The 72,089-nt window shown below is 37.1% G+C and overlaps 1 protein-coding gene and 1 long non-coding RNA gene across 2 annotated transcripts; one reads left to right on the top strand and one right to left on the bottom strand.

Moving 5' to 3' along the window:
* The first annotated feature begins 544 nt into the window (after positions 1-544).
* Positions 545-40,435, top strand: LOC138320500 (uncharacterized). The gene is made up of 40 exons (XM_069263493.1): positions 545-866; positions 1,289-1,484; positions 9,819-10,093; positions 10,806-11,007; positions 11,717-11,962; positions 12,213-12,347; positions 12,956-13,150; positions 13,803-14,048; positions 15,321-15,435; positions 15,707-15,799; positions 16,650-16,816; positions 17,545-17,706; positions 18,118-18,237; positions 18,587-18,712; positions 19,109-19,231; positions 19,674-19,790; positions 20,081-20,332; positions 20,613-20,738; positions 22,234-22,359; positions 22,793-22,921; positions 23,376-23,498; positions 23,749-24,003; positions 24,396-24,506; positions 24,766-24,891; positions 25,047-25,169; positions 25,389-25,505; positions 25,998-26,258; positions 26,671-26,928; positions 27,372-27,494; positions 27,806-27,931; positions 28,316-28,437; positions 29,941-30,002; positions 30,650-30,825; positions 31,121-31,226; positions 31,703-31,719; positions 35,972-36,128; positions 36,806-36,969; positions 37,568-37,662; positions 37,907-37,957; positions 38,328-40,435. The coding sequence occupies exons 1-40, from the start codon at positions 645-647 to the stop codon at positions 38,340-38,342; spliced, it is 5,961 nt and encodes a 1,986-aa protein (XP_069119594.1). The 5' UTR covers positions 545-644; the 3' UTR covers positions 38,343-40,435.
* On the bottom strand, positions 38,368-44,656 carry LOC138320502 (uncharacterized). The gene is made up of 2 exons (XR_011208195.1): positions 42,993-44,656; positions 38,368-41,682 (listed from the first exon to the last, which is right to left on the bottom strand). It is a non-coding gene; the product is annotated as an uncharacterized lncRNA (long non-coding RNA).
* Between the last annotated feature and the right edge of the window lie 27,433 nt (positions 44,657-72,089).

Raw genomic sequence — 72,089 nt, forward strand, 5'->3', positions numbered from 1 at the left:
CGAATCTCTCAAATGACCATCCCCAATCATAATAATACTCTTAATAATCTACTCAGATAACGAATCACCATTTTCATACTGATAAAAGATGGACCATAAAGAATCCTATGACATCTTAATTAATACTCAGATAACGAAATCTCAGGATAACGAATCTTCTAATGACCATCACCATCTTAACGAAATACTCAGTAACGAGATAACGAATTTTCTAATATCAGCATGAATTTTCTACCATCATCATAATACTTCAGATAACAAATCTACTCAGATAACGAATCATCTAATGACCATCACCATCTTCTACATTTTACATTCAACGCGAATTACTCTTTTAGGGTCTGTAGTTGATGTTAAAAGAGGCACAGTATTTAGTTATGTTATCTATAGATACAGCTAGCTCATACGGTATTATATGGTAAACACATCTTAATAGACCGGAGTAATTCAGATATTCATTTCAACTTTTCTGTCTAAAATTGTATATGGCCAGAGTTGCTTACGATAAGTCCAGTTTACAATAACATTGTATTTTTCAGGTTGGTGTCAATGGTATAATATCCCTCGATTCAATCTTCTTCTCATTGAACCCCTTGCTGTTCACGTCTCCTTCCTTGAACGAGAATTTGTTCGGACCTTTCTGGATGAATATTGGTTTACTGGGTGACAGTCGTGTGTTTTATCAACTCTACGACAGAAATAACATACAACCCGGTACCAATCGAGCACTATTCGACCAAAACCTCGACGCCATTGACCAAGCGGTGCGCATGTTTAAAACCCTACCGAGTTACAGGAGTGTGTGGTCGTTCGTGGCTACGTGGTATAAAGTTCACCCGGAAGTTTCGTCCGATGCAGCAAATGAGGTACGCATAGGCCGTCTCAAAACTTTATTGGAAGCATTAAAACTGATCATTTTGGTCAGTAGTCAGGTGACGCTCGTCAAAACCCATCTATGTCTGTGGCCGACAGCTTATCTCCGACAAACAAATATGGTCTTCAGGGTTTTATCAAACTCGTCGTAATATAATAATACATCATAAAAGTGGGGAGTTTTACAAAAATGTAAAAGTCAAGCTTTCATTGTACAGATAATGTGGAGGGCAAGGTCGTTGTAGCTTTTTAGTGAAAATGAGTGTTGTTAGGTGATATCTCCTAACAATATATAGAACAGATTTATTGAAATGCCATTTGTATAATACAGGCATTTATGCAAAACTGATTGGCTCTACAGCCAAAACTAATCCAAGAAAGAATTTCAATTTGAAGTAATGTCCTCTACTTTCAGGAAGTTACCTTTCAAGCCGTTATAACAACAAACGGTATCAACTCCTACTATATGACCACGTATGCCAACTTTACCATGCTCCCGACTATTGATCGACAGATCTCTATCGGCTATAGACTAGGTGCTCAGATAGAACAAAAGCAGCACTCATTTCTACCGTCAGCGGCTAGCATGGATGGATGGCAGGGTAATCAAAGTAAGTGGACATTTAACATCTGAAATCCAAATAATGATACCCCAAACAGCGGACTGAAGCTACATATCACCAGGAGGCCAAACACCGACTTATTACGGTTCCGGAGGTTCAATTCAATTCTTTATTTCTTTGAACCTTAGCGTGCCGGGATTAATCTGTTACCTACCATTTACGGTCCCGGGGATTACTCTTGTTACTACCATTTACGGTCCCGGGTTACTTCTCTGTTATACCATACTGTCCCTGTTCTTCCTACCATTACGGTCCGGGATTACCTCTCAGTTTACCTACCATTAACGGTCCGGTCGGGATTACTCTGTTACCTACGGTCCCATTACGGGTACCGGGGATTACTCTGTTACCTACCATTACGGTCCCGTGAATTTACTCTGTTACCTACCATTACGGTCTCCGAGGATTTTATTACTCGGATTACCTACCCATTACGGTGCCGGGGTTAACTCTTGTTACCTACCATTACGGTCCGGGGATTACTCTGTTATCCATTACGGTCCCATTACGGTGATCCGTGGATTACTCTGTTTACCTACCATTACGGTCCCCGGGATTACTCTGTTACCTACATAACATTACTCGGTACACGACCATTACGGTCCCGGGATTACTCTGTTACCTACCCATTACGGTCCCGGGATTACTCTGTTACCTACCCAATTACGTCCCGGGATTACTCTGTTACCTACCATTACGTTCCGGTGATTACTCTGTTTACCTACCCATTACCATGTACGGCCGGGATTACTCTGTTACCTACCATTACGGTCCGGGATTACTCTGTTAACCTACCATTACGGTCCCGGGGATTACTCTGTTACCTACCATTACGGTGCCGGGGATTACTCTGTTACCTACCATTACGGTGCCAGGGATTACTTGTTACCTACCATTACGGTCCCGGGATTACTCTGTTTACCTACCCATTACGGTGCCCGGGATTACTCTGTTACCTACCATTACGGTCGCGGGGATTACTCTGTTTTACCGGTCGGTGTTTACTCTGTTACCTACCATTACGGTCCCGGGATTACTCTGTTACCTACCATTACGGTACGGGATTACTCTGTTACCTACCATTTACGGTCCCGGGATTACTCTGTTACCTACCATAGTACGGTCCCGGGATTACTCTGTTACCTACCATTACGGTCCGGGATTACTCTGTTACCTACCATTACGGTCCGGGATTTACTCTGTGTTTTATTCTGTTACCTACCATTTACGGTCCCGGGATTACTCTGTTACCTACCATTACGGTCCCGGGATTACTCTGTTACCTACCATTACGGTCCCGGGATTACTCTGTTACACTACCATTACGGTCCCGGGGATTACTCTGTTACCTACCATTACGGTCCCGGGGATTTACTCTGTTACCTACCATTACGGTCCCGGGATTACTCTGTTACCTACCATTACGGTCCGGGGATTACTCTGTTACCTACCATTACGGTCCCGGGATTACTCTGTTACCTACCATTACGGTCCCGGGATTACATCTGTTACCTACCATTACGGTCCCGGATTACTCTGTTACCTACCATTACGGTCCGGGATTACTCTGTTACCTACCATTACGTTGTCCCGGGATTACTCTGTTACCTACCATTACGGTCCCGGATTACTCTGTTACCTACCAATACGGTCGGCCGGGATTACTCTGATTTACCTAACCCATTAACGGTCCCGGGATTACTCTGTTACCTACCATTACGGGTGCCCCGGGAATTACTCTGTTACCTACCATTACGGTCCCGGATTACTCTGTTATACCTACGCATTACTCTCCGTGATTACTCATGTTACCTACATTACGGTGCGGGATTACTCTGTTACCTACCATTACGGTGCCCGGGATTACTCTGTTACCTCCCATTACTGGTCCCGGGATTACTCTGCTTACCTACCATTACGGTCCCGGGGATTACTATTAGTTACCTACATCAACGGTAACGGATTACTCCGGGATTACTATCTGTTACCTACCATTACGGTGTCCCGACGATAACTTACTCTGTTACCTACCATTTACGGTGCCGGGATTACTCTGTTACCTACCATTACGGGTCCCGGGATTACTCTTGTTACCTACCATTACGGTCCCGGGATTACTCTGTTACCTACCATTACGGTCCCGGGATTACTCTGTTACCTACCATTACGGTGCCGGGATTACTCTGTTACCTACCATTACGGTCCCGGGATTACTCTGTTACCTACCATTACGGTCCCGGGATTACTCTGTTACCTACCATTACGGTCCCGGGATTACTCTGTTACCTACCATTACGGTCCCGGGATTACTCTGTTACCTACCATTACGGTCCCGGGATTACTCTGTTACCTACCATTACGGTCCCGGGATTACTCTGTTACCTACCATTACGGTCCGGGATTACTCTGTTACCTACCATTACGGTCCCGGGATTACTCTGTTACCTACCATTATCGGTCCCGGGATTACTCTGTTACCTACCATTACGGTCCCGGGAATTACTCTGTTTACCACCATACGGTCCCTGGGATTACTCTGTTACCTACCATTACGGTCCCGGGATTACTCTGTTACCTACCATTACGGTGCCGGGATTACTCTGTTACCTACCATTACGGTCCCGGGATTACTCTGTTACCTACCATTACGGTCCCGGGATTACTCTGTTACCTACCATTACGGTCCCGGGATTACTCTGTTACCTACCATTACGGTCCCGGGATTACTCTGTTACCTACCATTACGGTCCCGGGATTACTCTGTTACCTACCATTACGGTCCCGGGATTACTCTGTTACCTACCATTACGGTCCCGGGATTACTCTGTTACCTACCATTACGGTGCCGGGATTACTCTGTTACCTACCATTACGGTCCCGGGATTACTCTGTTACCTACCATTACGCGGTCCCGGGATTACTCTGTTACCAACCATTACGGTCCCGGGAATTACACTGTTTACCTACCATTACGGTCCGGGGGATTACTCTGTTACCTACCATTACGGTGCCGGGATTACTCTGTTACCTACCATTACGGTCCGGGATTACTCTACCTACCATTACGGTCCGGTGATTACTCTGTTACCTACCATTACGGTGCCGGGATTACTCTGTTACCTACCATTACGGTCCCGGGATTACTCTGTTACCTACCATTTACGGTCCCGGGATTACTCTGTTACCTACCATTACGGTCCGGGATTACTCTGTTACCTACCATTACGGTCCCGGATTACTCTGTTACCTACCATTACGGTCCCGGGATTACTCTGTTACCTACCATTACGGTGCCGGGGATTACTCTGTTACCTACCAAATTACGGTCCCGGGATTACTCTGTTACCTACCATTACGGTGCCGGGATTACTCTGTTACCTACCATTACGGTCCCGGGATTACTCTGTTACCTACCATTACGGTCCCGGGATTACTCTGTTACCTACCATTACGGTCCCGGGATTACTCTGTTACCTACCATTACGGTCCCGGGATTACTCTGTTACCTACCATTACGGTCCCGGGATTACTCTGTTACCTACCATTACGGTCCCGGGATTACTCTGTTACCTACCATTACGGTCCCGGGATTACTCTGTTACCTACCATTACGGTCCCGGGATTACTCTGTTACCTACCATTACGGTCCCGGATATTACTCTGTTACCTACCATTACGGTGCCGGGATTACTCTGTTACCTACCATTACGGTCCCGGGATTACTCTGTTACCTACCATTACGGTCCCGGGATTACTCTGTTACCTACCATTACGGTCCGGGATTACTCTGTTACCTACCATTACGGTCCCGGGATTACTCTGTTACCTACCATTACGGTCCGGGATTACTCTGTTACCTACCATTACGGTCCCGGGATTACTCTGTTACCTACCATTACGGTCCGGGATTACTCTGTTACCTACCATTAACGGTCCCGGGATTACTCTGTTACCTACCATTACGGTCCCGGGATTACTCTGTTACCTACCATTACGGTCCCGGGATTACTCTGTTACCTACCATTACGGTCCCGGGATTACTCTGTTACCTACCATTACGGTCCCGGGATTACTCTGTTACCTACCATTACGGTCCCGGGATTACTCTGTTACCTACCATTACGGTCCGGGATTACTCTGTTTACCTACCATTACGGTCCCGGGATTACTCTGTTACCTAACCATTACGGTCCGGGATTACTCTGTTACCTACCATTACGGTCCCGGGATTACTCTGTTACCTACCATTACGGTCCCGGGATTACTCTGTTACCTACCATTACGGTCCCCGGATTACTCTGTTACCTACCATTACGGTCCCGGGATTACTCTGTTACCTACCATTACGGTCCCGGGATTACTCTGTTACCTACCCATTACGGTCCCGGGATTACTCTGTTACCTACCATTACGGTCCCGGGATTACTCTGTTACCTACCATTACGGTCCCGGGATTACTCTGTTACCTACCATTACGGTCCCGGGATTACTCTGTTACCTACCATTACGGTCCCGGGATTACTCTGTTACCTACCATTACGGTCCCGGGATTACTCTGTTACCTACCATTACGGTCCGGGGATTACTCTGTTACCTACCATTACGGTCCGGTGATTACTCTGTTACCTACCATTACGGTCCGGGGATTACTCTGTTACCTACCATTACGGTCCCGGGATTACTCTGTTACCTACCATTACGGTCCCGGGATTACTCTGTTACCTACCATTACGGTCCCGGGATTACTCTGTTACCTACCATTACGGTCCCGATTACCTGTTACCTACCATTACGGTCCCGGATTACTCTGTTACCTACCATTACGGTCCCGGGATTACTCTGTTACCTACCATTACGGTCCCGGATTACTCTGTTACCTACCATTACGGTCCCGGGATTACTCTGTTACCTACCATTACGGTCCCGGGATTACTCTGTTACCTACCATTACGGTCCGGGATTACTCTGTTACCTACCATTACGGTCCCGGGATTACTCTGTTACCTACCATTACGGTCCCGGGATTACTCTGTTACCTACCATTACGGTCCGGGATTACTCTGTTACCTACCATTACGGTCCCGGGATTACTCTGTTACCTACCATTACGGTCCCGGGATTACTCTGTTACCTACCATTACGGTCCCGGGATTACTCTGTTACCTACCATTACGGTCCCGGGATTACTCTGTTACCTACCATTACGGTCCCGGGATTACTCTGTTACCTACCATTACGGTGCCGTGATTACTCTGTTACCTACCATTACGGTGCCGGTGATTACTCTGTTACCTACCATTACGGTCCGGGATTACTCTGTTACCTACCATTACGGTCCCGGGATTACTCTGTTACCTACCATTACGGTCCCGGGATTACTCTGTTACCTACCATTATTACGGTCCCGGGATTACTCTGTTACCTACCATTACGGTCCCGGGATTACTCTGTTACCTACCATTACGGTCCCGGGATTACTCTGTTACCTACCATTACCATTACTCTGGTACCATTACGTCCCGGGATTACTCTGTTACCTACCATTACGGTGCCGGGATTACTCTGTTACCTACCATTACGGTGCCGGGGTTATTCTGTTACCTACCATTACGGTGCCGGGATTACTCTGTTACCTACCATTACGGTCCCGGGATTACTCTGTTACCTACCATTACGGTCCCGGGATTACTCTGTTACCTACCATTACGGTCCCGGGATTACTCTGTTACCTACCCTACTCTGTTACCTACCATTACGGTCCCGGGATTACTCTGTTACCTACCATTACGGTCCGGGATTACTCTGTTACCTACCATTACGGTCCCGGGATTACTCTGTTACCTACCATTACGGTCCCGGGATTACTCTGTTACCTACCATTACGGTCCCGGGATTACTCTGTTTACCTACCATTACGGTGCCGGGATTACTCTGTTACCTACCATTACGGTCCCGGGATTACTCTGTTACCTACCATTACGGTCCCGGGATTACTCTGTTACCTACCATTACGGTCCCGGGATTACTCTGTTACCTACCATTACGGTCCGGGATTACTCTGTTACCTACCATTACGGTCCCGGGATTACTCTGTTACCTACCATTACGGTCCCGGGATTACTCTGTTACCTACCATTACGGTGCCGGGATTACTCTGTTACCTACCATTACGGTCCCGGGATTACTCTGTTACCTACCATTACGGTGCCGGGATTACTCTGTTACCTACCATTACGGTCCCGGGATTACTCTGTTACCTACCATTACGGTCCCGGGATTACTCTGTTACCTACCATTACGGTGCCGGGATTACTCTGTTACCTACCATTACGGTCCCGGGATTACTCTGTTACCTACCATTACGGTCCCGGGATTACTCTGTTACCTACCATTACGGTCCCGGGATTACTCTGTTACCTACCATTACGGTCCCGGGATTACTCTGTTACCTACCATTACGGTGCCGGGATTACTCTGTTACCTACCATTACGGTCCCGGGATTACTCTGTTACCTACCATTACGGTCCCGGGATTACTCTGTTACCTACCATTACGGTCCCGGGATTACTCTGTTACCTACCATTACGGTCCGGTGATTACTCTGTTACCTACCATTACGGTCCCGGGATTACTCTGTTACCTACCATTACGGTCCCGGGATTACTCTGTTACCTACCATTACGGTCCCGGGATTACTCTGTTACCTACCATTACGGTCCCGGGATTACTCTGTTACCTACCATTACGGTCCCGGGATTACTCTGTTACCTACCGGGATTACTCTGTTACTACCATTACGGTCCGGGATTACTCTGTTACCTACCTACCGGATTACGGTACCTACCATACGGGATTACTCTGTTACCTACCATTACGGTCCCGGGATTACTCTGTTACCTACCATTACGGTCCGGGATTACTCTGTTACCTACCATTACGGTCCCGGGATTACTCTGTTACCTACCATTACGGTCCCGGGATTACTCTGTTACCTACCATTACGGTCCCGGGATTACTCTGTTACCTACCATTACGGTCCCGGGATTACTCTGTTACCTACCATTACGGTCCCGGGATTACTCTGTTACCTACCATTACGGTCCGGGATTACTCTGTTACCTACCATTACGGTCCGGGATTACTCTGTTACCTACCATTACGGTCCCGGGATTACTCTGTTACCTACCATTACGGTCCCGGGATTACTCTGTTACCTACCATTACGGTGCCGGGATTACTCTGTTACCTACATTACGGTGGGAACCATTACGGTCCCGGGATTACTCTGTTACCTACCATTACGGTCCGGGATTACTCTGTTACCTACCATTACGGTCCGGGATTACTCTGTTACCTACCATTACGGTCCCGGGATTACTCTGTTACCTACCATTACGGTCCCGGGATTACTCTGTTACCTACCATTACGGTCCCGGGATTACTCTGTTACCTACCATTATACGGTCCCGGGATTACTCTGTTACCTACCATTACGGTGCCGGGATTACTCTGTTACCTACCATTACGGTCCCGGGATTACTCTGTTACCTACCATTACGGTCCGGGATTACTCTGTTACCTACCATTACGGTCCCGGGATTACTCTGTTACCTACCATTACGGTCCCGGGATTACTCTGTTACCTACCATTACGGTCCGGGGATTACTCTGTTACCTACCATTACGGTCCCGGGATTACTCTGTTACCTACCATTACGGTCCCGGGATTACTCTGTTACCTCCCATTACGGTCCGGTGATTACTCTGTTACCTACCATTACGGTCCGGGGATTACTCTGTTACCTACCATTACGGTCCCGGGATTACTCTGTTACCTACCATTACGGTCCCGGGATTACTCTGTTACCTACCATTACGGTCCGGGATTACTCTGTTACCTACCATTACGGTGCCGGGATTAATCTGTTACCTACCATTACGGTCCGGGGATTACTCTGTTACCTACCATTACGGTCCCGGGATTACTCTGTTACCTACCATTACGGTCCGGGGATTACTCTGTTACCTACCATTACGGTCCCGGGATTACTCTGTTACCTACCATTACGGTGCCGGGATTACTCTGTTACCTACCATTACGGTCCCGGGATTACTCTGTTACCTACCATTACGGTGCCGGGATTACTCTGTTACCTCCCATTACGGTGCCGGGGTTATTCTGTTACCTCCCATTACATTAACGTGAAGTGACTAGTTACATAGTAATCTGGCTGCCCTGGGCTTTGTTAACTTCTAGTATAATAACTGAATATTTAACAATATTTGAAACTGACTTTATATGTTTGAACACAATGTTGCAGACCTCAAAGCATTCTATTTTTACGAGATCACTCCTACCGATGCTAGAGGCACCACGCCCCTCCTGGAATGTCTATCCTGGTATACTGCCAATCTTGATGGCACTCTGGCCGAGTCAAACCCGTTCGCCCTTCTGGTCCCTGACGATACCACCATATGCCCGTGTGATTTCCTCACACGGATCCTGGACTGGCGCTACTCGGTTTTACCTGGTTACTATAGAAACGGCATGTATTGCGTTTCCGGGTTATTGGAAAGCATTTTTCCGGCCACAAGGGTAAGTTATAATCCAGTGACATCATAACCCGCTTAACGCTTTGTTTCATTCACATTTGGATCCTATCAATTGAGTTTACCAGTAATTACATGCTCGTTCAACATCACCTCATATATCCTTGGTTCTGACAATTCGCTTTAATCCTTTTCAAAATTTAAACATTTGAAGATAGTTATAATGTAGAAAAAAAAAACAAAAAAAAAAAAAACGTGTCCTACCCTCTCCCATTTTTATTAATATTAATACATAGAAGGTATGATGTTAAAATAAATCCATAGTGCCTAAAGGAGTAAAATCCGAAAGCTTTCCACGAAAATGTTCTTCTCTTCATTACTTCGACAGTATCTCCTTGGGGATTGTGATAATGAAATAATATGTGTACTAATGAAGTTGAACATTTCCAATCGTTCTCGGTTCAAGAGTGAAACAAAATTCAAGATGTTTGCACTCAGTTTTTTAAGTTGCTCGTTGGGATTGATCTACATAAACCAAATGACAGACCTTTGATCTACAGTGTGTCGGGCATGTAGAACAAGTTCGTGTTTATAGAATGTCGAGATGGTTCGTTCGTTAGTAAAATAACAGATCATTTTTACATATATTTCCACTATAGGTCAGAATAGGTGACAATTGGTGAAAAGAATATGTATTCACATCAATGCAGAATATGAGCGGCGTTTGAAATATTTCATGATTTTTCCTATTGTTCTAGGAATGTTGCTATAGTGGCGAGTTTGGATTTTTGATCAACCAAGAGTCACGCTTCCTTTCGAGACATCCCCTTTTCTCCGGCTTCGAGGCACAAGATGGTATTCCAAGGAGAAAATGTTGTGAGGAATCTAATAGTTGTCGCTATTGGAAAAGTCTCCGCCCCATTACACCTGTGTGTCGAGCAGTGTCTCTCCTACAAGTTGGTACGTATCTGACATGCTTCAAACCTTCTCTATTATTGCATGTATATTGTCCATCTTGTTTTGTGGTTTCTGGGTGGTGTATTAATAATCATGTAAATATTCCATCTACCGAGAAGTAGGAATGGAACCCATAATATTATTCTTCGGTGTAAAATATACAACTACGTGATAACTAAATATTATGTGAAGAAGTTGCTATATTGCATGTATTTGATATAGAATGCTCCAATAACGATTTATCCATGGGGTTTAACTCCAGTCATATTTAATAGCGATTTGGTGTTTCGGATCCATTGGAGTCAGCTTATTTATAAACTAGTGTAGCTGTATAGTTCTTCTGTATTCTGTAAATCAACGGTTTGTATAAATGAATTCAGGATATACAAAGATGTTGATTACAAATAAACCTTGGCCGTCCTTTTCTATCACAAATCATTTCTTAATAGTATCAATGTGTTGATGTCTCAAAGTTTTTTCAACATTGACTAAATTTAGTTTTTCTTTTTGTTCTCGATGGTATTTTAACAAAACAAAACTTCAGAATAGTACTCTTTGAATGGTAATTGATAAAAAGGACTTATGTGTGAATTGTTGTCTTATATATTTGTATAGATTGTCTTTAACTTTATGTCGATTGCATTAGATAAAGAAATGGTACGCTATCTACCACATCACTAGAGACCATGCTCAGATTGAGTTCTCTCCACAGGGTTTTTGTTTGGCGATCCTCATTTCACGACGCTGGACAATTTCTCATTCACCTTTAACGGTAAAGGCGAGTATACCATGTTGAAAGTGGACACGGGTAACCACAGCTTGGAACTGCAGGCACGGACGGGCCAGGCTGTATCGGACAACGGGACAGACGTTAGGGCCACTGTGTTCACTGGATTCGCCGGCAAAGACTTCCACGGCAATGTCACCTTTCAAGTACAGCTATCTGACGATAGAAAAAGTAGGTGTTTAATGATTTAATGTGTGACAGGCCATATTTGCATATTCCAGAATTGTCTGTCCTTGCTGGAAGGTATGGATTGTTTCAAAGTAAATGATGCAATCTATCCAAGGGTTCACTGCGGTCCTCAAATTCTTTTTAATGCCTTTTGAATGACATTAAATATGATGATTGTAGTTGCTTTGATTCAGACCCAATTTATACAATGAGGAGTGGCCATTACTTTTATCGTTTTTTTTTGCCGCTGTAGGTATGGAGATATACCTTGACGGACGCGACTACACTTTTTCGTTCTACAACGAAACCAACTTCACAACCATCGTGAGACAACAGATAAACGCAGTGCGGCTCGAGGATACACTGTTCCTGGGACTCATCAATACAGGTAGGCTCACAGGTCATCAGGTCTTGACTTCGTACAGCATTGGTAGGGTAGGTTCATAGGTCATTAGGTCAAAGGTTATGACACTAAAAGCCACATTACAATGATCAGAATACGAGTAAAGCAACGACAAAGTGTTTCATTTTGGAAATGGGCAGTAAATTGAGGACTATATGTTGTGTATGAACCTATAAAAGTAAAGTATTTTGAAAGAATGTTTTTTTATAAAATGCTTGAAAGATTTTTTTTATAAAATGCATACCTTGAAGAAGAGAATAAATACTTTTTATCTGGTAAAATCATGTGCAGAATAAAACAGCTTCCTACAAAAAGCAGACTAAGTAAATATGTTCTAGACATTGCGACAGGTAGGCCTAAATATTCATCTCCAACTGCGCTTGCAAAATGCAATGAATAAAAGCAAATTGAATTCAATTCAATATCCATAAGAAGACATAGACATTGTCTGCTTTCCAATTTTCTTTGTATTTACATCTTACAATGAAATATTCTGAAATGAAATGATTAAATATATATTTGAATTATATTATTATACATTGTAATACATGTACTGCACTACCAATTCTGAGTTGATTTTGTTTTCTATTTAGACATCTCATTGCGCATCCAAGTAAGTGCTGGGATGTTGTCTATTTCGCCATCGATTCCCGAGGGCTTAAGGGGCTCGTTGACCGGGTTGCTAGGAAACTTCAATGGTGATCCTAGCGATGATTTCATTTTTCCGAATGGCACGGTTCTAAGGGGCAATTTAACAGAGCAGGAGATTTTCGACTATGGTCAAACCTGTAAGTGATTAATTAAGTAATATTTCCATTCGCTCGGGACTGACACTATATAACCTTACCAACCAAAAAGGGAATCTATGAGATCATAATTCTCATATAACTCATGTTGGTGTAAATATGTATTGTGACGACGTTCAATACATGTTATACATATCACTACACCAACGAGGATTATGATTTCATAAATTCACTTTTTGGTTGGTAAGATTATACAGTGTCAGTCCCAGGCAAATGGTATTAATGAGTTGTATCTGTTTTTACAGTATTACCATAACGCACGTTTAAACATCCTTTTTTATTTACCTCACTTCACTCCAGAGAAGATATAATGATCTAGTCACCATTGTATGTTTTTTCAATATACTTAACTAAAGAAAGGAATACAATTTTCAGACAGTATTATGACATTGATGAATGGAACTCAGAACCATAACCATCTGTATCCTCTACAATGTGGTATAAATGTGTATCATCTCTATCTCTGTCTAAATATAGTCGTATTGTCACGACTGATTAAGGGTAAGACGGTGACCTCTTTGATGTTAAACATTAATGTGAACAATTTGGATAGTAGCGTCACTTGTTCATTTATGAAATTCACTATTTCGTCAATATTGGTTCAACTCACATTGATATTTTTATTTCGTTGTAGGGGCTGTGAACGAAAGCACAACCTGTTTTGACTATTTTAGCAAGAATTATTCAACCTTCAATGATCCATCTTTCGTCCCTCTCTTCCAAACTGACTTCAATTCAAGTCAAATCCAGGAGGCCCAACAGGTTTGTGGAAAACAAACCGGCGCATGCGTCTACGACTACCTTGTGACGAAAGACGTAACAGTTGCCATGGCAACTGATGCCATAGAAACACAGGCTGCAACAACAAATGATATATTACGTAAGTATTGCATAACGACGTCATTGAAAATTTCCTAAATTATATACAGAAACACAATGCCTTTACTTTGAATTCCAGCTGGAACCGGTAAAATGGAGTATAAAAGTGTTCATAAAGTATAGAAATCAATTTAAAGGTAGATCTGAACAAGTCTTATCCCATAGAAGATAGAACTTGTATGCGTCACAATCGCTGTGGCAATCAGAATCAAGTCCAAATCAATTCTAAAAATTGAGATGATAAATCTAACAGGGGAAACAGAAAGCCATAGAAAAGAATATTGAGACACATTATTTTAAGTTTTACTGCCAAATAAATTTGTCCTCGTATGTCATCCAATCTGTATTTTTGAAGAAGATTGTGATGAAGTCCTAAAGAATTTTGAAGTCCTCAAGAATTTTATTGAAAATATTCCTATATCAACACAAACTAAGACGCAATTGGTCAAAATGTGCATATCTATTGCTACATAGCTTGTGTGGAATCTTACACTGCGGTTTAGATTATTTATAACGATATATAGTAACTCAAACAATTAACGCAGAAAATGAGTATGGCGTGTCAATATACCGACAACAGTATTTTGACTACCAGAAACCGACAGCAGTATTTTGACTACCAGAAACCGACATCAGTATTTTGACTACCAGAAACCGACAGCAGTAATTTTACTACCAGAAACAGACAACAGTATTTTTTCTACCAGAAACCGACAGCAGTAATTTGACTACCAGAAACTGACAGCAGTAATTTGACTACCAGAAACCGACAGCAGTAATTTGACTACCAGAAACCTACAGCAGTAATTTGACTACCAGAAACCGACAGCAGTAATTTGACTACCAGAAACCGACAGCAGTAATTTGACTACCAAATACCGTAGCAGTAATTTGACTACTAGATACCTACATCAGTACTTTGACTACCAAATACCGATAGCAGTAATTTGACTACCAAATACCGATAGCAGTAATTTGACTACCAGATACCTACAGCAGTAATTTGACTACCAAATACCGATAGCAGTAATTTGACTACCAAATACCGATAGCAGTAATTTGACTACCAGATACCTACAGCAGTAATTTGACTATCAGTTCTTAACTCTGGCATGTCAAATTTCATCTATGTAGAGAAAATGTGCGCAAACGGAAACCATTCATATCTGCCATTATATAAGAGAAATTTAAGTAACGTATGAATTACATTCTTATCTAATTTTATAAGAGAAACTGTAGTAATTGATTGAATTACAATCTTATGTATTTACAGAGAATACACCGCCAGTAATTAACGGTACAACCTCCTTGATGGCCGAGGTCGGTAAACTGTCAAGCTTCACTGTAACTGTAACTGATGCTGAACAGTCCAATACCCCTTCCTACGTGTAAGATATCAAACTCAAACTTTATCCTGAGATAGACATTGATATGTATAAATAATGTTCAAAATAATATCAATGTTATCTATGGTCAACAAATAAAACCAGTCGACATGCAATATCGTATTGGCCGTATATATGTTACTTATCATTTTTCTGGCGTAGCATTGTCTAGTAACAATACATTTCCGTAGGCATTATCTTACCACTATAATTTATTTTGATGTTAATGGGTGGTGTGTGGTGGTTTTATTAAGTAATTGCCTCTTTTCTATAGCATCATCAATCAACCTGTCATCAACTTTAGCCTCGATGAAAAAACGGGGCTTGTGAGTTGGACTCCAGTCAATGCCGATATGGTGGCCATTAGGTATGTTGTTTCAGCGACCATTAATCATATAACCTGTAATACTGTATATCTGTTTAGCCATCATTTGATGGTGTTTTATATTTTCAAAATGATTGTGAAATAAGTTTGATTTGTGTTAAAATTATTTTCTTTTTAAACATATTTGATTCTTAAAATTATTAGCTTGCTTTAATACTATACTTCTTACTACTTTTACACTACAATAAGTAAATTAATTATAAATTAATTAAATGTCAATTTCCAAAACGTGAATGACCTTATGTATTACCACACAGTAGTTGACTATCACTTCGTCAAGCTAAAAAGCAGCGTAATGGGTCTACACTTTTAACATGGTAAACTTGCATTTGTAACTTCATTTTATAATACATATACTGACGTTAGAATGTTGATTTTTTCGGAAAAATAGTGGACTTTTTATTGAAACTAATATATAACATCGGTGAGTACACCCGTGGTTTCCACCACATTAAACCTTCATGTTACACCATAATAAAGGAGTATATACCAAACAGCGTTATACCGATTAACACAAAAACTCTACTACATGGCTGTGACAATTGTGACATAGAAAAAATACATATTTATTGCAATGGTCATCAGAATATATATCTAAAACTAAAAGACTTTATTTTTATTTTACTACGGTGATAAGTTGGGGAGATACACTAATAATAATATTCATTCATAATATATTGTGTACTATTCCAGATTTGTATGGAGATGGCTAATTTAGGCTTTGCCTGTTGCCAAATCCATTTGCATATTATGTGTAATAATATTTGTTGAAATGAATAACTGATTGCGTCTTGATTGACAGCTATCTGATCTTTACTCTATTTTGTTTTAGTTTGTCAGCAGTTGATAATTACAACTTTTCGGCGCCACCACTTGAAGTACAGATCATCCTCTGTCCCGGATGTGGTAGTAACGGTTCCTGTAACTATTCCCGGACCATTCCCACCACGGACACCAACTTCCTCTACGCTGTCTGTGAATGTGATATCGGATATGAAGGTACATTACTCTGTGACTATAAAGGACGTGTTTAAAATCGTTTTCTTGTTTTCTAAGTTTTCTAAAGGTAGGAATAATAGAATCTTACATGGGTTTGTCAATTGGAATACTTCAACCCGAGTGAAAGATTTTGGCTGGTCAACCCGAGGCTTGCCGAGGGTTGGCGGCCAAAACATTTCACTCGGGTAGAGAAACCCCTGTCCACTTGACAGACCCATGTAAGATCATTTTTCTCCCATATTTAAAAAAAAAATCACTACCCCGGTAAAAGACAGAGTTATCTTCTCCCTAGCCAATGCGGAACAACCCTGTCAGGTATGCTAATAAATTATTCCAATATTGCAGGATAGGATTGTAGAAATTTGTAGTGGTCTTTGATATTGTCAACGAGGATTTCAAAGGGAAATAGTCTTGTGCATAACAACTTTTCAGGAATACAGAAATTTCATCAAAATTCTTCTCTTTTATTAGATTATCATGAATGAACAGAGCCGATATAAGTAATTTTGCTATTTATATAAAATGTGTATAACTGATGTAAATCCTTGATCATCCAAAAAACATAAATGTAATAGCGATTGAAATCAATGGGATAATTGTAGATATTGTTTGGTGTAACAGAGTCAAAATGTACTTGTACCTATTTCACACTGATAGCTAAACGTTATATTCACGGCTCTCCATGTTATTAGATTCTAATATATATGATATTTACCCGTACGATCTAGGTGTGTCGTGTGAGTTGGAGGTGGACGGCTGTGCAGGGAGCCCTTGCTCTGTAAAACGGAACTGTACAGATCTTACCCCGACAGAAGAGGCATTGTACGGGGCACCATTTATCTGTTCTGACTGTCCCCCAGGCTTTCAAGTGTCAGGAAGTGTCTGCATAGGTAATGAATATTATTTTGGTAGTTAATTTACAATAAACCGTAACATCCCTACTGCATATATGCAAATATATATCCATTGTAACTTATTACATTTGTACAAATTATTATGACGTTGGATTGGTTGGTTGGGATATTTTGGTTTGTTTTAAATATTGAATTATAAATGCAATTTTGGTGGCATGAAAAAACATTGCTTTTGCAATAGAAGTATATTAGGTTTCGTATAAAAATAGATCTTGCATCTTAATATCCAAATTATGATTATTTGCCCAAACATGTGTAGATTGTATCATATAAACAATGTGATGCTGTTATACGCTGATGAGAGTAAAAGGTTATTCGATAATTTAAAATCTATGGTACAATTGGGTACATAACATTATATCATCAGACGCGCTTGAATCTTTGCAGACGTGAACGAGTGCCTGAATGCCACGGTGAACACCTGTAGTCAGGATTGCATTAACACAGAAGGAAGTTTCATGTGTACCTGTCATCATGGTTACAGGGATATCGAAGGCACATGTATAGGTACGTATTGATATTAAATTCTTTTACTTGAAATTTCGTCTTCGTTAATTGTGTTTTGCGTTGTATTATCATCTTTGGTAATTTAAATAGTACCAAGATTTAGCTGTGGAGGCACGCGATCCAAATATGAAGGATAAGAAAGTTAAACCTACAAAATGTATTGCACATCGTCCCCTCGGCCCTTTTAACATTTAAAAAATTGTCATCTCATTAAAGTCGATTTCTTCAAATAAACATTTCTTTTTTAGTTTAATTTTTATTTTACTCAATTTGTGTGCAAATAAAAGCAATTTTGCACATTTGAAATATATATGCTGTTTTGAAATAATAATTATGTTGTTGACTCCAGATATAAATGAATGTGTCGAAGATACAGACGGATGTGAACAAGTATGTGTGAATAACGATGGCAGTTTCACTTGCGCGTGCTTCTATGGCTACGAATTACAAGGAGACACAAAGACATGCAACAGAAGTAAGCCCATAGAATTTAGCCAGTCTATTAACACGTGTAGCATAAGGAAATAATCATATACAAATTCTGTTAAATATCATAAGACACTGTCATGAGGTGGTATAAAGCTGGTATATTAATAATCCGAAATTAAAAATCAAAATGAATTCAAAGTAAAATCAATAAAGACACCGAAACTGAATCAACCTTCGAAAAAGAGAAGATTTGTTTTCTTTCATTAAATTTGTGAGGATTTGAAATTATTAATTGCGACTGATTTTGCATACAATGCTGATGCTTCGTTCTATATCAATTTTCTAATATTTCCATGAAAATTGACTTAACCCAGGTTATGATATAGCTGAAATCAGCCACAGCTTTATAAACCAATTATATACACCTTAACATTTTTCACAGAAATTGATGTTTGCGCATCCCTCAATTGCTCTTACACCTGTTCTAATGATACTGAAAGTGGCAATTTTGAGTGCCAGTGTCCAGGAGGTTATGAGCTTGATTCTTCTGGGAAAAACTGCACAGGTAACACTCTTTTAGTATAATTATGATTCAACAAATCACTCAATACATCTATCAACGACCATGTCATCGGTTTTTTTCTCATAGCATATAACTAGCTACGTTTGTAACGCTCCATTTGATTGGCTGATACAATGGTGTAATGAATTCTCGAGATTAGATTGAATCATTATTCTCCATAGCACAAACATAAGTTAATCCTTAAGTATTAAGAAACATTTAGTACAAGGAACAACCTCATCAAGATCAGACACGATGAATGCCGTTCCGACCTGCTGTGGTATTAGGTCTATTTTATTGTATTTTAAATGAATTTAAAAATGGTGTAATCGACAATTACGATTATTATTATCAATGTCTTGTGTATTTACAAATGTCTAGTGTGTTTATAAATGTCTTGTATGTTTATTCATTATCATTCGTCTGTTTTGTTTTATTATTTTAGATATAAATGAATGCGAGCGGAACATTTGTCAACAGGAATGCACCAACAATATCGGAAGTTATGAGTGCACATGTTTAGCTGGTTACTCTCTTGACCAGGACAAAACATCATGTAATGGTAAGCCAAAAACGAATAGATATTGTTGTTTAATTTGAAGTGAAATTTCATATAAAACACTTTTGTAAGTGTTACTTATTCTAAATGCTGTTTTTAAACCTGAAATAGACAGATATTCCCCAAACCCCTTTACTGTTCCACACCAATCTCAACCAATCCATGTCTCCCATAAACTTTCGATCTGCAACCACCTTTTATTGTATACATGCTAAATAATATATTACACATTTCCACGTCTAACCGAAGGTTTTGAACGTAAATGTAACTATAACTTTTCTCTTTTGTTTAAGCATGCGAATTTCCATTGTGGGGTCCAAATTGTGACAATACGTGTTCCTGTGGTGTAGGGGCGTCCACATGTGACGTCGCGTTAGGGTGCATCTGTAAAAGCGGCTGGACAGGCCCTGAGTGTAAAACAGACATCAACGAGTGTGAAATCGACCCTTTGGTCTGCGGAGCTGACAAAACATGTGAAAATATCGACGGATTGTATATATGTAACTGTTACAGCGGTTACGAGAGCATCAACGGTACCTGTGTCAGTAAGTACTATAATCATATTTTGAATCTTAATGTTATCTTAAGTTATGTCAGAATCTATGAAAAACTTATTTGAAACATGCAAGGTAATTCCTGTTAGTTTTCACAACCCGTATGTATCATTAAAAGTGACTATCCATATTTATATACATTATACATTGTTTTTGATAGGATATTATATGTAATTTTATGAATTTTTATTATAATTATTATATGGGAGTTAATAGTCTTTTGATATGATTATTAAATTGGAGTTTATGAAGTATCATCTATTCATTTCAGACATAGACGAATGTCAAATAGAAACTCACAATTGTACAAACAATGCCGTGTGTCAAGATAACAATGGCGGATACACGTGCGAGTGTCCAATAGGTTACATACCGGATAGCCCCAATACTTGCACAAGTAAGTCTACACGACCAATCAAAAGTATTACAAACACGTGCACAGGTAAGTCTACACGACCAATCAAAAGTATTACAAACACGTGCACAGGTAAGTCTACACGACCAATCAAAAGTATTACAAACACGTGCACAGGTAAGTCTACACGACCAATCAAAAGTATTACAAACACGTGCACAGGTAAGTATACACGAACAATCAAAAGTATTACAAACACGTGCACAGGTAAGTGTACACGAACAATCAAAAGTATTACAAACACGTACACATGTAGGTCTACACGACCAATCAATAGTATTACAAACACGTGCACAGGTAAGTCTACACGACCAATCAAAAGTATTACAAACACGTGCACAGGTAAGTCTACACGACCAATCAAAAGTATTACAAACACGTGCACAGGTCTACACGACCAATCAAAAGTATTACAAACACGTGCACAGGTAAGTCTACACGACCAATCAAAAGTATTACAAACACGTGCACAGGTAAGTATACACGAACAATCAAAAGTATTACAAACACGTACACATGTAGGTCTACACGACCAATCAATAGTATTACAAACACGTGCACAGGTAAGTCTACACGACCAATCAAACGTATTGCAAAAACACGTACACAGGTAAGTCTACATGCCAATCAAAAGTATTACAAACACGTGGACAGGTAAGTCTACACGACCAATCAAAAGTATTACAAACACGTGCACAGGTAAGTCTACATGCCAATCAAAAGTATTGCAAACACGTGCACAGGTAAGTCTACACGACCAATCAAAAGTATTACAAACACGTGCACAGGTAAGTCTACATGCCAATCAAAAGTATTGCAAACACGTGCACAGGTAAGTATACACGAACAATCAAAAGTATTACAAACACGTGTACAGGTAAGTCTACACGACCAATCAAAAGTATTACAAAGACGTGCACAGGTAAGTCTACACGACCAATCAAAAGTATTGGAAACACGTGCACGCACAGGTAAGTCTACACACCAATCAACCATAGTGCAAACAAACACAGGTAAGTCTACACGCCAATCAAAAGTATTGGAAACACGTGCACGCACAGATAAGTCTACACGCCAATCAAAAATAGTGTAATGATATGGACAAGTAAGTCTAGACGACCATTCAACCATGGTGAAAACACATGCACAAGGATGCATCAGTATTATAAATGCAGTATCATATCAAGCCTGCACAGGTGCGTGTAAATGTTCGCCAGTAGTTCCGACGACAAATCAAAGTCTTAACAGGCGCGCAATTTTGTGAACATGCGTGCACTGGTTTTAACAATCCATAAAATATAATGAGCCGTCAAAACACATGTTCCGGATAAATCAAGCGAGTCCAAAGGACGCTTGTATATGTGTGTGTGTGATTTTATGAAGTATATCAAGTTACATTGTATTGAAATATTAGAATGTTTGTTATAATTTCGATGATAGAAACTTATAATTTAATACATACTGTGTTTGTATGCAGACGTCGATGAATGCACAACAGGCACACATGGCTGTTCTCAGATCTGTCAGGATGTAGACGGAAGTTACAACTGCTTCTGCGAAGACGGCTTCACGCTTTCTTTTGATAGGAAGACGTGTATAAAAAGTAAGCGTCTGTGTGATTATGACCAATTTTAATCCTAAATCAGGTGATAGTTGTGCATCTGTCTTACATTTAACTATGACCTCTGCTTATTTGTGACAAATTTGGAGGGTGTGTGTTGGTTTTTTTTTATGAACTCATAAAATGAACACAATGTTGGAACATTTAACCTGTATGGTCACCGTAATTCTGGCAATATTAAAATGCGTCAAAGTTACCATAAAATCTCTATTTCCGTGTTGATAACAACAACCACAATGTCAATTCAATTTAGGAAGTTTGATCAAACAAGTATTTTTAAAAGTTCTTTCAATGCTTTTATCATTTCGGTAACCTGTGACATGTTAAAACAAAGAGTATACAATATGACAATATGACTCCGTATGTCACCTCCTACCAATGTACATGTATATATTATATTTGGACCTCACTTCAGTATCAGACGCCTGTGCTGCATTCTCCGACCTAACCTGTGGTTATGCGTGCCGCTTAAGTAGTGGAGGAACTCCGGAATGTTTCTGTCCGAATGGATACCAGCTGACAGCCGATCTACAAACCTGTGAAGGTAGCAAATTAGTTTTTATTTCAAATTTATCTTTTAAAACGATTTGTAACGCAAATAATGAATGAACTATATGTATTATATGAAAATTGAGTGTGAGAAAAAAACTGCCCAAGGTAGCCTCTCAACGATTGACATTTTACATGTATTCATTGCATTGGTTGAAATAATGTTAATATCATATTCAAAACCAAGTATGAGGACATATTAAGTATGCTTAGATAATGAATATGGGAGTATAGACAACAAGTTTTACCTTTGATTGTAGGCATATTGTTCATCAATGAGGTATGCCCAGGTGGTAAATTCCAAACCATTTTGCCAATTACCAATGGTATTAAGAATTTAAATTATTTATTCGGTTGAATCAAAAAAGGATTAATAATTGCCAATGACAGTTTCAAAAGTACTTCTGAAAAGCATGGCGGTTTTTAAATATATTATGTATCTGATACAGATGTGAATGAATGTACTACCGGTCAGGATCAATGCGACCAACACTGTACGAACACTGCTGGTGGCTATTCATGTTCCTGCAGCGTTGGGTACCGATTGGAAAATGATGGCCGAACATGTACAGGTAAGACACTGAGTTACCTGCCTCAGATATTGATACCAGTATACATGTTTAGAAGATGATATATTGATAACGGAAATGTATACATTGTATCATATAACATTCGTTAGCTTTATATCCTTGCATACTTACCAATCAGGAAAATAATGAAATTTTCTTTTACACAAGGACATATTGTAAAGTAATTATTTAAATCTGGACAATAAGAAATAATCTATCTTGCAACTATGCTATAATATTTTGTCTTTGTTAGGTTGTGATTCTGACCATTGGGGCTCTGACTGTGCTAATATATGCAACTGTGGTCCTGCTGGTACAACGTACTGTGATAGCCTGATAGGCTGTGTCTGTAAAGACGGGTGGACTGGTCCGGAATGTACTGATGATGTCAATGAATGTCTAATTGAAGACCGGTGTCCATTGCAAAATGAGGAATGTATCAATACCCGGGGTGCTTATGAGTGTCGTTGTAGATCTGGATTCTCCAACGTCACGGGCACCTGTCAAGGTACGTTATGAATGAGTCATGACAACAAAGCAAAGCATTCAAATAGTTTGCCTTGGTTCCTTTATACATCCCATCTCAATGGATAGAATTATGATTGATCTATTGGAAATGTTCACCACCCCTTTTTGTTTGTATTTTTTTAAAAGCATTATTGATGAGTCCTATAAAGTAGAACAATTCTTAGGGATGAGAGATAATTAATACATTTAGCTGTGATCCTTTACATCGGTGACAAGTTATAATAATACGTAGTACACCACCATCTCATTTGACAAGTGTTACTATCTGGTGTTTATTAAAGATAATAAATCCCCTGATAAATACGAAAGCTAGGAAGAAATATTGGCTTTAGAAGTATAGATATTTCATCTGTTAGTTTATTTATTCTCCAGATATTAACGAATGTAACACAACCAACGCCTGTACCCAGGATTGTACTAACACAAAGGGAAGCTACAGCTGTTCCTGTTATTCTGGCTTTCGAGGCACGGAAACATGCGCAGGTCTGTTCCACCAACTATTCCTTTTGTAATTATAACATGTCATTATGAATATAATCATTGACCACTTTATCACCTAGATATAGACGAACGCGCCCTCACCATTGATAACTTTATCATCTATCTTTATAACCGATATTGACGAACGCACCCTCCTCATTGACGACTATGCCATCTACAAAAAAATCAATGTATCTTTATAACCAATATTGACGAATGCGCCCTTCCCATTGACCGATTTTATAATCTATCTTTATAACAGATATTGACGAATGCGCCCTTCATCAGGACGGATGTGACCAGTTTTGTTTTAACTCGGTCGGCAGCTACAGGTGTGCATGTCGGGAAGGATTCGAACTCGATCTTCTCAACCGCAAACAGTGCTTAGGTAAACTTATTTCAGTATATTGTATCATTTTATTTATGTTGCTTATTTTTTATCATAGAATTTAAAAACAAATATTAAAATACCTGCTGCATTAATTTTGTTAATTATTGACTATTGCAAATGAACGATTTCCAATTTTACTTTGTTGTCAATAGTGAAGACCGCGTGTAGCAGTAACTCCAACTGTAGTCAAACATGCGCCGTAGACAACAATGGAATAGAGTACTGTTCGTGTGAACCTGGGTATTTACTGGCGGCCGATAATGTAACGTGTAACAGTGAGTATGGCGTCATCATTATCATCATTCAAACTCATTATGCATTCTGCTGGTGCGTGTTAGCTTTGCAAATTTTAAACCCAACACTATTTTACAAACAAATAACATCCAATATTCCTTGGTGAATTGTCCACAGAATATGTCAAAATAGTTTGATTAAAATTCATGACAGCATGTCGGCCGAGACATCAAAAAACAATGACTATTTTACTTTAATAGACATCAATGAATGTACCGATAACCCTTGTCAACACAACTGTACGGACCTGACGCCTGGATTCCAATGTTCCTGTGACTCTGGCTACCGGCTCCAGGCAGATGGCGCCACATGCACAGGTATGTTTGTCCATATAGCTAACAGTTACCAACGTCTTGTTTTTATTTAAGTTTTATCAGATTCATCTGCACAAACAGGCCATATATACCGTATAACTGGTTATTTTCGCAGGTCAACTCTTCTGCGATTTTGGCTTAAAATAAACGAAATTGTAAATAATGAAAAATTAGCGATATGACATTAATACATAGCAAATATGATTTATATGTTACTTAATTTTATATCGTGGATGTAATTTCCCTGATCGTCACTTGCGAAAATGTTATCCTCGTGAAAATTACCAGCTAGACGGTATGTCTAATGCCCAATTTTGATATAATCAGCTGGTAGACTGAACAAGCCACGGTCATCAGACAAGATCGAATTACAGTAGCTGATATGGTATTATTAGATATGTACGTAAACTCAAAAGAAATCTGTTTTGTATCTATATTCATTGCTTTGACAATTTTCATCAAAATTGACTTCGATCATGATATTTCATATTATAGAATGCGACCTTGGATTCTATGGAATGAATTGCAGCCAAATGTGTCCATGTGAGATACAAAATACGCTTTCATGTGACAAAATGAATGGACAATGCACGTGTAAAAGTGGCTGGAACGGCACCACGTGTATGGATAATATTGACGAATGTAACCTTAGACTGAGCGACTGTCCTCCATTGACAACTTGTGTAGATACGAATGGCTCATTTGTTTGCGACTGTAACCGGGGGTATGCTGTGTCCAACAACGGCCTGTGTGTTGGTAAGGATTTTCATTTCGTACCTGTATCCAACTTGAGAGATATAAATAGAAATCAAAATACGTCATGTCATTGATTTCCTTTTTTATTAGTTCTTTAATTATCTAACAAGAAAATTATAAATACGATATCAAAACTGCACAAGAGATACTGATATTCGTTCAGGGCTTATTTCCAAAAGATTTAATATGTTGAATGAAAATCCAAATTGGCTAGATACTGTCTTTGTTTAAGTGCCATTAATCTTAAGTAAACTTGCAAATATATTCCATTTAGACATCAAATCTAAATGCCGAATTACAATGCATAAAGTTCCAGTACAATGGAGGTGCTTCCCTTGAAGAATAATCATATAAACGACTACCGACTTAGTGCAATGCTTGTTGTAATAGTGTGTCTATTTCTCTGTGTTAGAGTGTCCAAACGGGCGATATGGCTATCACTGTGATAGCACGTGCATGTGCAATTTCAACCAAACGAAGTCATGTGACAAGGTCAATGGCACGTGCAACTGCATGACTGGATGGACTGGCTCGACATGTGACACAAACGTCAATGAATGTGACGTAGCCAATTTATGTGGTGACCACGCGGAATGTCGGGATACCAACGGTTCCTACGCGTGTGACTGCGTTCAGGGATACACGAATGCTGGCAACGGTTCATGTATTGGTAAGTTGTCTCCGCTTCAATTGATGGTTTATTATAAATCTTAACCAATTGTTTCCATAGTATGACATGCGTATTCTATTACATGACGTTGACTACCTAGCTAAATGGTGGTGAATACGAAATATTCATATTATATTTCGACCAATTTAATCATATGTACCTTGATAAGTTAAAATTATATATGATTTAATAATATTTTGATAAGTTTCCCTGGGTAATTGTATACGATTGTCATTCAAATACCAAATAGCAGTATAACTCTGTTCTTTCTGATGGATTTTTCAATGGCCTTGATTGATTAGCCTTTTATGTCAACTATTCATCATAGGTTTTAATAATCTGAAGTGTGAGACAACGGCTATGTATGGATAAAACATATAGTCTGTAACACTTACTACGTCTTGAGCAATGTTTGATTCTGTTATATATCTCCTTTCTTGTAGACATTAATGAATGTCTGATAGGGGCTGACAACTGTAGTCAGTACGCTGACTGTAACAACACAGATGCATCTTTCACCTGCACGTGTCAACCTGGCTTCACAGGCGATGGATATAACTGCACAGGTACGCTATAACATAAAGATATACCAGTAAACCAAAATCCACCGTTTTATGCCTTCTTATTTTTTTTTATTATTTTTTTTTCATTTCGTTTTAGTTTTGACTCTGGCGTCTCCTTCTTTCTATCAACGGAGTTATGAAAGTTCTTTTCTTTTCTCCTTATTGTTTTACAAGGGCCTAGAAGAAGATATGTTGTGTAATCTCCTCGTTTAAAACTTATTTCTGATTTAATGGTAATGTTGGTTTTGTAAAAACAAATTCCGGTCCATTATAATGACGTATTTTGAAACTCATGTCGGTGTTCTCATCACCAGATATAGACGAGTGCTCTAACGGAACCGACATATGTCTACCTATCGCCAACTGTACAAATACCATAGGTTCGTTCTACTGTAAGTGTGGAGAGGGACTACCTGGGGACGGAATCGTATCATGTACAGGTAAAATCTAACACACCTAGTATTGTTTTAAAAACAATCGTGATTACAATAAGATTTGGAGGAAGTTTAAGGACTTAAAGGAATAAGAAAGTGTTTCACACCTGCTTATTTTCCCCATAATTGCCGGAGAGAATCGTTCTGTTTGCATACAACATCAAAAATTTTCTTTCAAACAATTCATCCATTTAGTTGTATGGCATATTTACCAGATCAAACTCGGAAAAATAATTATGATATTATAAAAAACGATTTTGATTTAATCTAATCACAACCAGGTACTGGTGTATCAAGGTTTTTTGTTTGAGTAATTTCGGACACATAATAATTTCATTAGATAAAGAATTTCAGAATGACTGAAGAGAATAATTTATTTCTCTTTTTTAGGATTTACTGGCCGTATGTTCCGTTTGGTAACCTCCTTTGTATTCACGATAACGGATATACAAGCTTTCGAGAACACGAGCAGTTCATACTATCAGGGTCTGCTCGCAGACTTTACTGGAGGGGTAAGTTTAGTTCATACTACCAGAATCTGCTCGCAAACTTTACCGAAGGGGTAAGTTTAGTTCATACTACCAGAGTCTGCTCTCAAACTTTACCGAAGGGGTAAGTTTAGTTCATACTACCAGAGTCTGCTCTCAAACTTTACCGAAGGGGTAAGTTTAGTTCATTACCGAATTGCTCGAAACTTTACGAAGGGGTAAGTTTAGTTATACTACCAGAATCTGCTCGCAAACTTTACCGAAGGGGTAAGTTTAGTTCATACTACCAGAATCTGCTCGTAAAACTTTACCGAAGGGGTAAGTTTAGTTCATACTACCAGAATCTGCTCGCAAACTTTACCGAAGGAGTAAGTTTAGTTCATACTACCAGAGTCTGCTCGCAAACTTTACCGAAGGGGTAAGTTCAGTTCATACTACCATAATTTGCTCGCAAACTTTACTGAAGGGGTAAGTTTAGTTCATACTACCAGAATCTGTTCGCAAACTTTACCGAAGGGGTAAGTTTAGTTCATACTACCAGAGTCTGCTCGCAAACTTTACCGAAGGGGGTAAGTTTAGTTCATACTACCAGAATCTGCTCGCAGACTTTACCGAAGGGGTAAGTTTAGTTCATACTACCAGAATCTGCTCGCAAACTTTACCGAAGGGGTAAGTTTAGTTCATACTACCAGAGTCTGCTCGCAAACTTTACCGAAGGGGTAAGTTTAGTTCATACTACCAGAATCTGCTCGTAAAACTTTACCGAAGGGGTACGTTTAGTTCATACTACCAGAATCTGCTCGCAAACTTTACCGAAGGGGTAAGTTTAGTTCATACTACCAGGGTCTGCTCTCAAACTTTACCGAAGGGGCAAGTTTTAATGATACGATGTATATCAATATGTATGCATATTATACTTTAACTATCTGACTCTATACCGCATACATGGGAGGCCGTCCTTACATGACCATAGCTGTTAATAGGACGTTAATTGATCAAACAAACAAACTAACTTCTTTTCGCACACGAAGGTGTCTCGAAACGTCTGAAAATAATGAATAGATTTTTTAAGTTTGCATATGACATGTGTTTTTGTTAGATTTGAGAATATACTCTTTACTGCTTTGAGAGTTGGTATTGAAACTCTACATTATTCATAAAATAATTGTTACTGATAATTGCATAGGCAATATATGCAAAAGTGGTATTGGATATGTAAAGGATATATTATGTCTGAATATTCTTTAATAAATGCCACTGATTTACTTGGTATGAATTTGAGTTTTGTCACGTCCTCTGCTGACCTTCATTTATGACTATAAAATGACGTCACAAAACCGATATTTTACACGGGTCATTATTTTAGCGATTTTTACAATATTTCAAGGATCAAATTTTCGCTATCAAAGCATTCTCCCACGAAATTGCGATAAAACAGCTATACGGTACTACATTATATAGTATGTATCTAATATTTATTTGTTGTTGTATTATTGACTTTTTTTATACCTATTGTTTATATTTTAGTACACTGATGCATATAACAGAACAATTGAATATTTTAATGGAGTGCGGATCACAGAAATGAGGTAAGTATCATCAACTGAATACTGGCATTGTTGCTAGCTAATAAATCAAACATTTAGATATATATAAAAAACACATGCCATTATAGTTTTTCATTACGTGTCCTGATATTGTGATATCACTGTTTCATGCCATTCATTGTAAATTATGATCATTTATTATACTCCTGCATAGGAGTTACGGAGGTATATTGGAATCGAGTTGTCCATCTGTCTGTCTGACGCAACTTTCTCTGGCGAACTCCACCTAAACTACAGACAGATTTTGATAAAATTTGGTACACAGAACCCTGACATAAAAGAGGAGTTGCATAACCTATATAGGGTTCTGCAATGTCACCTATTTATTAAGTTATTAAGAGGTCTAATTAGTCCGAGCGGGGGATATTAGTCTGCCACTGTGGTGACAGAACTAGTTATAATCATTATCTATTGTTATATTTTGGTGTTTAAAAGTAAAAAAGCCGTTTTCTTATCACGAAAATAAAACAGAAAAGGGTATGTGTGAATGTCACTAGAATGTAAGAAATGAGGAGATACCTGTGTTCTCTTCCTACAAAACCAGGAAATACCAGCATTCTTTTAGTAATATGTTATTGGTGACCTGGGTTTAGTAATAATAAAAGCAAACTGTCTATGTCTTGTTACAGGGCTGCTGGCAACCTCATTGTTTACCACGAGTTATATGTAGTCAATAACTCTGACGTGGTCAATGTCCTCATCAAGGCCATTCAGGACATCACATTAGAACGGGAACCATTTTACGCAGCTGGTCAAACTATCTCAGTTATATTGTACGGTATACAGGACTTAAACTCTACTTACCGTAAGTATCGATAATCAATATTCAAGCTAAGGAATTTCGTTCTCATGTAATAACAGAAAAAAACTGTTCTGAAGAAAGTGATGTCTGATAATTGTTCCTTTGTTAAAACAAAATGTATAATAACAATATATCTATGTTACCCTATCACTCGAACTTTAATTTATGGTTCAGTTATTACTTATTTCATTTGTATTTGAATTGATTATGTTCATTTTTCACCGCTGAGTGTCCTTATTCAAATTTTCAAAACTTCTTTTAAAAACCGATTTGTACTTAAACATTTCTATTTGTGCAGGTAATTACACGAAGGCTGGCGTGAGTGGGTGTGATATATTGGACGCTGTCGAGCCTTGTACCGGTGAAGATGTATGTGTCCTCTCTGCCGGACTCTACTCTTGTCTGTACGTATTCGATTTACATTGTCCAAGCTCAAACACCTTGCTCATTGTTAACTTTGAATCATACAATTAGGTAAATCAGAATTTTTCAAACGTATTTTGCTAATGCATATGTTTTCCTCATAAGTGTTTCCTTAGCAACAGTATCGTTATCATATTAAATTTATTCTATTAACATGTAGAAAAGCCTGCCCTGTTTTGGCCAATGGCGTTGACATGATATCCTGGTTGATCTAAATGGAATAATATGACCGTAAAATATCGTCTCGGATCGTCTCTTTTGCAATTCCCATAACGTCTAGTCTTCATTTTCATTGTTATATTACGCAAATGAGTACTTGTAATTGCGCGCTAAAATCTGTAAATAGAGCCATGCAAAACATAAGAAAGGCTATAGGAATAACGCTGATTTACATTTTATGCTCTATTTTGTATGCACTTATAAGTTTAATTGTAACTTTAAACTTTTGTTTTTGCAGACCTCAGCAGTCAATAGGTGAGTGGAATTCGTTTTATTTGTTGTAAATATTCGAGGTACGTTTTTTATTCATCGATACAAAGCATCTGCTGCATGGAAGGTCACTTCTTCATTGAAAACGTCGCAGTACCTCATTCGACCATGCATCATTTCGATTTCAGAAAGTTCATCGCTATGACAACAAAAACGTCATGGCCTCATTTGTTTTACCTTCAAATTTTGCAGGAATTACACAGAACATGCAGCATTTCAGGAAACTGAACGGTACAACTTTTTGTGATCTGGATTTAGGTTGCTGTTGCTCATCATGTTTGTTCTGCTTTTTAAACTTTGTTATGTTTTCTGGGCGAACATACCTTTTCCTACAATCCTCGTGGACAACGTCTCCTGGTGCTGCATGTATATGTACTATCCCTCGTTTCGTGCTGGCATTGTTAATAGTTAAATATACCTTTCTTCTGAGAACATTAGACGGTTGTCGACTTGTACGGTCTCTTGGCTCACTAGAAACGCCATAACCCTGTAACGGAGATGAATTACAAAATCAATTTTAATAAAATGTGGATTAAAAAGATGCGAAGAAGATAAATGAATCGAAACCATAACAATTCGTAAAGAATGTAAAACTTCCAGCAAGTCAGCATTTAAGTTCATATTTTTTAACGAGACCCAAAATGATATAGTAATACAAATTAAAAAAATAAAAATATACCAACCTGCATATTATCTGTAACAAACATCTAGTTAAGTGGCAGTGCCTTCAAATTCATTAACCTTGCCGAACTCCTGAAAAATCAAAATAGCAATTCAGGATGATCTATAGATATAAATGAAATCACATAAGAATGACCTCTACTATTGAATACCGATTTATCAAACGATGTATATAAAGAACTAAACTAATTAAGAAGATGAATCAAAATGAGCAGATAAATAAATACATGGAAAGTAACATACAATGTTAGTTTAAAAAGTATTTTATTCATATATTAATATATGTATATAATGAGTTAAACTGGGGATATTTGATGTAACTCTCAATACATTATATTTGATGTATGATGTGTTTGTATTAAAACAGAGCCTTTATCCAAGACTAATATTTTGCATTTTCTATATCAACCTTCCAAATCCATACTGGGTCATATATAAATTGTTAGCATTAATCTTACTTTAACTATTTTTAATTGATTGTAAAAGTTACAATAGACAGGTACATATAGATATAATACATTTCCATATTGATCATGACATCATACCTGTTGTCAGTAACCGATATTTGATCTCTAACACGAGGGTATCAAAGAGAATGTTAATCATATTGTAATCGAGTGCTGATTTAGATATATAGCTCCCTTCCTCCATCAGTATTTAAAGCGTTTCTGTGATTACCCCAGTATCATGAGCGGATTGTATTTGTTTCGACTGATCATCGTCTCTGGGTGACAATTTAATACATTATATACATCATTATAGAGACTTGTTTACATGCACTACTAGTTTTAAATGTGTTTGTCTTTCACTACAGTTTGTTTCCTAAATAAAAATCTCTATGACTGTTAAAAAATATATATGTACATTCAATACATAACCATATTTCAGAATCGGAAAACGAAAACAAGTTTAAGCTTAAATAAATTATTTTCCCTGAAATATCAAGGCAAATTAAAACTTCGGCACTGGAAACACCTTTTACAAGATATTATAAAGAAAATTTAACGCAGAAAAAGATTAAATTTAGAAAAATACGTTTTCATAGTAACATGTGATAAATACATATAATGAACATACATGTGGTGATTACAATATACGAAAATGGATTCATAGTTCTATTAAATTTGGTATAAAGTGTTATCAATAAACAACCAGTTTAACAACGCTGATGAAATTACACTTCAACAAAATCGTTTACTTAATTTGATATAAGTATGTACTGCTAGAAATATATGTTTACTGGTAATACATTGCATAACTTAATTGAAGAATGTAAAAAGAATATTCATAAAACTGTATTTTGCAGTTTTGTAGCTGTAAATTATCTGAATTTCTAGTACATTGTACAATTATTATACATATGACCACGTTGTATAGCAAAAACACATTAAGATTATAAACAAAGTGGCAATACAGTAAAATAATTACTGAAATTACAGTAAAATAATTACTTAAATAAAAGGGAAAACACATAAATTACAAACTTACGAACAAAAACAATAACAAAGTCACAAAAATTTAAAACATTCTTCGGAAAGAGAATTAAATATTCAATGTTAACGGAAATAGATTTCTATGTGTAAAATAAAAATGTTTATCAATATCGCGCTAACACAAAAATGCTCCTATACTTTCGTCAAGAAACGTGGTTATCCATATACAAGTAGTTTATGGACGCAGGCAAAATAATTGCCTCTTTGTCCAATATATATTGATTGGAATTGATATCTTGAGGCTCACTCCTTCTCTGTTCTTGTTCAATTCAGTTGTGTGGAAAAATGTTTTATGTTTAAAATATGCATTTCTATGAAGTTCATATATTGGTCCGAATTCATCATCCTCGCACCGAGACATCACTCTTGGAAAGACGCACATTTTTCCTATCCCAGAGTGTACCACGAACTCTCTAAATGTGCTCCTCCATTTCGTTTTCTTTTTTCCGTTTCGCTTATAAGCAGCTCCTTTTTATTGTCACGCTGAAATTTGTTGAAAATCAATTCTTATCTGGGCTGCTGAATGCTCCGCTTTTAATATCCTTAATGTTTCTGAATATCTTACTTTTTGTTTCCAATGATCGTAGAGATACGAGAATTTGCTTTCCTTTCGGCTCCATTTCGGCATTTTCCGGTACGTTTTCCAGTCTTATAACCTTGCTGTATATGTTTACTTCATCTGTATGGTCCGCATATTTAAAACTTACATACATCGTTATGACAGAATCATCACTCACAATAGATATATTAAAGCATACACTGACAAAATATCGAAATGCAGGTGTTTATTATTTAACAGAAATAACTCTGTCGTTGTCAGGTTTGTGATGAATTGTTGGGTGGGTTACTGCCTCATTTAACATCTATGAAAAACATCTTATTATGTATAATATAACTTAAAAACTCATTAACTTACCTCACCTTATCATAAAACCTACCGATTGATGAATGATTGTCAAAAATAAACGTTTTTAGCTCGCCTACTCGAAGAATAGGGGGAGCTAATGTTGTCACCCCGGCGTCGGCGTCGGCGTCAGCGTTGGCGTCCCATTTCACGTTGAAGTTTTTTGAGAAAGTTTCTGTTTCGTCAATTGTTTAAGCTTGAGTCATCATAAATGTTTATGATTTTATTTTCCTAATGTGTATGGATGCTGAACGTGATAATACAACCAATTTGGGGCCCTTTAGGGGTTTTTTGAGTCTGTTAATTTGTCATATTTCCATGTTAACGTTTTTGAGCAAATTTCTATTTTGTCAATTGTTTAAGCATAAGTCATCATAAATGTTTATAATTTTATTTTCCTAATGTGTATGGATGCTGAACATGATAATACAACCAATTTGGGACCCTAAAGGGCCCTTTAGGGGGTTTTTGAGTCTGTTAATTTGTCATATTTCCATGTTTAAATAGTAAATACTTGATCATCAACTTCTTCTGAATAGGCGAGCTTTGCTGTTCTCCAACAGCTCTTGTTGATCTGTATAGTCGTGTTAATTGTATTTGAATGTTCTATGCATGACAACAAGGTACCTTTTTCCACCTCCTTTGTGTAACTCTTCTGATCTACGGCGGCCAATACGGGATACATTTACCGGCGGCGTAAATGAGTTTAATAATAGGTGAAATTAACCACTTTCCCTTTAAGGGATATTTGGGAATTTTTAACAGTTTCTTATAGTCAAAATATAAACAAATTTCATCACAAATAATTTTTGTTGCAATTAGTTTGACGTCGAAACCTAGTTTGACTGGACTAGTATGCAATAACTATATAAACTTAGTATAATTTTCTTAAATCTGATTATGATTTTATATTTTGTACCGTTATATGATTTTATTTTTCAGAGATTTTCAAAATTTTAAAATGTAAATGTACTTAAGATTGTTTGAAACCAGCGTCAATATATATTTCATTCGATGAACTGGTTTTTGTGACACTTTGAATATTCGTAGCTCACGTAGGATAGTTTCATACACATATAGCAGCATAGGATTATGTATTTACGTTTTTCTGTTATAAGAACGCAAACATTTTGTGAGAGAAGATGATTATCTGTTGTAGATAATTTCGCAATCATCATGGGTCTAGGAGTTGGAGTGTCTATGCTGATACTGTCCACGTGTTGTTGCTGCCTCTGGCTCGTGTACATGTGGCGGAAGAAGAAAAGACGACATCGACAGCTCGAGAACCTGACGAGAAGAGAGTCTCTACGAGGAAGGTAGGGGAAGTCTTTCAAATCACGGATAAAAAAACCAACAGATTTACATTATCCAGGTTCAGCTTCGAGTAGATTGTAATATTCAAATGAAAAAGAACGAATATTTATACAATTAATCATTTATTTTGTATCAACAAGTTATCATGGAAGTCAATAAATAAATTTAAAATTCCCGGGATGGGTAGCCACATCCACTTATTATCATAATGAATACAATATCCTACAAACGACCCCAAACGACGTGAAAACATTGATCAACAAGGTGGGAGAGAAATGACAAATCCTTGCTACTTTGATATCCCACAGCAATTACCCCGACATTGATAACCTAATTTGTATCAATAAATTAGCGACTCGGATGAAGTGAGTTACCTAATCTATATTAATATTTTAGCGACTCGGATGAAGTGAGTCACCTTATCTATATTAATATTTTAGCGACTCGGATGAAGTGAGTTACCTAATCTATATTAATATTTTAGCGACTCGGATGAAGTGAGTTTTAAGTTCTCCCGACATTCTATCAAACCCATGTTTGACTTCGCCCCCCACCGTGATCCGTTTTACCTGGGCCATGTTGATCAACAAGGTGGGATAGAAATGACAAATCCTTGCTACTTTGATATCCCACAGCAATTACCCCGACATTGATAACCTAATCTGTATCAATATTTTAGCGACTCGGATGAGGTGAGTTCTAAGTTCTCCCGACATTCCATCAAGCCCATGTTTGACTTCGCCCCCCACCGTGATCCGTTTTACCTGGGCCATGTTGAGGAGGACGCCCCAGGCTGGAGCTCCAACGCTACTGATGATCACAGAGAGGATGATTTCAATTCAGGTGAGTACATCACCTCTTTTATAAAACGTTAAGACCAGGATATCATTTATCTGTTCACTGACATTATAACAGGTTTTTTTTATATGTTTATTTACATTTAAAAAAAGTATAATGATGCAAAAAGGAACCTCAAAGATTTGATATTCTGACCACTTTAATGCGATCACGTTTTGGTCATGCCGGATATCTAATGACTTGGCCCAAGTAATATTTTGGTATATGTCGTTATTGTAATACAACCTGGAGCTATTTCTTTCGCCCGGAATCATGATTTTTGCAATACACTTTAACATCGAAATTCTTCGACATGTAGGTTGATGTAGTTATGTGATAAAAAGTATTTTTTAACTCAGCTCGAAATTTTAGTTTTTGCTCATCATCGTTTCATAAAAATTCGTATTTATTAAATGAACCCTCGTTTAAGATCATATGTATGTATGTATGTCGAAGATCTATTAAATGATAAAGAGTATTAAATTTAGAAGCGATGCATCAATCAGTTGTGATCTGTCAGTCTCAGTTTCATTTTGATGATTTAGCGGCAGTTTAAAACCTATAGAGGGGAATGTATCTAATTTATGTCATATGTATGCTGTAGTGGACGAGGCCGAATCGGCACGAGATGACGCCCCAACTCGTCCATACTCCAACTTCTCCTGGGAGTTTATTTGGCCGTTGTCATCGAATGAGGAGGTAATGTGTTTTCCAAATCTTTGTTTTATATGAAATGTTCTTTTTTTTCTATTTGAAATAGAAAATAAATAGTGCAATTATGGAATAATTGTTGTTGGAAGAAATGTTAGTTTTCGCATCGAAAAATATATCAGTATAGTTTATTATAGGACTCGTATCCGTAATAAAAATTAAGAAAAATTATTGTCCGAGAATAGTTTGGTCTTGTTGAGTTTTAACCTCTATTCATTCTGTTCAATTTCAGTTCCGTATCCCAAGGCCAACACCATTACGAAGTCCAAATCCTATTTTTGAGGTAAATATAAAAATAATCTATTTATATATATTATTCGACATCTGTATAAAAAAAATCCGTACGCAAAAAATAAGTATTATGTCACAATTTAAGTTGATATGTAAATTATATGACAATGTAAACGATATTCTCATATTGTTATGTTCCCAGGTAGCGCCAAAACCACTCTTTGACATTAAAAATGATATTAATTATAAGTGAATCGTTTAGTTATGAAATAGGTTTATATATATAAAAAAAATCTAAAATGTATTTTAAAGTCTATCAAATAAACAACATCTTTAGCTATTTCGTTAAGTACTCTGTTATAATGGCGCTATATTTTTATCATTCCTCTTTGACTACTTTCTTGTTGTATATTTGTTTCCAGGAGAACGGAGATTAATTCATCCAGAAATTATTTTCATGACAAACGACGCGATGAAACAGCCAATGACACTTAAAACTTCAGCATCTAATGATATGTGCAACGAAACCAAAGTCTTATTTTTTAAGATTCTACATTTATCTTTTTATTTTGTTATTTATACTGAAAAATTTTGAATAAAAAAATAAGTACTATTTATGTATAATATGAAGTATCTGTACTTAATAATAACATATATTACATTTCTGTTGATGACATTGCTGTGATGTTCCCAACGACAATCTATATTTTCTTGATCCTTAATGAGCTTGTTTCATGCCTTGCAAAATGCATTTGATTTGTATAACACTGTCGTTTGTCTTTCGGTCAAACATACTTTTTTGCAAACAAAACTGACATACAATTGTATTTAATTGAATTATACGAAAATAACTTTATAGAATAAGCATGTTTCACTTTTATACGTTGATAATTTCCAGTTTATCTCGACTTTTATGATGTCATAAGAACGTTTTATGTGTTACATAATATAGATCATATGTCTATGTGTTGTTTAAAATAATTTATACACCCCTCTTTTAAATGGGAGTCAAACTGAATTACCGTATTTACTATACAATTTTTGAAACTATCTAGCCTTCTAGTAACGAATAGTGTATACATCAAATAATATATACCCTACCTACTCTGAAATTATCGAAACGTTAACTACAAGTACATGTTAATCTGATTTGTTTATTCTATTGGAAATATAACAATAACCCTTGAAATGAAAATTTCAAGTAAATCACAATTTGTTTAAATTACTTCGCCGAAAGCTTGCATTGTATGCATTAAATCATTTAATTACAACCTTCACGACAAAGGAAAATGGTTATTTTAAAATCATCATTCCAGCTTTCATAACAGCAAAAAATCTTTACATAGTCCTATTAATTTAAAAATATTATATCCATTTCTCATCATCTGATATTTACCCCTCAAAAATGCTGTGTGAACAGAAATATTTATTTCTGTCCTGCTTCAAATTGAATCCCGTAAATTTGCTTGACTGTGAAAACCATGTTTAAATACTGTATAACTTGTAAAAATATATAAAGCAAGTATTTGTCAATATGTCGTATTTTTTACGATTGTTACACCTTTGCTCAATTCATTTATGCATACATGGTATATCTTTAAATAGTAATTGCAAAATCATAGCCGTTCTATCACCAACCGAGGGAATTTTTTATAGATTTCGGTAGTATAGTTTTCTCATCATGTACGTATGGACAATGGTGTTACTGACTTTTACTAAATTTCCCATGAACAGCAAGCAATTGATGGATATTGATTCATTGTGATATTTCCTAATCGTGTTATCATTTCCCAAATATTGATAGTGAGGTGCTAAAGAGAATATTAACATATGTCATAATATCGTTATTCTAATATTTCCATGGAACAAACATGGTTCATTGCGAGCGAGTCTAGATGTAAAAAGATCATTTCTCAAATCCATCAGCTTAAGTCAGATATAAAATATACTACTATTTTTCTTGCCAAATAGATATCTTGGTATGTAGTGTTATAGTATGTATTCAAGATAATGAACAACGGATTAAACTATGGGTTTTTTATATTTTCTAAAAACATTAACGAGAAGAATCTATACATATATATTTCAAGTTTGCATAATACAAAGATGTATTAAGTATTTGACAATAAAATGTTGTCTGATAATGTATATAACTCTCAACGTGGGTCAATAGGTGTTATTTAAGTAATAATAAGTAATAGCTAAAATGTGCCAAGAAAGATAGTTCCTTATAGTACACACTTTCCTTATAGATCATTGTAACTAGTTAATACATTCAGTTTTATTGTTATCTATCGTTATTCGGCATTTCGAAATTTATAAGTTTGCTGGGCAAACCATTTGTAGCTTTCCATGTATGTTTTATCATTTTATATGATGTTATTACTGGGACATGCACGGTGTAATGGCGGTTCTATTAAATATTTTATACTTGGGGATAAATCATTGTTATATGTTATGTAGAAAAGAATGGAAATATTATTATGTTTACATGTTTTCTATTTTTTCCAATAAAAGAGGTATATGATAATTTGTGTTAGTTGTTTATATTTGTATATTATTAAGAAGCATATGGTTGAAACGGTTGAGAATACTACCGATTAATGCAGGTCAAAATAGTTTACTGACAATACATATAGTTTCAGTTTCACTCGAGTGGGTTCAATTAAAAAGTAATGTTTTTGTGGCGGTGGAAATCCGAAACCCGGGGAGAAAAACTGTTAATTTCACAGACAAACATCGTAATTATTAGATACAATCAATGCGTATAATATCGATTGAATTATGGTCACAACTGGTTTTGATGGCGTTATCAACAACAAAGGCTGGTTCCATAGTGGTAATTTAAGGCACCAACTTATGAACTCTTTTGTCATGATCTCAGGTAACTACTATTTTGAGTTCATTTATTTGATTTGGTTAAGAGAAATTACCGTCGATATAATGACTATAGCATTCACAATATAGAGTTAAATGACAAAATATACCAAGTGTGTATGACGAAAACACTAAGGAAATTTAGGTATCGTGACCTCGAGAAGCTATTCAGAAACATTGTACGTGAAACAGAAATCATTTCAGAATAATTTCATGTAATAATTGTATACTAAATTGTACATGAAATGAGTGATATAACATGTCTACATTGTATGAACAATTAAATATAATCATGAATACAAGGAGCGTTTGTTTTACCGACTTTACAACATCATACACTTCGAGTCCCTTTTGGCATTGTCATACAAATGGCGGTCATGTTATGATATGTTCAAGAACAACAACAAAAAGTCGTTTATAGTCATAAAAAATACATCTGGGGCTAATACCTACGTCAGTAATCTAGTAGCAAAATCACCTACAAATCTACCAGCGAATCTCAAAACAGTATCAAGGGCTATGTTCAGAATTTTCCAGATCGTACTTTGTTCTTGTTTTTGCGTGTTTCAGTGTTCATAATTTCCAAACATCACGTCCAGACGATCCACTTCTCTCTGCAAATAGTTGATTTTGACATTAAGTTCTTCCAAGTAACCTTTTAAATGACGAAACACAAACTCATAAGCGGCAGCCTTCTGCTGTAAGTTGTTGAGGTTAGTTTTCGTTTCTTGGCTGTCAATGTGTAAAAACAGAAGCCAAATGCACATTCCAACCGATAAAACTGTATGCAGTGAAATGATCCGCCAGCGAGAAATCCATATCACAATCAGAGGAACTAACAAAAGTGAGCACGGTATGGCAAAGGTCTTTAAGTCTGATATGTTGAAATGATCATGAAATCTGAAAAACCAAAGATATACAGTGTCCACACTAATGTACTTCTCAAGGTATATGAGATATTGCACAATATCAATACGAAGGGTGTTAAGTAAAACAGAAAACTTTTATACAGGGATAGCTCTATCAAAAATAACTGATAGTTTATATAAATTGTATGATTCATTCATCTTTTGATAATATTAATATTACAGCATGTGTTTTGGGAAATGGATACATACCGCAAAATGTGGAAAAACGAATTTATATCAGATGTATTTTTTGAAATTCCATTGTCACTAAAATATTTTGAATATTGACCAAGTGTTTCTATTTCAGAGTTGATAAAACAAGTTTAATAATGTCGTTACAATGCACGATGTTGAGTTACGCAGGGAAATGTCACCTAGCAATTGGCTTTCTTGAGATTAATAGATATGACATAAAGACATTTTTACAAATTCCATATTTAATTAAGTTATGCACATTACATGTGCTATATATATGGTCGGATATTCGCATGTTTATTATCAGAGATTTATTAATAATCTATAGAAAATTTTTAAGCCAAGGACACTTTAGTAACAATACAGCCTTTTACGCCGATTCCGGGATACAAGGAACTCTTCTGGATAGGAGGAAGAAAACATTGATTTGGTCATGTAACCGCGAAAAATTTAGGGCACATTTTTCCGCCATGGCGGTGACATTCATAGGCAGAGAATACCAATGTCCGGGTAAAGGTCATTGTCAGTAATATTTGCTCGATAACGGAACTAAGATAAACTGTAATGTTTTGTGTTTCTTATTTGTTATTAATTTTTGGGAAAATGTACCCAGGTAAGTAATGAAATATTTGTTAGTGAGACGTCAGATATCGTTGAAATCCAACTGCTAGGCGACAGCTCCATTTGATGCCGTAATATACATTTCATTTCCTTATGAAGTGTCTAAATTCAATTTTCGTGCATGTTTAGATTATATTTAATATAATATGTTCTGATAATTAATGTTAAATGTTCTGTCATGATCTGTAATTTTCCATCCGTGTACAATCATTACATATGCCGTCATTGTGTTTCAAATGTGCCCTAAATTAAGTCACGTGGTTATGAAAGTCACATGACTAAACTTACTGAATGTTTTATTCCGGAAACGGCGTATTAACACATTATTTATCATGGTCACCCTACCCATGTGATCATAGGATATACTCTTCTTAACCAGGTCAAGTCAGGTCATGTCAAGATCCGCATACCGTACTAAACACCAGTATCAATTAAGTTATCATATGAAAGCTTTCTGAAAGTTTTCATACTAAATATGAAACATACCCGTGACCCATTGTAACCCCACTGTTAACATTCCTGCTATGTCTCTAACGCATAAGTACCCAATGTCGACGGCCTGCAATATAAAAAGATATCTTTATCATTACATTATCGTAACCCATATGTGGATTATTACATAAAATCATATATTCAAATATTTCCGCACTAAGATAAGTGCATGACGCAAAGACGTTGTCTCTCGGCACGAGAATATTAGGGGAGGAATCAATATATTCTATATGTAAGCTTGTTTTTCAAATTATATATTTAAATTTATCCCGCCTAAAAGTAATTAGATGGATAATCCTTCTTTGTTAAATCTTAATAATTATTATCTTTGCTTTCATACTAAATCCGCCTTTTTGATTTGCCGATTCTTTTACTTAGTTATATGTGCCGTAACTGGGCGATAATTTTGACATGCTATTTTTTCATCATTAATTTATTAAAAACAATAAGGTTTGATGAATAAAACTGTAAAAATCATTCAAATGGCTTCAGATGACTTATAAACGTTAGTTATAACACATAAATTTTGTACTGTAAAATTGTTGTTTTATGCCTTAAATATGTTTAAATGAAAACATACCTGCAGAAGTCACTTTACAATGACTAAAAACATTGTAAAAATGTGTAATGAAATTGTAGACCACAATTTGGCTTCATGGTCTCACCGTATGTACTCATTTCACTTCACTATTGATGTAAATAAATGATTTTTGGCAGTACTGCCAAAAACCATTTTCAGCTCTTATTTGTACATGTAAAATTAAAACCTATGCATTGAAAGCACTGTAATTTTCAAAATGTTGGTAATTTTTGGTGCTGAATAACATACATGTATTAAAAGCTTATCTTCATTCCTGAGTATGAAAAATACAGCACATATAACTTTAAAGGGACAATTCGCTCAGGCTAATTCTTTTATATAACCAAGAAGCAAAATATGGCATAAATGTATTGTTCTATATTTCTTATGAAACATATAGCATAAAATATTGACAAATTCCACGTTATTGTTTAGTATTTTAATTGATAACGTTATAATTACAAATCGTTGATCAATACGATTAAGCAGGTACAATATGTACGCTGTACCCATACCTGAGCCAAAGTCACGCACGTTAAACAAATGAACTATACATAACCACTGAGAAGGTGATAAAAAGATTTTTTAGACAAGACAGTTCATCTAATAAGGTAAACACACTACTGTCAGAGCATCCTCGATACTCCAGGAGTTCCGATCACTTACGATCTCTACACCCCTGGACTATCTCATAGTAAAACTGGAGGCAACAGAACAGAACAGGTAATTTAGTTGTTTGATGTACATCAAAAGAGCCTTATAACGGTACATTGTGGTTGACTCTGTGCCTTTGAAGTTGGGCGTCGCTCTCTCTGTAGTCTTCAAAGGAAATCTTTGCTGGTCTGTGATTGGTCAAATGTTTTCCGCTGAGCTGCCTTCAATATCACTATGAGATAGTCTAGGGGTGTAGAGATCGTAAGTCATCGGAACCCCTGGAGTATCGAGGATGCTGTCAGAGCGATTTGAGCAGTTCTAGACAAAAGTAGCATTACTCTACGAGCAAGGGACAGGGTTCGGCATACAAGATGTTCGACCACAATGTGTAATGGCGGACAGCGAGCGAGTTTGAACGTTTCACACGCATTTTACCACTATTTGCTTTTATGGCATATCACAGTAAACCGAAGTTTTTTCCTATATATGTACAAAATTTAATGTTCTCTAAGACTGAATTGTCCCTTTAATACTTACATACTATATTTACATTGCAGTGCTACTATATATGTAACCTTACCAAGCGCAGTTGGCATTCGTCAGTCTATGAACTGCCATACGCTTATTATGATAGCATTATCATTGTGACGTCACAATTGTCGTGCTGCTCCGTCTGACGATGTAGAGAATACATGGTTAGTATCTTACAATACAAGTTTTATTTTGGTGCTAGACATAGCTCTGCCGAGTCATCTAGGTTTTCCGTATCGAGCATCAAAATAAAACCTGTATTGTAAGATACGAACCTTGTATCCTGTTTATCCTGCAACCATTATGACATTCAAAACGAAAGCAAATTGTTGGTTATTTGCGTGGTTTCGCTCGTAGCGAGTCGCCCCACACCCCACACACACACTCACGCACAAACTCTCCCTTTCTCTGCCAAACACTTACATATAACCTTACCTTTCGGCATAAACAACACACCCTCAAAACTTGCAACTCCACACTTTCTCGAAGAATCAAAACAACCTGATTCCACATATTAGTGATAGAAACAACTTTAAATTAGCTTTTTTTTCATGATTTCGTATTTGCTCTGTTCATATTCTCGTTTCATCATAGTGACTTTTGAAAAGTTTATTTCTTTCATACTTACATTTGACAGTATACTATATATGTAGGATTTTTGTAGTTTTTGTCATTAGTAATGTTTTTAATTCAATTTCTAGTGAAGCATTGCTTCGTGCGACTTCTAAAGAAAAGCATACAGTTTTTTCATTTTTGTATAATACTGAAAACAAAATTTCCGTTTCAGCTCATGTTTGGAAAGTTGAACAATATCTACATATTTTGTTCTTAATTCACTTAGATGATACCATTTGTCATTATAGGCATGATATACAATGTTGTATCCGATTACTATAAACTTTAAGTGTCTTAATACAATAGTATAGCCAAGTTTATCCAATGATTGTCTAACGTGATTCCAAAATGGATCGACACGTTGACATTCAATAAAAATAATGATGGTAGTCATCCTTGACGTTACATATTTTACAATTTTCATTTTCAACAATACGCCACCTTTATAATAAAGGACCATTTGGAATGATACAATGGAACAATTTCCATCGAAACATTTTTTCATCATTTTCTATTAAAACACTAAAAATAAATTTGAACAAGTTTGTGAAGCTTTCTTTTTCTATGTCAAATTTTTCTTTCCAATGATCAAAGTTATAAGTAATACAAGATTTTTTTCGTCTCAATATATTATATATGTCTTTATTTCTTAACGTCTTTAGCTGTACCATGTCGCCTTTTACTGTGTTATACAGACAAATGTCTTTCTTTATAATGTGTACTTTTGCCATCGATTTTTCTGTAATTAAGATATCTAACCAATTTCTTGGTATAGCTTGTTTGATGGACACTAATTCGGCTATCCAATTTCTTTTACATATTAATTTTTGATGTATGATGTCCTCATCGATCTTTCCATCATTTCCAATTAGATCATTTATGTAAATTAAACCAGAGTCGCTCCAGTTTTTATAGAACAATAATTTACCATTGAATTTTATATGTTTATTACCCCAAATTACCTGTTGTTTTATCTCTCTGAAATTGTTCTTTATGTTTTTATCAGCTTGAATTTTAAGCCATGCCACCAGAAGGTCCAAATATAAGTCTGTTATCCCATGATTTTTTGGTAAACTTTTTGTAGATGCCATATTCATTTTAAATAATAAATTATCTTTACCAAACTGCTCAAAATACTATGTTGGCACCAATTTCCAGTTTGTATCTAGAATTAAACTTTTAATGCCCAAGATAATTAGTACTGATCAAAATGGCTACATTAAAAATAGGTTCATTGGTTATAATATCAGACTAATTCAAGATGTCATTGACTTTTCTGAAAAAATAATATAGATTCTTGTATTTTATTTTTAGATTTTTCTAAGGCTTTTGATACAATCGAGTGGGAATTTATGTTTAATAGTCTAGAAAAAATTGGGTTTGGGCGATTATTCATTAATTGGGTCAAGATATTGTATACAAATATTACAGGGTGTGTAAAAACAATAACTGGTTAACAGCAAGTTATAAAATATCACGTGGTATCAGACAAGGATGCCCTTTGTCTTGCTTACTATTTGTCATAGCAACTGAACTTCTTGATGAAAAATTAAGAAAAGATGAAACGTTGCGTGGTGTAAAAATACATGGTATCCCAATTAGCAGATGACACAACTTTGTTTATGAAATATCATGATGTTAAAAAAGCTTTGGATCTGGTAGACGAATTTGGCAATGTATCCGGTTTGACTGCTTTTACTACATGTAACGTGAGGAATATATAAGCGCCTTCACAGTTTCAGTAATTCTGTTCAGTGTGTAATATTATAGGAACAATAAAGAAATACTAAATAAACAATAATTACCCATCAAAGACTTATTTTACAATACATACTTTCACATGAGCCAAGAAAAGACGACACCGTCATACCATATTTTCGTAAAAAATGACGTCATTCCGATGAATGTGACGTCAGGATTTAGCGGGACTGAATGACGTTTCATTCATAGAATGGTTCAATTACTATTTTAAGTTAGAACAAATTCACGTGCTCGTATTGACAGGTAAAACACAAGTTTATCCGGCAGTAGCTATCCGTCAGTAGGTGGGGTAGTTGCAGGATAAAATGAATTCTTTATTCATTATAGATGCAAAATCTTTTGTGATTTTATCATAAAATTATTATCAAATGTAAAATTGTTATCAAATGTAAATATAAGCATTGAACGTCTTTGAGAAGGCATTCACTGCCAATATGAATGCCAAGTGAACTGAGGCAAATTCAACGTCAAATTTTCACGTTTAATCTATGTTAAGCCATATTGGAATGTATCAGGCTATGACCTCCCATCTGGTCAAGCGCGTGAATAACGTTTCCGCGCGTCACTGACAACGTATACTTACGCCTATACATTACGTTTCCGCGCGTCACTGACAACGTATACTTACGCCTATACATTACGTTTCCGCGCGTCACTGACAATGTATACTTACGCCTATACATTACGTTTCCGCGCGTCACTGACAATGTATACTTACGCCTATACATTACGTTTCCGCGCGTCACTGACAATGCATACTTACGCCTATACATTACGTTTCCGCGTCCGCGCGTCATTACGTTTGTCACAATGTATACTTACGCCTATACATTACGTTTCCGCGCGTCACTGACAATGTATACTTACGCCTATACATTACGTTTCCGCGCGTCACTGACAATGTATACTTACGCCTATACATTACGTTTCCGCGCGTCACTGACAATGTATACTTTCCGCGCGCCTATACATACATTACGTTTCCGCGCGTCACTGACAATGTATACTTACGCCTATACATTACGTTTCCGCGCGTCACTGACAATGTATACTTACGCCTATACATTACGTTTCCGCGCGTCACTGACAATGTATACTTACGCCTATACATTACGTTTCCGCGCGTCACTGACAATGTATACTTACGCCTATACATTACGTTTCCGCGCGTCACTGACAATGTATACTTACGCCTATACATTACGTTCATATAATTAAAAAAGTGGCTTTAAAGTTGTGCAATCTTTAAATTTCAATAGTGTTAATAGCATACCTTGAAAAATCTCATCGCTAGTTTTCATTTGTTTGCTTGTTGCAAACCTTTTTGAGGGGATTTATTTTCAGAAGCTGATGCTATGGCTGTTCCGTTTATTGAACTTGCTGACGTCAATACTAGCGCAAGCGGGAAATTCAAAAGATATACACGTATAGTTCTGAATTTTAATTGTCGTAATGGAAATATGAGTCATAAACTGTTATCAGATTGAACAAACAGTTGATATGAAGCCCATCAGTCAGAAATGTATATATATCCATGGCACCCTGACGGGCGCTATTTATCCTTCTTCTGAATGGGTTTCTTGTCAACTGTATGTCCAATCGTCAGAAATATTGGTTTGGATAGAATAATCCTTTTCAATGTAATCATTCGTTTAAACGTATTTTACGTTTAAACGTACATGTATTTTATTTTATCAAGTAGTAAAAAAATTAATAATAATAATTGATTAGTACACTGTTTGCAGTCATGAAATTAAAAGCTACAATAATCAATATCAAATAAAACTGAGAAGGAACAGTTCTTAGGACATACCTTAAACAATGGAACCATTTTACAAAATTTCTCTCATAACGTGATGTGTTGAATAGTGACATCGTTGCATAAATGACAAAATTCTACCGTAGTTAAAACATTGCACGATAACCAGACTAAGGAATTGTATTGCTTCTTTTTTGGATACGGGTACATCCTGCACTGCGCTTTAAGCTTGGATTTTGACGTAACTCGCCGTGCCAAATAATCTTCCCATGTACTTGATCAATGTATTACATCAACAAGGAATTTCAGCGGGATATTGGCTTTCACATTTGAGAGATCTATATCAGCCAAATAAAGGACTTTTATATTTTATTTCCCTGTTTTTTTTTTTTTTTTTTTTTTTTTTTTTTTTTTTTAATAAAACCCTTTGATAGCATATGAACTGTAACACAACACTAAACAAATCGATGATTTATGGGTGTCTGACTTTCAATAAAAAGTACTAGCAACTTAGGACCATGGATGACCTAAACATGAAATGCGGTAAAAGATAAATTCGCATAACTAGAAGTTATAATCGTAACTAACAATTTGATGATATTAATTTAATCACTTATCAATATCTCTATGAACTCATATTAATTTACATTTAAGACAACGAAAGGTGCTTTCTTCCTCTATATATATTTTCTGTACAGAAATATCAATTCTATCGTTAAAATGTGTTTAGTAAGACTAATGATTCTACATTCTGTCGATACCTCTTTGCCTGTTACAGAGTTATCTCCTTTGCTGATAAATATAGATTGTGACGTCATTACTTTGTGAGCAAATCTTCTGTCGCTTTATCCTATCCCAAAGAGATAACCATACATCATACTTATGTACGTCAACAGTTTTACAAAACATCATATTGTTTAACTGAACATCATTGAGCACATTAAAACTAGGAATCGCATTCAATTAAAACGAATTGTTTTTATTTCTTCACACAGTCTGTCTGTGGCTTAATTCTAAATAAAATATGTTTACTAGGAAACCATACGTATGATTTTTATTTGTTCGCACAACACTTGTGTCGTATATTCCAAGAAGCATTTCCACAAAGAGATGTACAGGGTGCTGGTTTATGAAATGATAAGTTACATCCTGTATATATATATGGTATAATCCTTCGTGAAAGTATACGTAACTTTTCAGGATTTGTTTTAATAACAATTTTTAAAAGACAATTACCACATTCTCTCTGCATAAAAGGTTGTCTAAAGCCAGGTAATTTGTTACCATGACCAACTGAAAAATTTGACGGGCTTTTCACCAAAAAGGGGTGTCGGTCAAAGTCATTTATAAAAATAATTTTAGAACTTGGCAAGAAGTGGTTTAAATTTTTTTAGGATTTTTCGCCCATGTGACCTTGAATGCATTTCAAGGTCAATCATATTATTAAACTTGGTAGGGATTTATGTCAGCATCCTGCAGGCCTAATATTAGGTCTCTGGGCATTCTAGAATTTTACAGCAAGTCATTTGAAGATTTTAGGAATTTTGGCCCATGTGACCTTTAATGCAGATCAAAAGCCATTCCCATTAACAAACTTGGTAGGCATTTATGTCAGCATGCTACATGCTTAATATTAGATCTCTAGGCCTTCTAGAATTTCAGAAGTCATTTGAAGATTTTAGGAATTTTGGCCCATGTGACCTTTAATGCAGATCAAAAGCCATTCCCATTAACAAACTTGGTAGGCATTTATGTCAGCATACTACATGCTTAATATTAGATCTCTAGGCCTTCTAGAATTTCAGAATTCATTTGAAGATTTTAGGTTTTTTGGCCCATGTGACCTTTAATGCAGATCAAAAGCCATTCCCATTAACAAACTTGGTAGGCATTTATGTCAGCATGCTACATGCTTAATATTAGATCTCTAGGCCTTCTAGAATTTCAGAAGTCATTTGAAGATTTTAGGTTTTTTGGCCCATGTGACCTTTAATGCAGATCAAAAGCCATTCCCATTAACAAACTTGGTAGGCATTTATGTCAGCATGCTACATGCTTAATATTAGATTTCTAGGCCTTCTAGAATTTCAGAAGTCATTTGAAGATTTTAGGTTTTTTGGCCCCTGTGACTTTGGATATATGTCGAGATCATCCATATTAACAAACTTGGTAGGCATTAATGCTAGCATGCTACAAACCTAATATTTGGTCTTTATAATACAAACAGGAACGATGCGAAGAAGTTCACGATTTATGAAAATATCATATGACCCGATCTACTTCACACGGGAAAAACAACAGCAAACATGTTATCAGCCGTAGAAAATGTGTAGGCCTATATACGAAACGCTTTGTTAATTGTTGGTTTTGCAATGGTGGCTGTTTGAATATGGCATGTATATTTAAAAGACGATTTCTGAACGTTCTGAACGTTCGATATCATAGGTTTATATGATTCATCTTTATTCTAGGTCAATGGTACACTATTCGATCATTGTATATGTTTGTGATTACAAAACAACTGAAATGTTACGTATATTGGACCTTTATAACTGTAACATCGGGAAGCCACATCTACTGATTGATCTATTGACCTTTGTGTTGTACTATCTATACCTTGACCTTTGTGATGTACTATCTCTACCTTGACCTTTGCGTTGTACTACCTCTACCTTGTCCTTTGTGTTGTACTACCTCTACCTTGACCTTTGTGTTGTACTAACTCTACCTTGACCTTTGTGTTGTACTATCTCTACCTTAATCGTTGTGTTGTACTGCATCTACCTCAATTTTTGTGTCGTACACTACCTCTACCTTGACCTTTGTGTTGTACTATCTCTACCTTGACCATTGTGTTGTACTACCACTACCTTGACCTTTGTGTTGTACACTACTTCTACCTTGACCTTTGTGTTTTACTATCTCTACCTTGACATTTTTGTACTACCTCTACCTTAACCTTTGTGTTGTACACAACCTCTACCTTGACCTTTGTGTTGTACAATCTCTACATTGACCTTTGTGTTGTACTGCATCTACCTCGATTTTTGTGTCGTACACTACCTCTACCTTGACCTTTGTGTTGTACTATCTCTACCTTGACCTTTGTGTTGTACTACCTCTACCTTGACCTTTGTGTTGTACACTACCTCTACCTTGACCTTTGTGTTTTACTACCTCTACCTTGACCTTTGTGTTGTACTATCTCTACCTTGACCTTTGTGTTGTACACTACTTCTACCTTGACCTTTGTGTTTTACTATCTCTACCTTGACATTTTTTTGTACTACCTCTATCTTAACCTTTGTGTTGTACACTACCTCTACCTTGACCTTTGTGTTGTACAATCTCTACCTTGACCTTTGGGTTGTACTATCTCTACCTTAACCTTTGGGTTGTACTATCTCTACCTTGACCTTTGTGTTGTACTACCTCTACCTTGACCTTTGTGTTGTACTACCTCTACCTTTACCTTTGTGTTGTATTACATCTACCTTGACCTTTGTGTTGTACTATCTCTACCTTGACCTTTGTGTTGTACTACCTCTACCTTGACCTTTGTGTTGTACACTACCTCTACCTTGACCTTTGTGTTTTACTACCTCTACCTTGACCTTTGTGTTGTACTACCTCTACCTTGACCTTTGTGTTGTACTACCTCTACCTTGACCTTTGTGTTGTACTACCTCTACCTTGACCTTTGTGTTGTACTATCTCTACCTTGACCTTTGTGTTGTACTATCTCTACCTTGACCTTTGTGTTGTACTACCTCTACCTTGACCTTTGTGTTGTACTACCTCTACCTTGACCTTTGTGTTGTACTATCTCTACCTTGACCTTTGTGTTGTACTACCTCTCCTTGACCTTTTGTTGTTTACTACTCTACCTTGACCTTTGTGTTGTACTACTCTCTACCTTGACCTTTGTGTTGTACTACCTCTACCTTGACCTTTGTGTTGTACTATCTCTACCTTGACCTTTGTGTTGTACTATCTCTACCTTGACCTTTGTGTTGTACTATCTCTACCTTGACCTTTGTGTTGTACTACCTCTACCTTGACTTTGTGTTGTACTACCTCTACCTTGACCTTTGTGTTGTACTACTACTCTACCTTGACCTTTGTGTTGTACTACTATGACTCTACCTTGACCTTTGTGTTGTACTATCTCTACCTTGACCTTTGTGTTGTACTACCTCTACCTTGACCTTTGTGTTGTACACTACCTCTACCTTGACCTTTGTGTTGTACTATCTCTACCTTGACCTTTGTGTTGTACTATCTCTACCTTGACCTTTGTGTTGTACTACCTCTACCTTGACCTTTGTGTTGTACTACCTCTACCTTGACCTTTGTGTTGTACTACCTCTACCTTGACCTTTGTGTTGTACTACCTCTACCTTGACCTTTGTGTTGTACTACCTCTACCTTGACCTTTGTGTTGTACTACCTCTACCTTGACCTTTGTGTTGTACTATCTCTACCTTGACCTTTGTTTGTCTTCTTTGTGTTTACACTACCTCTACCTTGACCTTTGTGTTGTACAATCTCTACCTTGACCTTTGTGTTGTACTATCTCTACCTTACCTTTGTGTTGTACTATCTCTACTACCTTACTTACCTTGACCTTTGTTTGTACTACCTCCTTACCTTGTGTTACCTACCTTGACCTTTGTGTTGTACTATCTCTACCTTGACCTTTGTGTTGTACTACCTCTACCTTGACCTTTGTGTTGTACACTACCTCTACCTTGACCTTTGTGTTGTACTATCTCTACCTTGACCTTTGTGTTGTACTATCTCTACCTTGACCTTTGTGTTGTACACTACCTCTACCTTGACCTTTGTGTTGTACTACCTCTACCTTGACCTTTGTGTTGTACTACCTCTACCTTGACCTTTGTGTTGTACTACCTCTACCTTGACCTTTGTGTTATACTACCTCTACCTTGACCTTTGTGTTGTACTATCTCTACCTTGACCTTTGTGTTGTACTATCTCTACCTTGACCTTTGTGTTGTACTTGACTTTGTTGTACTACCTCTACCTTGACCTTTGTGTTGTACACTATCTCTACCTTGACCTTTGTGTTGTACTATCTCTACCTTGACCTTTGGGTTGTACTATCTCTACCTTGACCTTTGGGTTGTACTATCTCTACCTTGACCTTTGGGTTGTACTATCTCTACCTTTACCTTTGTGTTGTACTACCTCTACCTTGACCTTTGTGTTGTACTACCTCTACCTTGACCTTTGGGTTGTACTATCTCTACCTTGACCTTTGTGTTGTACTACCTCTACCTTGACCTTTGTGTTGTACTACCTCTACCTTGACCTTTGTGTTGTACTGCCTCTACCTCTACCTTTGTGTTGTACTACCTCTACCTTGACCTTTGTGTTGTACTACTCTACATTGACCTTTGGGTTTGTACCTCTACCTTGACCTTTGTGCTGTATTACCTTTACCTTGACCTTTGTGCTGTACTATCTTTAACTTGACCTCTGTGTTGTACTATCTTTAACTTGACCTTTGTGATGTACTACCCCTACCTTGACCTTTGTGTTGACTATCTCTACCTTGACCTTTGTACTGTACTACCTCTACCTTGACCTTTGTGTTGTATTACATCTACCTTGACCTTTGTGTTGTACTATCTCTACCTTGACCTTTGTGTTGTACTATCTCTACCTTGACCTTTGTGTTGTACTATTTCTACCTTGACCTTTGTGTTGTACTATTTCTACCTCGACCTTTGTGTTGTACTATTTCTACCTTGACCTTTGTGTTGTAGACTATCACAATTTCAACATTTTAGCAAGATTTTTTTTAGATATTGTTGATATAGAGTAATCTGAACACGATTGGAAATCAGGTATATGTTTTTCAGATTTTCCCCTGAACAACATAAGTTTCATGCGACAATCGGTAGCTTCAGTAACATTAGTTCAACTTGTTGGTCTATCGGTCGGCCAAATCTTAAAGGTAGGTTTCGCTCAATGAAATATAAAGTTTACGAAATTGAAATTTATCCTGTTCATATATATAATCGTCAGATCATTTTTGTTGCATACAGCGAACAATATGGGTGGTCAGTTGCCTAGCTTGACCAGGAAAATACTCCTCTAAAATAGAGCGAAGTCAAGCTTTACATAGAACATGACGTATTTTTTGTAAACGAGGCCCCATCAACAAACGGAAGCGTGCAACAAAATGAAGTGACAGTCTTGTCACGGCATGTTAAGTAACAACAACAACAACAAATCGAAGTACGATGGATTGTTTATACATGTCATATAATCTATAACACTTCAAGTTACTTACAAACGTTCACTAGCTTAGTACATCAAACATATATGTACAGTAGTTAGCTATATAGTCTGCCGCTGTATGTGCGCTGGCACATGTGTTGAAATTTAACTCACCACGTGCAACACAGTCCAAACAGATTCCAGGCGAGTTCTGCTTGAGATGTGGCTTCTGTTTCTTCTATTGCTACATGCCATCTCTCGAGTTTCATTCCCTAGATATATATCCTAGGATGCTACCGATTCCATTCTAATTTCCTACTCTTTGATTCCGATTCTGATACATTTGTTTTCTAACACGCTTTCGTTCAGACATTTTGTTTACTTTTAGTGCGTAACTATGCGCATTCGCGAAACTTCGACAACACAATCCATCGCAGCTTCATTTGCATACAATCCTGTCAGCCTGACGATCGTAATAAATCGAGGATTTCCTTCAATTCTGTATTCAAGACACATCTATTCCATCTCATACGCATTAAAGATGCTCTGCCGCTGACAAATAGTATTTTTTCACTATTAAAAACTGGAGCAAACGATTAGGTATTTTTCTTCAGTTACAAAAGTTACTTACTTTACACCATTACCACCATTGAAAAGTTTGAGCTTCTAATTTTACTTTAAGTTAAAAATATAAAAGATAATTAATTGCATCCCGAAAAAATTCCGTGTCACTATATCCAATATGGAATGAAATACTGATTGCGCATGCACCAAAAGCAAAATAAATTATTTTATATACTTTTTTGTGTTAATTAGACATATTCATATACGATTAAACACCAATTACTGTTCAAATGATGAAGATCATTTATGCTCTGACGGCGGTGGAGCATCTTTAAGAAATCAAATTGAGGTATTTCTGATATGTTTTTTTTTCATATTTTCTTCCGTTTATCGGATTTTCCAAAAAAATTATTTATTTGGTTGGGCGAAACCTACCTTTAAACAAACACAGCTAGGTAATGTTTTTTACGTAATCCTAATGTTGAAACAGACAGAAGAACCAAAACCTGAATTAGGGCTGATATAATCTCAAAGTTCTAGGTTGCACATCAAGGTTATCTTAACTGAACGATGGTTTTTCACACAATATGCTTTGTTCCCATCCTTTGTTAACGACGACCTAAACAATATGCTTTGTTCCCATCCTTTGTTAACGACGGACTAAACAATATACTTTGTTCCCATCCTTTGTTAACGACGACCTAAACAATATGCTTTGTTCCCATCCTTTGTTAACGACGGACTAAACAATATGCTTTGTTCCCATCCTTTGTTAACGACGGACTAAACAATATACTTTGTTCCCACCTTTGTTAACGACGGACTAAACAATATGCTTTGTTCCCATCCTTTGTTAACGACGGACTAAACAATATGCTTTGTTCCCATCCTTTGTTAACGACGGACTAAACAATATGCTTTGTTCCCATCCTTTGTTAACGACGGACTAAACAATATGCTTTGTTCCCACCTTTGTTAACGACGGACTAAACAATATGCTTTGTTCCCATCCTTTGTTAACGACGGACTAAACAATATGCTTTGTTCCCATCCTTTGTTAACGACGGACTAAACAATATGCTTTGTTCCCATCCTTTGTTAACGACGGACTAAACAATATGCTTTGTTCCCATCCTTTGTTAACGACGGACTAAACAATATGCTTTGTTCCCATCCTTTGTTAACGACAGACTAAACAATATGCTTTGTTCCCATCCTTTGTTAACGACGGACTAAACAATATGCTTTGTTCCCATCCTTTGTTAACGACGGACTAAACAATATGCTTTGTTCCCATCCTTTGTTAACGACGGACTAAACAATATGCTTTGTTCCCATCCTTTGTTAACGACGGACTAAACAATATGCTTTGTTCCCACCTTTGTTAACGACGGACTAAACAATATGCTTTGTTCCCACCTTTGTTAACGACGGACTAAACAATATGCTTTGTTCCCATCCTTTGTTAACGACAGACTAAACAATATGCTTTGTTCCCATCCTTTGTTAACGACGGACTAAACAATATGCTTTGTTCCCATCCTTTGTTAACGACGGACTAAACAATATGCTTTGTTCCCATCCTTTGTTAAAGACGGACTATACAATATGCTTTGTTCCCATCCTTTGTTAACGACGGACTAAACAATATGCTTTGTTCCCATCCTTTGTTAACGACGGACTAAACAATATGCTTTGTTCCCATCCTTTGTTAACGACGGACTAAACAATATGCTTTGTTCCCATCCTTTGTTAACGACGGACTAAACAATATGCTTTGTTCCCATCCTTTGTTAAAGACGGACTATACAATATGCTTTGTTTCTTTGTTAACGACGGACTAAACAATATGCTTTGTTCCCATCCTTTGTTAACGACGGACTAAACAATATGCTTTGTTCCCATCCTTTGTTAACGACGGACTAAACAATATGCTTTGTTCCCACCTTTGTTAACGACGGACTAAACAATATGCTTTGTTCCCATCCTTTGTTAACGACGGACTAAACAATATGCTTTGTTCCCATCCTTTGTTAACGACGGACTAAACAATATGCTTTGTTCCCATCCTTTGTTAACGACGGACTAAACAATATGCTTTGTTCCCATCCTTTGTTAACGACGGACTAAACAATATGCTTTGTTCCCACCTTTGTTAACGACGGACTAAACAATATGCTTTGTTCCCACCTTTGTTAACGACGGACTAAACAATATGCTTTGTTCCCATCCTTTGTTAACGACGGACTAAACAATATGCTTTGTTCCCATCCTTTGTTAACGACGGACTAAACAATATGCTTTGTTCCCATCCTTTGTTAACGACAGACTAAACAATATGCTTTGTTCCCACCTTTGTTAACGACGGACTAAACAATATGCTTTGTTCCCATCCTTTGTTAACGACGGACTAAACAATATGCTTTGTTCCCATCCTTTGTTAACGACGGACTAAACAATATGTTTTGTTCCCATCCTTTGTTAACGACGGACTAAACAATATGCTTTGTTCCCATCCTTTGTTAACGACGGACTAAACAATATGCTTTGTTCCCATCCTTTGTTAACGACGGACTAAACAATATGCTTTGTTCCCACCTTTGTTAACGACGGACTAAACAATATACTTTGTTCCCATCCTTTGTTAACGACGGACTAAACAATATGTTTTGTTCCCATCCTTTGTTAACGACGGACTATACAATATGCTTTGTTCCCATCCTTTGTTAACGACGGACTAAACAATATGCTTTGTTCCCATCCTTTGTTAACGACGGACTAAACAATATGCTTTGTTCCCATCCTTTGTTAACGACGGACTAAACAATATGCTTTGTTCCCACCTTTGTTAACGACGGACTAAACAATATGCTTTGTTCCCATCCTTTGTTAACGACGGACTAAACAATATGCTTTGTTCCCATCCTTTGTTAACGACGGACTAAACAATATGCTTTGTTCCCATCCTTTGTTAACGACGGACTAAACAATATGCTTTGTTCCCACCTTTGTTAACGACGGACTAAACAATATGCTTTGTTCCCATCCTTTGTTAACGACGGACTAAACAATATGCTTTGTTCCCATCCTTTGTTAACGACGGACTAAACAATATGCTTTGTTCCCATCCTTTGTTAACGACAGACTAAACAATATGCTTTGTTCCCACCTTTGTTAACGACGGACTAAACAATATGCTTTGTTCCCACCTTTGTTAACGACAGACTAAACAATATGCTTTGTTCCCATCCTTTGTTAACGACGGACTAAACAATATGCTTTGTTCCCATCCTTTGTTAACGACGGACTAAACAATATGCTTTGTTCCCATCCTTTGTTAACGACGGACTAAACAATATGCTTTGTTCCCATCCTTTGTTAACGACGGACTAAACAATATGCTTTGTTCCCACCTTTGTTAACGACGGACTAAACAATATGCTTTGTTCCCATCCTTTGTTAACGACGGACTAAACAATATGCTTTGTTCCCATCCTTTGTTAACGACGGACTAAACAATATGCTTTGTTCCCATCCTTTGTTAACGACGGACTAAACAATATGCTTTGTTCCCACCTTTGTTAACGACGGACTAAACAATATGCTTTGTTCCCATCCTTTGTTAACGACGGACTAAACAATATGCTTTGTTCCCATCCTTTGTTAACGACGGACTAAACAATATGCTTTGTTCCCACCTTTGTTAACGACGGACTAAACAATATGCTTTGTTCCCATCCTTTGTTAACGACGGACTAAACAATATGCTTTGTTCCCATCCTTTGTTAACGACGGACTAAACAATATACTTTGTTCCCATCCTTTGTTAACGACGGACTAAACAATATGCTTTGTTCCCATCCTTTGTTAACGACAGACTAAACAATATGCTTTGTTCCCACCTTTGTTAACGACGGACTAAACAATATGCTTTTTCCCATCCTTTGTTAACGACGCACTAAACAATATGCTTTGTTCCCATCCTTTGTTAACGACGGACTAAACAATATGTTTTGTTCCCATCCTTTGTTAACGACGGACTAAACAATATGCTTTGTTCCCATCCTTTGTTAACGACGGACTAAACAATATGCTTTGTTCCCATCCTTTGTTAACGACGGACTAAACAATATGCTTTGTTCCCACCTTTGTTAACGACGGACTATACAATATGCTTTGTTCCCATCCTTTGTTAACGACGGACTAAACAATATGCTTTGTTCCCATCCTTTGTTAACGACAGACTAAACAATATGCTTTGTTCCCATCCTTTGTTAACGACGGACTAAACAATATGCTTTGTTCCCATCCTTTGTTAACGACGGACTAAACAATATGCTTTGTTCCCATCCTTTGTTAAAGACGGACTATACAATATGCTTTGTTCCCATCCTTTGTTAACGACGGACTAAACAATATGCTTTGTTCCCATCCTTTGTTAACGACGGACTAAACAATATACTTTGTTCCCATCCTTTGTTAACGACGGACTAAACAATATGCTTTGTTCCCATCCTTTGTTAACGACAGACTAAACAATATGCTTTGTTCCCACCTTTGTTAACGACGGACTAAACAATATGCTTTGTTACCATCCTTTGTTAACGACAGACTAAACAATATGCTTTGTTTCTTTGTTAACGACGGACTAAACAATATGCTTTGTTCCCATCCTTTGTTAAACGACGGACTAAACAATATGCTTTGTTCCCACCTTTGTTAACGACGGACTAAACAATATGCTTTGTTCCCACCTTTGTTAACGACGGACTAAACAATATGCTTTGTTCCCATCCTTTGTTAACGACAGACTAAACAATATGCTTTGTTTCTTTGTTAACGACGGACTAAACAATATGCTTTGTTCCCATCCTTTGTTAACGACGGACTAAACAATATGCTTTGTTCCCACCTTTGTTAACGACGGACTAAACAATATGCTTTGTTCCCATCCTTTGTTAACGACGGACTAAACAATATGCTTTGTTCCCATCCTTTGTTAACGACGGACTAAACAATATGCTTTGTTCCCACCTTTGTTAACGACGGACTAAACAATATGCTTTGTTCCCATCCTTTGTTAACGACGGACTAAACAATATGCTTTGTTCCCACCTTTGTTAACGACGGACTAAACAATATGCTTTGTTCCCATCCTTTGTTAACGACGGACTAAACAATATGCTTTGTTCCCATCCTTTGTTAACGACGGACTAAACAATATGCTTTGTTCCCACCTTTGTTAACGACGGACTAAACAATATGCTTTGTTCCCACCTTTGTTAACGACGGACTAAACAATATGCTTTGTTCCCATCCTTTGTTAACGACAGACTAAACAATATGCTTTGTTCCCATCCTTTGTTAACGACGGACTAAACAATATGCTTTGTTCCCATCCTTTGTTAACGACGGACTAAACAATATGCTTTGTTCCCATCCTTTGTTAACGACGGACTAAACAATATGCTTTGTTCCCACCTTTGTTAACGACGGACTAAACAATATGCTTTGTTCCCATCCTTTGTTAACGACGGACTAAACAATATGCTTTGTTCCCATCCTTTGTTAACGACGGACTAAACAATATGCTTTGTTCCCACCTTTGTTAACGACGGACTAAACAATATGCTTTGTTCCCATCCTTTGTTAACGACGGACTAAACAATATGCTTTGTTCCCACCTTTGTTAACGACGGACTAAACAATATGCTTTGTTCCCACCTTTGTTAACGACGGACTAAACAATATGCTTTGTTCCCATCCTTTGTTAACGACGGACTAAACAATATGCTTTGTTCCCACCTTTGTTAACGACGGACTAAACAATATGCTTTGTTCCCACCTTTGTTAACGACGGACTAAACAATATGCTTTGTTCCCATCCTTTGTTAACGACGGACTAAACAATATGCTTTGTTCCCATCCTTTGTTAACGACGGACTAAACAATATGCTTTGTTCCCATCCTTTGTTAACGACAGACTAAACAATATGCTTTGTTCCCACCTTTGTTAACGACGGACTAAACAATATGCTTTTTCCCATCCTTTGTTAACGACGGACTAAACAATATGCTTTGTTCCCATCCTTTGTTAACGACGGACTAAACAATATGTTTTGTTCCCATCCTTTGTTAACGACGGACTAAACAATATGCTTTGTTCCCACCTTTGTTAACGACGGACTAAACAATATGCTTTGTTCCCATCCTTTGTTAACGACGGACTAAACAATATGCTTTGTTCCCACCTTTGTTAACGACGGACTAAACAATATGCTTTGTTCCCATCCTTTGTTAACGACGGACTAAACAATATGCTTTGTTCCCATCCTTTGTTAACGACGGACTAAACAATATGCTTTGTTCCCATCCTTTGTTAACGACGGACTAAACAATATGCTTTGTTCCCATCCTTTGTTAACGACGGACTAAACAATATGCTTTGTTCCCACCTTTGTTAACGACGGACTAAACAATATGCTTTGTTCCCATCCTTTGTTAACGACGGACTAAACAATATACTTTGTTCCCATCCTTTGTTAACGACGGACTAAACAATATGCTTTGTTCCCATCCTTTGTTAACGACGGACTAAACAATATGCTTTGTTCCCACCTTTGTTAACGACGGACTAAACAATATGCTTTGTTACCATCCTTTGTTAACGACAGACTAAACAATATGCTTTGTTTCTTTGTTAACGACGGACTAAACAATATGCTTTGTTCCCATCCTTTGTTAACGACGGACTAAACAATATGCTTTGTTCCCACCTTTGTTAACGACGGACTAAACAATATGCTTTGTTCCCACCTTTGTTAACGACAGACTAAACAATATGCTTTGTTCCCATCCTTTGTTAACGACAGACTAAACAATATGCTTTGTTTCTTTGTTAATGACGGACTAAACAATATGCTTTGTTCCCATCCTTTGTTAACGACGGACTAAACAATATGCTTTGTTCCCATCCTTTGTTAACGACGGACTAAACAATATGCTTTGTTCCCACCTTTGTTAACGACGGACTAAACAATATGCTTTGTTCCCATCCTTTGTTAACGACGGACTAAACAATATGCTTTGTTCCCATCCTTTGTTAACGACGGACTAAACAATATGCTTTGTTCCCACCTTTGTTAACGACGGACTAAACAATATGCTTTGTTCCCATCCTTTGTTAACGACGGACTAAACAATATGCTTTGTTCCCATCCTTTGTTAACGACGGACTAAACAATATGCTTTGTTCCCATCCTTTGTTAACGACGGACTAAACAATATGCTTTGTTCCCACCTTTGTTAACGACGGACTAAACAATATGCTTTGTTCCCATCCTTTGTTAACGACAGACTAAACAATATGCTTTGTTCCCATCCTTTGTTAACGACGGACTAAACAATATGCTTTGTTCCCATTAAAAATGATAACAGTGAAAAGTCAAGTAAATTTTCTGTAGTAGATTTATATAACGTTCTTCGCTGATAATGCATTAGCCTGCATTCAGAAAATTGTAATGTATATATATTGAACTTCAGTGGTTGTGATTTATATTGAACTTCAGTGGTTGTGATTTATATTGAATTTCAGTGGTTGTAATTTATATTGACTTTCAGTGGTTGTAGTTTGTATTGACTTTCAGTTGTAGTTTGTATTGAACTTCAGTGGTTGTGATTTATATTGAACTTCAGTGGTTGTGATTTATATTGAACTTCAGTGGTTGTGATTTATATTGACTTTCAGTGGTTGTGATTTGTATTGACTTTCAGTTGTAGTTTGTATTGACTTTCAGTGGTTGTAATTTGTATACTTTCAGTTGTTGTAGTTTGTATTGAACTTCAGTGGTTGTGATTTGTATTGAACTTCAGTGGTTGTGATTTGTATTGAACTTCAGTGGTTGTGATTTGTATTTAACTTCAGTTGTTGTAATTTATATTGACTTTCAGTGGTTGTAATTTATATTGACTTTCAGTGGTTGTAATTTATATTGACTTTCAGTGGTTTTAATTTATATTGACTTTCAGTGGTTTTAATTTATATTGACTTTCAGTGGTTGTAATTTATATTGACTTTCAGTGGTTGTAATTTATATTGACTTTCGGTGGTTGTAGTTTGTATTGACTTTCAGTTGTAGTTTGTATTGAACTTCAGTGGTTGTAATTTATATTGACTTTCAGTGGTTGTAATTTATATTGACTTTCAGTGGTTGTAATTTATATTGACTTTCAGTGGTTGTAGTTTGTATCAACTTTCAGTTGTAGTTTGTATTGAACTTCAGTAGTTGTGATTTGTATTTAACTTCAGTGGTTGTAATTTATATTGACTTTCAGTGGTTGTAATTTATATTGACTTTCAGTGGTTGTGATTTATATTGACTTTCAGTGGTTGTAATTTATATTGACTTTCAGTGGTTGTAGTTTGCATTGACTTTCAGTTGTAGTTTGTATTGAACTTCAGTGGTTGTGATTTGTATTGAACTTCAGTGGTTGTGATTTGTATTGACTTTCAGTGGTTGTAATTTATATTGACTTTCAGTGATTGTAGTTTGTATTGACTTTCAGTTGTAGTTTGTATTGACTTTCAGTTGTAGTTTGTATTGTTTTTCAGTTGTAGTTTGTATTGAACTTCAGTGGTTGTGATTTCTATTGAACTTCAGTGGTTGTGATTTATATTGAACTTCAGTGGTTGTGATTTATATTGACTTTCAGTGGTTGTAATTTGTATTGACTTTCAGTTGTTGTAGTTTGTATTGAACTTCAGTGGTTGTAGTTTGTATTGACTTTCAGTGGTTGTAATTTATATTGAACTTCAGTGGTTGTAGTTTGTATTGACTTTCAGTTGTAGTTTGTATTGAACTTCAGTGGTTGTGATTTATATTGACTTTCAGTGGTTGTGATTTGTATTGACTTTCAGTGGTTGTAATTTGTATTGACTTTCAGTGGTTGTAATTTGTATTGACTCTAGTGGTTGTAATTTATATTGACTTTCAGTTGTTGTAGTTTGTATTGAACTTCAGTGTTTGTAATTTATATTGACTTTCAGTGGTTGTGATTTATATTGACTTTCAGTGGTTGTAATTTATATTGACTTTCAGTGGTTGTAGTTTGTATTGACTTTCAGTTGTAGTTTGTATTGAACTTCAGTGGTTGTAATTTGTATACTTTCAGTTGTTGTAGTTTGTATTGAACTTCAGTGGTTGTGATTTGTATTGAACTTCAGTGGCTGTAATTTGTATTGACTTCAGAAGTTTTAGTTTGTATTGAACTTCACTGGTTTGTGATTTGTATTTAGACTTAAGTGGTTTGTGATTGTGGTTTGTGATTTGTATTTAGACTTAAGTGGTTTGTGATTGTGGTTTGTGATTTGTATTTAGACTTTAGTTGTTGTGATTGTGGTTTGTGATTTGAAGTAAATGATGCATTAGTTGTTTTTTTTTTAAAGCGATCTTATTGATTATACTATCGATACTAGATTTTAAGTTAATTAAAACAATATGATATATTATTATACCTCATATTTATAACATTGTCTGTGATAAGTTGAAACATATCACATGACAGGAAAATATTCCCCCCGATCAAGGTATGGTAACCGCCCGTCTTTCACACAGAGCTAACCCCCACCCCCTTCCCGATTGTACAACAATGACGGACGAAGCATATAACGTCATTTTTACTTATTGCGAATTTAAGTAATATTTAAAGGGACAATTCACTCACGCTAATTCTTTTACATAACCAAGAAGCAAAATATGGCATAAATGTATTGTTCTACATTTCTTATGAAACATGTAACATAAGATATTGACAAATTCCACGTCATTGTTTAGTATTTTAATTGATACCGTTCTAATTACAAATCGTTGATCAATACGATTAAGCAGGTACAATGTGTACGCTGTACAAATATCCGAGCCAAAGTCACGCACGTTAAACAAATGAACTACATAACCACTGTGGAGGTGATATAATGATTTTTTAGGCAAGACAATTTACCTAATAAGGTAAACACGCGTCTGTCAGAGCGATTTGAGCTGTTGTAGACAAAAGTAGCATTACTCTACAAGCAAGGGACTGGGTCGGCATACAAGATATTCGACCACAATGTGTAATGGCGGACAGCGAATGAGTTTGAACATTTCACACGCATTTCACCACCATGGAATTTTTTGACATATCACAGTAAAACCGACTGATCTAATTTCCATTAGAACTGGGGGTTTTCCGATATATATGTCATAGAGAAATTTAAGATGTTCTTTGTTGTTATATAATTGTATATTTTACCTATAAAATCAAAATCACCAATGACAATCTTGAAGCTGAAAATGAACGCTTGAAATCAGAACTAAACGAGAATCAAACTTATACCAATGAGCTAAGAGTCAGCTTTGCAGAAACTTTTAATTTGTACCAGAGTGAACATGAGCGTTTAAAACGGGAGAATGCATATTTTGAAAAAAGAAACGACGATAAATCTGGTCAAATAGCTCGTCTTGAAAAAGATATCACACATTACAAGGAAACAATCGCTAATCTTGAAAGCAAGATTCAGAATTTCGAAAGGGAGAATTCCCGTGTAAATTTTCAAAAGTATCAACAAAATTGTCAAAATTACGCAACTCCCAATCATAACCAACCATTTCGGCCAAATCGAAGACGAGGAAATTTTGGAAACCAATTCGGATACTATTAAAATTTAGCGGTTTTGCTTAACCCATGCTTAAGCTAATGTTACTTCTAGATTTGAAGAAGTAAATGAAATTCAATGACAGTCTCTTGAAAACAACAGTATCCACTTTTATTACATGTGTGTTAATTTGATGGGCATTCTATTGAATGAACGTTATACAGTTGAGAAAAGCCTCTAGGTGTATTTAGATTATCAACACTGACTTGTTTAACGAATAATTGAGACTCTGGGACAGAGTCTTCCTGAGCGAGAAGGAAGTTGTCATAGAGAAATTTAAGATGTTCTTTGTTGTTATATAATTGTATATTTTACCTATAGATGTGTTGATAAGTTTAAAATCTACCCTAAGACATTGTGGTCTTATTTTTGTGGAGTGACCGACAATTACATATAGTATTCACATGTCAAAGTGTTTATAACCTTCCTTGAGGCGATGGTGTCATTGATAAGCTTAAGTAGATATATTTTCTATCAAACTGTCGATTTATTGTCAAGTCGTTTAATTGTGATAATATCTTTATGCTATTAATCTTTATTACATCCGGGTTTACCTATTGGACAATGGTCATTTTATTATAAAAACCCATGCCTGATTTATAAACATGAGTTGGATTTCCAACCTTCAAGGCGGTCACTACGGATATTTCTTGGATTACCAGATAGTGAACTGTGTGTGAACATTATTCCCATTCTGAACTTTTATAAGGTGGATCGCCATCTACGGACAACTAATTCGGTGTCTACATATTGGATTACCAATACGAGTGAACTTTCATTTTATTTCTATGTAATGTGCCACATATGTTTCATAGTGAAAATCTGTGATTTTTGTAAAAAGTTTTATTTTAGACTTTTCTTTATAATTCTCTGTTTTTGTAAATAAAAGGTCATATTTAGTAAGAAAAAGGAATTAGAAATCAAAATGTATCGAAGAAATTATTTCAAGAATTTAGGTTAATTACACAAAGAAAGTATGGGATACAATCTTTCTCAAGATACATGTGTGTCAGCTTTATTGTATGTAATTCCTTTCCTTTGATCATTGTAATAAGATTCTACCCACGCCGTGTGTTATTAGCGTTGGCTAGTTAACAAACAAAGAATATCTACATAGCTAATTGCAACTTTAATTACTCTATGGTCACTTGAAGTAAACACATGTTACTCCAGATTTATCTTCCCTTTGTACAAGTTATGTCACCATCATGACATTTACAAGGCACCTGTGATTTTACCTGGTCAGTTAATTATCTGACAGCCGTGTCAGGCATTAAGTATCAATTAGCGACAGTGTGATTAGATGCCAGTGCGCTGTGTCGCAGTAAACGGTTATTGTCTGATTGTCTTACCTTGATCTTAGATCTGATTGGCTGACCAATCAGAATACGGAAAAAGTTCTTCGGACAGTCTGTTTAGATTTGGTTCATCGTCCAGCTCTTCACTCAGAGCTTGGACAAGGAATAAAGAACATCGGATCTAAACAGCTGTCTCATTTATATTTACAGGTAAGCAATCCTTTATTTTTACTATCTTTGTTATTTTTAAAAATCATTTATTCGTCATCAGTCATATTAGCTATTTGAAATTATATTGTTAAATGATGTTTCATTTTGATTTAAAAGTTATTTAATTTTTCAATGCTGTATATAAATTTTTCATTTGTATATTTTACGTACATGTATGTATTCTGTGTCGCAGTCTTTCTAACAAAAGAAACGAATTAACAAATGCGTATATTTGAATGTTCGGAATCTTAGCAGCATTATTATCTGCTTTACCTATAACTTAACTCTAGGGTAGACCATGTTCTGTAAGAAATCAGTTTACCTTAAAGTTATCAGTATTATCTATGCGAACCTTTGTGGTTCAGTGAAGCGTTACCTTAAATTACAACTTTTGTTAGAGTTATCTCCCTTGGGAGATCTTCCGTAAATAGAATGACTGCCGACATGTGCGAAATACATCTTTGTGTAAATCATGTTCCTCGATTCAATATCAATTTCATCATTGAGGTAACTGTATGTAATATTGATTTATGATTTTTGTCTTTTTTAATCTGAAATGTATACTTTTCTCTACTATGTAGCGTCATTTATGATGTTTGTGATCGACATAAACCCAACACACTTATCAGCTTGACTGTATTCATTCTCCATCATAACAAGCACATGGTATACACAAAAACTGATGACATCATAAACCGGAAGTACCATTTTCAAGGGAGTGTCTATTATGGGGAGAAACCATTATTGTAGTTTCTATATTATCGTTACATCCCCTTTCTTTAGCACTGTTCATAACTCACTATACTCATCAAGATCAGAGTCTCTTTCGCGATGGTGCCACTTTTACTTAATTCACAGTCTTCGCTGAAATTATTAACATTAACAAATGAACTATTAAAACAAGAACAAAATAAAAAAAGTCTTTGGTAAATTGTCCCTTCAATCGCATGACTAGACAGACTAAGTTACTGAACTGTTTATCACTTGCGCATAAAGTAAACATATTATTCAAGGATAGTGGCACGTTTCACGAGACACACAAAGTCCTTCAAGTAACTTGGTCGATGTACTTCTCGAGTCGATCTCCTCAGTGGAACCTCTACGACTGTCTGTTCATGCGTCCTTTGTGGCGGCCTCTCGTCTCCTTCATTGACGTTCGTCATCGCTGGTTCAGACACCTCCGATTCCAAAATGGGTTGATTGTCATCCTCAGTGAAGACCTCTGGGGTCTTCTTGAGATGATGCCGATTTCTACGATATACTGACCCGTCCTCTGTTTTGACTGTGTATGATCAAAAAAAAAAAAAAAACTAATGTTCACCTTATCTTGCACGCTTGCTTTTGTCCATTCCTTTCCGAACTCAGTTGGTTTAATTCTGACTGTCTCACCAGGCATTAGTTCAGCCAATGCCTTGGTACCTTTATCATAATATTGTTGTTGTTTGTCTTTCCTTCGCTCAATTTCCTTTCGAGTTTGTGAGTTTGGAACCACATTAGGCTCCAACAGCTTTGTTGTTAGCGGTAACAGCGTACGGGTGCGTCTTCCATATAGCCGTTGGACAGGGACGACTTGACAATTTCCCCTGGTGTGTTCCTCCAATCCAACATGGCCAAGTAGGGATCTGTCTTGTCCTTCTTGGATTTTTCAAGAATACGTTTGGCGGTTTTGATAGCGTTTTCCACTTTCCCATTAGATTGCGGGTATCTTGGCGAACTAGTGACATGTTGGAACTCATAGGCCTTTGCAAAGTCAGAAAATTGTTTCCCGTTGAAAGGTGGCCCATTATCCGACATAACGACACACGGTAGACCATAGCGCGAAAAATGAGCTTTCAACTTTCTGATTACCTCAGTGCCTTTCTTGTCATGGAGACGGTCGACTTCAAAAAAATCTGAATAATAATCAACGGTTAGAAGGTAGTCTTTCCCATCCAAGTAGAACAGGTCAACGCCGACTTTTTCCCATGGTCTACTTGGTGTCTCATGCGATATCAGAGGTTCTCTGCTATTCTCCTGCGAATATGCATTGCACGTGTCACATGCCCGAATAAACTCTTCAAAGTCACGATTCAGATTCGGCCAATATATTGACTCCCTTGCTCTTCGTAAACATCCCTGGAGACCGATATGGCTTGAATGTGCTCTTTCCATCATGTTACGGCGTTCGGAAATTGGCACTACTACACGGTCGTTCTTGAATAACAATCCGTTGTGGACAGTCAACTCTTCTCGAAAAGGGAAGTACTTCTGGACCTCTTGAGAGAGTTGTTCTTTGCTCTCTGGCCACCCACGTTGAACAACTCGCATTAATTCTATAAGACTTGCGTCACTTTCAGTGGCCTGTTGTAGCTTATGAAGCGTTTCAGACGACACTGGCAGATGTTTCACAGTGTTTACGTGTTCAAATTCAGAAAGGCAACTCGCAACACGTGTCTCTTCATCAGTACTTGACAAAAATGCCCTGCTTAACGTATCCGCCATGTACATTTCCGTGCCCTTCTTGTAGACGATTGTGTAGTCAAAACGCTGAAGATTTAGCAACATACGTTGTAAGCGTTTAGGAGCACTAAACAGGTTTTTCTTGTCAATAATCTCTAATGGCTTGTGGTCTGACTCGACAACAACATGTGTTCCATACGTGTATTGTTCAAATTTTGTCATTCCAAAAACCACCGCCAGAAGCTCTTTCTCAATCTGGGCATAGTTACATTCTGTTGCCGTGAGCGCTCGCGACGCGTACCCCACAGGGTGTCCTTCCTGAAGGAGACATGCCCCTAGTCCATTTTCTGAAGCATCACATTGCAGTACCGTTTGTTTTGATGGGTCGAAAAATTTCAATACCGGCGCATCAGACAGTGCTTTCTTGATTTCCTTGCCTTGAACAGTTGCGTCCCACATAAATTCTGAATCCTTTTTCAAAAGGTCACGTAACGGAGTGGTCATCTCTGACAATCGCGGTGCAAACTTTTGCACAAAGTTTATCATGCCTAACAAGCGTTGTACTCCAGCTTTGTCTTTCGGAACGGGCATTTCGGTGATGGCTTTCACTTTAGCCGGATCCATTTCCAGACCTTTCGCCGAAATCACATGTCCCAAATACGTCACAGTGCTTAGGCGCAACTTTAACTTGTCTCTGTTGATTTTTATGTTCTCATCACGACATCTGTCAAATAAAGCCTGAAGTTTTCGATCGTGATCATGCTTTGCTTCTTCATCTGTGTCACCACATCCGAACACAACAATGTCATCGTGTATCGCCTTAACTCCTTCTAATCCTTCAAGTGCCTCGTCCAATCTCCGCTGAAATTCCTCTGGGGCAGGTGAAATGCCAAAAGGCATTCTGAGCCATCGATACCGGCCCCAAGGGGTTCCAAATGTCGTCAAATAACTGCTCTCTTCGTCTAACTCAACATGCCAAAACCCGTCCTTCGCATCAACTACCGAGAATATGCGTGCTTTGTTCAATTCGGGAAGGATGTCTTCTATGGTTGGCATAGCATAATGATTCCTTTTAAGTGCCTGGTTTAATGGTTTGGGGTCAATACAAAGTCTCAGCTTTCCGTTCGGCTTTTTCACGACTACGATTGATGAGATCCAATCTGTTGGAGTGTTTACAGGTGCAATCACACCAATATTGGTCAGCCTATTGAGTTCAGTTCGAAAATCATCCTTTATCGCCACAGGGGGCCGGCGCACAGGTATTTTCGAAGGTGTAACATGAGGATCTACTTCAAGATGCAGTTTTCCTCTCAACTTTCCGAGTCCTTCGAAAATTGTCCTGTCAGCTTTCACTTTTGACACATTTTCAGTCGATGAATCCGTTGTCAATGGTAACTGACTTGTGACTTGTGATTCATTATCCACTGGCAATGAAGCATTTGATGTGGAGACGATCGGCACGTGAGTGGATGACTTAAGTTGTAGAACTTCCTCCTTTGGAACCTCAGCCCTCGAGTATAGGTTTTGTGTGTTCACTGTTATTAAGTCCATTGCTTGTATAACGCGGGAACCTAAAATTGGCTTCACTTTTCCATCTACAATTACAAACTCGACCGAATACCGTCTCCCATTTTTTGGGTTGATGATTTGAACTCGTCGGGCCCCGACCGGAGACATTTCAGAGTTATTGAACATGACAAGCGTTACATCTGTCTCTACTAAGTGTTCCAACTGAGGA

The sequence above is a fragment of the Argopecten irradians genome, chromosome 4 (genome assembly GCF_041381155.1).
Source record: "Argopecten irradians isolate NY chromosome 4, Ai_NY, whole genome shotgun sequence".
Taxonomy (NCBI): Eukaryota; Metazoa; Mollusca; class Bivalvia; order Pectinida; family Pectinidae; genus Argopecten; species Argopecten irradians.

Coding starts and splice junctions, on each gene's coding strand:
- LOC138320500 (XM_069263493.1), top strand. CDS start 645: ATGAATATTGGTTTACTGGGTGACAGTCGTGTGTTTTATCAACTCTAC. Junction 11,963..12,212: donor GCTATCTGACGATAGAAAAA/GTAGGTGTTTAA, acceptor TTGCCGCTGTAG/GTATGGAGATATACCTTGAC. Junction 14,049..15,320: donor AACAACAAATGATATATTAC/GTAAGTATTGCA, acceptor ATGTATTTACAG/AGAATACACCGCCAGTAATT.